The sequence below is a fragment of the Arachis hypogaea genome, chromosome 5 (assembly GCF_003086295.3).
Source record: "Arachis hypogaea cultivar Tifrunner chromosome 5, arahy.Tifrunner.gnm2.J5K5, whole genome shotgun sequence".
NCBI classification, from domain to species: Eukaryota; Viridiplantae; Streptophyta; class Magnoliopsida; order Fabales; family Fabaceae; genus Arachis; species Arachis hypogaea.
This window is the reverse complement of record NC_092040.1, coordinates 38,437,860-38,509,948: the sequence shown is the minus strand read 5'-3', so window position 1 is coordinate 38,509,948 and position 72,089 is coordinate 38,437,860. Positions and strand designations below refer to the sequence as shown.

The following is a 72,089-nucleotide window of genomic DNA, read 5'->3' as shown; positions in this document are numbered from 1 at the left end:
CAAAAACATATGAAATAGACATATCCATTAGAATTAGAATTAGAATTAAAAAGAAAAAAAATGAGATACAGAAAGACTCACAACTTTTTCAATTGATTCAAGCCTTTGTTCAACCTTTTCATCATGGAAATGGCACAATGAATACCCTGAAACAAGAAATAAACCAATCTTACAATCAATGAACCCAATCAAATAATCAAATCGGATGATATGAATGGAAAGCACTGAGAAATGAAGAGACCGATCCAAGCAGTCGCAACGGAGGCAATGGAAGTCCCAACAATGAAGACCACGCGGTGCCTCTCAACCGCATCCTGAAAGAAACTAGAAACACAAAACGATAACTGAAGAAGCAAAAACGACAATCAAAATGAATATAGAGAGAGAGTGAAAAATTGACCTTGGTGAGGAAGAAGGTGTCATTAACGGCAGCCCAGGAATTATTCCTTTCCCAAATAAACTTTTTCCTGACATGTTTTGTTCAAGGTCAAGAGAAAAACATCAATTTACTTGTCTTTTTTTTTTAAATCAAGGGTTTGGAAATATGTTGTGCAAAACTAATGAAAATCAAGCAAGATAGAACTTACAAAGAAAAGGTTCAGAACAACAGCCAAGAAGAGAAAGAAGAGAGACTGAGTTGGGAGAAACAGAAAACGAGTTAGAAGCGGCGCAAGAAACAGGCAACGTCGTACAAGTGGAACAACATTCACTCTTCCACCGTTCCTGGAGAAGAGTTAGGGTGGAGAAGAGTCATGGAGAAGAGTTAGGATGGAGAAGAGTTAGTGTGGCAGCCAAAGAGTGCAACACAGAGACGGTGAGAGGTGGGTATAAAAATTAAAATTAGATAGGCCTATTTTAATAATTTTACATTATATTTTAGTCTTGTTTATATGTATCCAAACAAAATACTAAACATTACATTAGTGTCTTGTCTATTGTATCCAAACATAATACATAAAAAATAATTTTTAGTGTCTCTTTCTCAGTGTCATGTCTTGTCCTTGTCCTGTTGACAAAAACATCTCTTAACCCTTTTATTTCATGAATAAGAGACATTAAATTATTGTAAGATGATCCACCTTCCTGGACAGCTTCTCTAGCTTTCTTCTTGAACTCTTGAACACGCCGTCTGATTTTCTCCGCTTTATCTCCACCTCACACCCTTCTCTATTTGTACTCTCCCCACCACCTTCTCCTTCTGACCGTAACAATAAACGCGCCACTCATCTACACCAATCTCCACCCCAATTCCTCGCACCTCACTTATCAGCTTCTCATTGTAGAACTGATCATTGTGCAATGGCTATGTTATCATCGGAAACCCTGCGCTTACAGCCTCTGACGTCGAGTTCCACCCACTGCGTTAGCATGGCACCCACGGCGGAGTGCCTTAATATCAAAACCTGCGGGGTCCACCCTCTTATAATTATACCCTTCCTCTTGTTTCTCTCTTAGAACCCCGTCGGCAGCCACTTCTCCTTCTCCTCCTCGTTCTCATGCTCCTTCCCCTTCTTCTCCGGCACCACCCATATGAACTCGCCCGACGCTTCCACGCTGCATGCTATCTCGTATAGTTGATTATCCGAAAAATGGCAAACGGTTCCAAAGCTGAGTAGACTACTGAGTTGGAGAGTCGAGCCAACTCAAACAGTCTTCAACATTCAACACGCTCTTTTCAGGGCCCCTCTCTGCTTTCTCCTTAGAGGTTCTGCGAACAAGACATGCAGGACCAAGATGCCAAACTTTGTGACCTGTGATTTTCTTGTAGTATTGGACGTACTCTTCTCCGTCAAGCTCTAAGAAGTTGTTGACAAGAAGTCCATCGCTTTTAGCCTCCGTCTCCAGCAGGACTTCGAGGAAATCTTTGGGGAACTTGGGCGGTACTGCATTCATGGTGATTTTGTGAGGAAGATCTGGAATGAGGTAACGGCCGGTAGGTTCCATACGGTGTAACCTAAGGGACTCCATGGCGCAGATGGTGAAGAGAGAGAAACTGTTGAAGGCGAACCTCGGGATTCTGAGCTTGATGGCGAGGTCATGGAGCCACGGGTATAGAAAATCGCCCACGATGTAGTCTGGCGGGTCCTGCTCAATGAAGTTGGTGATCCATAATAGTTTGTACATGCCGGCGGGAAGGCCTACTTGATTCGAGGGGAATTGGAAGGTTTGAACCCGGCAGTTATGGTGGCCGTACGGATTTGATTTGAAGAAGAGTTGGACGTTGGAAGGAGTGGTGAGAACTGTCACGTGGTGGCCATGTGAGGTGAATAATCTTGCTACGTCGGATTGAGGGATCAGGTGGCCACATGCTATGTATCGAATGAAGTAAATTTTGAGTGGTCGTTCTTTTCTAATAACTGATGTAGTTATTAGAAGAGAAATTATGAAGTGTCTTTATAGTTGAGGGCAAGTCAAAGAAACATGTAACATACATGGAAACAGCGCTAAGTAATTTAATTAGCAGATTTCGCCTACGGTTGGTGATTTGGGACTGGAGGATTTGCTTCTGTATTTGTATCTGTATGGATAATGACAGAATGTGGGACGGCATATGCTATGACTTCCTAGTTGCCACCACCATAAAAAATATCTATCTATAAAATTGACTAAACACTAACTTTCTAGAATGAGTTTGGATTAGGGTTTTGATTATATGAAGCACGTTCCAAGTCTTTTTGAAGAATTTTTGTTTGACTACTTTTTTTTATTCCAGTAAGCAGATGCGATTCTCACTTATAAAGCTAAAAGTTTTAGGTTATGCGTTAACTTTTTTACATTTTACTATTAATTAAAAAATATTATTTTTATCAATTTTATCCTTTATTTTTTTTCAAAGAGATACAAAAAATAATTCATCTTAAAAATTATTAATCTCACTAAAAAAGATAAATTAAATAAAAAATTAATCATAAAATAATAATAAAATGATAAATAATAAAAAATTATAGTTTAAAATAATATTTAAAAAAAGTACTGAAAATATTTAAAATATATATATTTTATTTTTTTGTTTTGTATATTGTCATCGTAATTCTTGTGTATGGTTTATTATTGTAATTCTTTTATAATATATAAATGATATTTTTTTCTAAAGATAGATCTTTAGATAAATATAGAAAGACTATGTCATTTGAGTTATAACTCGTTGGCTTTAATATGAACGGTTAATCTTATTAAAAGGACAAATTAAATAAAATGTTAAGTATAAGTAATCATGGACGGATTCAGAAAATTTAACATGGAGGGGCCAAATTTTAAATAAATTTTTGTATTCTATAAAAATAATTAACATATAATTATTAGAGTTAGTTTCAAAAGATTTATCAATATATATATATATATATATAATTATAATTTTTTAAAAAAATTTATTTTTAATATAATAATTACATAAAAGTAATATAACAATATCAATAGTATATTATAAAATTATAAAATACCAATAATTTATAGCGTATTTAATTATTAATTATCACATATCTTATTAATTAAAATTAATTCTTTCAAAAATTTTAAAAATTTTGAAAATAAATTATAAATTATTAATTATTAATTATTTAAAAGTCACAATACCCTTATAGAAAAATAATTAGAAAATTAATTATTTAAAAGTCACAAGATATCTTTATAAAAATTTTTCTTTTAACAACGTAAATTTAGAAAAAAAATATTTTTTACAAGAAAATAATATCTAAATTACATAATATGATTACCAAAATATAATCACGCAAGTCATTATTAATATAATAATATAAATGTTAAATATGTTAATATAAAAAAATAAATAATTTTTTTAATAAATATATAAATTATTATATAAAAACTAATTTAAAAGATACAAAGACTTGAGAGTATGATATTAAATTAGTTAAGTGAAAAATATTAGTAAATTAAACAATTAAGACATAAATCTATCACATAATAAAAAATAATACATATAAAATTATTAAATTACATAATATTTTTTAACTTTTAAACACATATCTTATATATAAATATAGTTTCTAAAAATTTTGTGGGGGCTGAGGCCACTACTCCGCCCCCTCTAGATCTGTCCCTACAAGTAATAATAGAATCATAATTAAAAAATTACAATTCAAAACAGAATTAAAAACAAGAATATCAAGAATACTAAAAAAATACCATGCAAAAAAATATTAAAAAAAGGCAAAACTAACCTTCTTATATATATACCTAACAAAAATGATAGAATAATACAAAAAATATTTTTTTTAACTATAATATTATTGATCTTATTAGATAGAGCAAATTAAACAAAAAAATTATAAATAAAAATATTAAAAAATTATAGTAATATAAAAAGAGTACTAAAAGTATAAAAAGAAGTTATTATGTATTAAAATGGATGATGAAAAGTTAGTGTTCTCTTTGTAACATTTCTTTTAGAATTGGAGAGAACTCTTAATCATCAAATTCATTCCTTAAGACTTTTTTTAGATACTATTGAACCCTATTCTTGGTATTAGTTTATATTGGTTAATAGAATACAAAAATATTATTTGTACACAAAATCCGTCATCATGTATTTATATATAAATATACATATTATTTAACTTATTTTAATGTGTATTTTGTATTTTAATATGTATTTTATATTATTTTAATGGTTAATTCTAGTATACACCTAATATAATTAAATAGAATATAAGTTTAGGCTCATTAAAAAACCTATAAGGCCAATGGAGACTAGAGAAACGAGGGAAGGAGATAGCATGAGCGAGGGTTTGAGAGTGAAATACGGGGAGGATGACAGCCATGCCGTCGGAAGAAATAAAGGGGAGAGTGTGGGGAGGGAGTGTGCATCCGGGGACAATAGGAGGGTCTTTTTCGAGATGATTTTCAGAAAGTTTCTAAGATTTCATTTCGAGATAAAGTCATTGGTACAGCAAGATTGAAGGCCTTTGCACTCGTCAGATCATTACCAAGGATGGTATTGCGACGATGGTCGACAAGCAGGGTGATTCTCAACCACCGTGTGTAAGATTTAATTTACGAAAGAGGCAAAAACTTGTTTGGCCGAACCTTATAAAGAAGTATTAGTGATCAAGGTCCTGAACAAGAAGTATAGTTACACAGCTCTTTCTCATAAGCTGGGGGTAGTATGGCAAATCAAAGAAGGTTTCAATCTACTAGATGTGAAATTTGAGTACTTTTTGGTGAAATTCGATGTCGTTGAGGATCGGGAGAAGGTTATGCTTGGTGGTCCTTGGTTGATCGAGGGCCACTATATCGCGGTAAAACCTTGGGATGTTGATTTCCGACTTAGTGAACAATCTTTCGGTTCTGCGTTAGTTTGGATTCGGGTCTCCGATCTTTCAATCTGGTGTTATCAGGAGCAGGCAATACTACGTATTGCAGCTGTGATAGGAGTCCCGTTAAAAGTCAATTTGGCTACCAAAGTGGCAGAAAGGGGGAGATATGCCCATGCCTGTGTCTAAATGAATCTCGAACTGCCAGTGATCAAGAATCTTGTTGTTGAGGGTGTCACTTATGATGTGGAGTATGAAAGTTTAACTCTGCTATGTGAATTTTGTGCAAGATATGGTCATGATAAATCTCAATACTTAGGAAGGGTTATAATGGAGGCTGGTCAGAGGAAAGTGTAGGGCAGTGCTAATTCGTATCTAGAAATTCAAAAGATAATAAAAAAAGAAATTGTTGATATGGCCGATTTTTTAGGCAAGAATAATTGCACTAATTTGCATGTTAAACTTGAGGGTGAATCTTTGCATGGGGCCGAGGGTGATTCTTTGCATGGAATTGGGTCAAATTTGAATACGACTGGTAGCAAGGGAAACATGGGATGGCATAAGGTGCTAAGAAAAAGTAAAGCAAAATTGGGCCACAAACTTATAAGAAGGCCCAAGGAGCCCCACAACTCACTACTGGTTCGGATGGGCAACCAAGGCCCAATACTCAGCCTTCACGCAGATCCAGGGAGCAAGGAATTCAGGTCGGCCATGATGCAACCCAGCAGCGTGCGCCATCTTCACTTCATACGCCAGCGATGCGAGGACCATCCATCAGGAAACATCCGTGTCTAGCATCCTTGCAAAGCGCGCCGATTGGAGGCGCCGTGGGGCTTGCACCGGGATTGTGGGTCCAGCTGAGAATCCACCGGGAAAGGGAGTTACGCTTCCGCAGGTTGGGGAGGGTGGAATTTCAGCAACGGTTCACAATGAAGGGTGTAGGAAAGTCTTGAGGGAGCTGTGATATCGTTTGTCTATGCGACTGGGGCTCGGGAGAAAAATGTCTCAGCAATGAAATCGAAGAAAGTGGTGCATGGAGGTCCGATGTGCTCAGCTCCAGGGGACAAGGCTTCTAACGAGATTGGTGGAGCAAGCTAATTTCATATATTGTGTTACTCTCTTAGCCTTTTTTTATGGATGGTTTAAATATTTTAGTTTGGAATATTCGGAGTACTTCTAATAAGTTAGCATGGGTGAATTATAAAGAACTGGTTAGAAAGTTTAGACTTATTTTTTTATTGTGGTTGAGACTCATTGTCCCTTTCAACATCTGAAATTGTTTTGGAAAAGAATTGGATACTATTTTATTGGTATAAAAGAGATAGTAGGGCATAAGGGTAGTATATGGTTCTTTTCTTTACTGCAAGGTACTTACTGCAAATTAGTTTATGCTTGCGATCAGTGTGTCACGATTGAAGTTTAGCTTGAAAGTCTAGTTTGGAGGTATAGTGGTATTTATGGTAGTCCACAGCATAATACCAGAGGTCTTCTCTGGGATTATCTGGTAGCTCAGTTAGCAACTTTTCAAGGTCCTTGGATCGTCCTTGGTGATTTTAATGAAGTTCTTTTCTCTCATGAAGCTAAGGGTTGCCATTTTTCGAGTCGATGTGCTAATCAGTTAGCCAGTTCTTTAGGGGATAACATTCTGTTTGACTTGAAGATTATAGGGAGATATTTTTCTTGGTACAAGAAGGTGAAAAATAATATTAAGGTTGCGAAAAAGGTTGATCAGATTTGTATTAATAGTGGATGGTTATCTCTTTTTCCTATGGCCTATGTAGAAATATTGAATAGACTGAAATTTGATCACTGTCCTATCTTGGTGCACTGTAATGGGTGCTCATAGCTGAAAAGGAATAGGCCCTTTCGTTTATGGCAGCGTGGGTTACTCATCCTGACTACAGAGATACTGTGAAACAGTCTTGGGGGTTTGGCTTTAGAGGGGTGGAAGGCAAGCTCTCGGAGGTGCAAAAGAATTCTCTTGAGTTTAATTCTACAGTGTTTGGTAACATCTTTGTTATGAAATATAAACTGGAGAGACAAATTAACTATCTTTAGAAGCGTTTGGAAGAGAGGAAAGATTCTTTCATGTGTCAAAAGGAATAACAACTAATTGAGGATTATAATAACACTCTTGTGTAAGAAAAACTTCTTTGGTTTCAAAAATCCAAAGAATAGTGGATGAAATTTGGGGATAGAAATACCAGCTTCTTCCTTGTTCAGACCTTTGTTCAGAGGCTCATAGCAGGGAAGCTGAATCTTTCTTCAAGAGTTTATTCTGTTAGTTAGAGGATATTGATTAAGGTGTCTGGATGAAGTTCTTCTTCCTAGTTTGAATGAGGAAGCTTGTTGTCATCTGATTGCGCTTGTGACTATGGAGGAAGTTAAGGCAGCTTTTTAGTATTAGTTCCTTTAAAGCTTCGAGTCTGGATGGATTCTAAGCTTATTTCTTTAAGGAATATTGGGAAATTGATTCTGATGTTGGAATATGGTTAGGGAAGCTTTTTTTGGGGGTACTATTGATCCAAGGATGCTAGAGACTCTTCTGATTCTAATCCCCAAGGTGGAGTCACTGATATTGATGAAGGAATTTAGACCTATCAGTCTCTACAATGTGGTCTACAAGGTCATCACTAAAGTCCTAGTCAACAGACTCCGGCCTCATCTCACAGATATTATTGGTCCTCTCCAAGGGGGTTTATCCCAGAAAGGAGAGCACCAGACAACATCATTATAACGCAAGAGGTTCTTCATTTCATGAAAAAGACTAAGTTGAAGAAAGAAACTCTGGCATTTAAGATTGACTTGGAGAAAGCTTATGACAAAGTTGATTGGAAGTTTCTAATCAGACACTCATCAAATTCGATTTCCCTATTCTTGCAGTAAAACTAATTATGAGTTGTGTCACTTTATCCTCATTGTCTATACTCTGGAATGGTGATAGATTGGATAGTTTTACTCCTAGTCGGGATCTTCGGCAAGGAGATCCTATGTCACTATATCTTTTCATATTGTGTATGGGAGAGACTGTTTTGTCTGATTAACCATCAAGTTGATATGGGACAATGGAAGCCGATTTCTATTTCTAGAGGGAGTACGAGAATATCTCATCTAATGTTCGCTGATGATTTGCTTCTTCTGTAAAGCGGAAAAATGACAAGTCCATAATGTGATGACAACATTGGAGAGTTTCTGTAAAACTTCTGGGATGAAGATTAACGTGGAAAAGTCTAAAGCGTTGTGTTCCCATAATGTGTCGTGACTAGAAAAGAAATTTTTACTGGGGTGTCATCCATTAGATTCGTGCAGAATTTGGGCAAATATCTCGAGATTACTCTTGGTCATGCTAGGGTGACTCGAGCATCTTTCAACGAGGTTTTGGATAAGATCCAGGGAAGGCTAGCCAGCTGGAGAGGACGATTGCTCAACAGGGTAGGAAGACTTTATTTGATTAATTTGGTAGTGGCTGCTATTCCTACCTATAGCATGCAAGTCTCTTTATTTCTCAAAGAGATAACAAATTATATAGCATCCATGATGAGTAACTTTCTCTAGAAAGGCCAAGCCAATGGTAGGGATAAATCTTGTTAGTTGGAAGGTGTTGGTCACCCCAAAGAAGTTTGGTGGGGTGGAAATTCGAGATCCATTTTGTGCTAATGCTGCTCTTCTTAGGAAGCTAATTTGACAACTCTTTTATCATCATCGCAAGCTTTGTGTTCAATTGCTGACAGATAAATACTGATTTTCTGTGGGTAATAATTTCAACCGTTCTACAGATAAAGGATCTTATGTTTGGTGGAGTCTGTGTAACACTTGAGATATTTTGAAGGATGGTTTTGAGTGGTGCATTTGGGATTTGGATCACAATTTTTGGTTTTCTAAATGGAGGAAAGAGAGGCAGCTTTGTAATGAGATGGATTATGTTCACATCTCTGATTTGGATCTCTGGATTTTAGATCTTTAGTCAACTGGAAAATGGCACCTTGAGAATGTCTATTCTACTCTTTAGCAGGTTTTGCGAGACAACATTCTCTCCTACAACCTGGATGTGCAAGCGAGTTCAGTGGCAGGTTGGACTTGGTCCAGGGGCAACTAAGGTTTGTGATGTTCGTAATGGCTACTTATGACTCTGCAAGAAGACGTTTGGATGAGAGGAGAGAAGGAATTAGTTTTGACTTTGGCTTTGTCGTTAGCTTGTTCCAGAAAAGATTAAATTCTTGGTTTGGCTTTGTGTGTTAGAAGCACTGCCTACTACTGTTCTTCGTTTTAGGAGAGGCCTGTCACCATCAGATTATTGCCCCCGGTTGCCTGACTTGCCAGGAAACAGTTTCTCATTGTATTTGAAATTGTCCAAAAGCTTAAGTTGTTTGGCAGTTTCTAGAAATTTTCTGTCATCCTCTGGATTTGAAGAATTGGTTCTTATCTCATAGCAAAGAGCATCTTTTTAGATTCTTTTCTGGCCTTTGGTGAATTTGATGAGTTAGAAATAATGAGATTTTTAATCATCATGAGCCTTAGCCGCCTTTTAAAGTGGCTCGTATGGCTTTAGCCTTGGAGAAGGAGCGTCTGAATGTTTTTGAACTCCAATGAGTTTCTATCCCTTCTATGATTAGTTGCTATTGGGTCTCTCATTGGATGGGTACTTTTAAGATCAATTATGATGCTAGTTACCTGGTTCTAGTGATCGGATTGGTTTTGCCTTGTTAGCAGAGACTGGAATGGAATTTGGCAGGAGGTTGTTTGGGAACAATTGAGAGTTACAATATTCTTCAAGGAGAGTTGTTTACTATTTAGAGAGGTTTTCTTTTAGCCTAAAACTTGGGACAAAGAGATGTGATATGCGAAACAGATTGTTTGGAGGCTTTCAATCTTGTTATTACCAATTCTTATGATAATGCTGGTTGTGCAAATCTTTTGATAATTAAGGTCAGAGATATCATGGCTTAGAAATGACGTGTTGATTTTCGTTTGGTCCTGCGAGAGGCAAACACATTGGCGGACACAATGGCAAAACGACGATGAGATCGCATTCTCAATATGTAGAGCTTTCAGTACCTTAAAAGAAATTTAATAAGTATTCAGCAAGACTATCTTTTGTCTTCTTTGTCCCTTAAGACTTTTTTTTTGGTTGTTTTTTCTTTTCATACACAAAAATAAAATATTAAATAAAATATTAATTTTCACACACACACATCATCTATTTTTGTTTATTATTTTATTATTAGATGACTTACATTAATATTATTTATATATATAAAAAACTCTTAAATTTATATAGAACTAATAATTATTAATTAATTATATTTGTAAATTATGTTTTAATTAACAACACAAAAAGAATGTGTTTTTTTTTATAAAAAAATTACTAAGATTAAAATAATATCTACTATAAAATATATAAATTTAACTTATAAACCATAATTAAGTCTATCATTGGCAACTTTGTCTTGACCATGAAAAAAGCAATAAAAAACCATTATTGTTGGTCAATGACTTTATGCTTAATTCGTTTAGTAAATTTTTATTTTTTAAAAGTATTTTATAAAAGTTAACTTTTAAAAATTAATTTTTTTAAAAATGGTACTATATGTGTTTAATAAATTAAATTAAAAATAATTTTTAATAAATATAACAACAATAAGTATATTTAATAAAATAATTTTTAAAATTTAAAAATATTATAATAAATATTAATATAAGAATTAATTTTAAATATTAATTAATATACGATGTTATATTAGATTTTTTAATTTTGATAAATATAAACTAATTTTAACAAATTCTCTTTCAAAAATATCCCTAACTTTTACAATTTACAAAAATAAACACATAAACTTTTTTTTTATCCAATACAAAATAAAATGTTTATCCTTTTAAAAAATACAAACAATTTTTCAATAAATTTTACCAAATTTTAGTCGGCCCTCAGCTTTTTCTTCAAAAATAGAATTGTTGAATACATTGAAACATGAAAATAAATTTTAATTAAAATAGTTAGCCCGATTTTAATTAATCCTTCAAATTCATCAAATGTAGTTAAATCTTATATTTTTGTGATGGTATTTACGCTCTGTGTCCTGATATACTTGTGTTGACGACAGCCGCTGGTTTGTGATGATATGAATTGGATGATGCTAACTGCTACCCAAGCTTCGGGTGTGGCTGAAGGCTGGGTCTCATTTCAGTTTTCTCTTGTTTATTCAACTCGTACAGGGATTTTAATTTCTAATAAAGAGAATTCACACGTAATTTTCTTTATACTTTATAGTTTGAATTGGAATTTGTAATAATTATAAATTATAATATTATTAATTAAGACTATTTAGTAACTATAATTTTTCTCTTTTCAAAATTATATTTAGTTTTGAGATCAGAATAAGATAAATTACTAAGAATAAAATATATATAAAAATAAAAAATAAAAAATTAATATTTTTATATTTAATTTGATAATAAATTAAATATATAAAAAATAAATTATGAAAATTTGATTTATTTTTAATATTTATACAAATAATTTAAGAAGAAAAATATAACTATAAAAATTAATAAAAATATTAAAAGAAAAATAAAAAAATAAATTGTGTCTTTTATTAAAATTTTTATGGTTTTTTGTTAGAAATTAAGAGATACAAAATATATTAATATAATATTCTTTGACATAATATTTATATCTATATCTCATAAACCAAGAGTAAATAATTATTTCTAACCATAAAAAATTTAGAAATTGACTATAAAAAATTGAAACTAAAATTATACCAATATAAAATATATTTTGTTCAATAAAAATAACCAATCTCTAAATTTGATCATTCTGTAAATACCATGTTTTTTTCTCTTTTTTCTTTATTTTTCTTCCATAACCACCAACATTTTTCTGCTACCCCACAAACCTTAATCTCTCCTTTCATCAATTAAAATGCCAATTTCAATCTAAGTAATAGCTCAAGTTTTGGGAAGGATAATAAAAACAACAAAAATAAAAACATAAGTTTGGAGCTGATGAGAAAATAATGAGAAGAAAGCAAAAAAACCAAAAGAGTGTGTGCTGTAACAATAGTTGACGCAGCAAGGGTAAAACAAAAACAGTGGTAGATCTGAGCATTAACGAAGAGAGAAAAAATGAATTTGCTTCTGCTCATTTGACAGCAACGATGACAGTGATTCCTTTCGCCATCGCCCTCTCCACCTCTCCTTCTTTTCCTTCTTTTTCTCTTTTCTTCCTTTCTTCTCTATTCATTCTTCACTCTTGTATATCTTTCATATCCACATTTCTTTCTCTTTTTTCTTTGTTTCATCAGGAGGGATGATGGTACCCAACCTTCCTAACATCGCCTGCCGTCTCCGACGAGGGAGCACACTCTTAGATCTAGGTGCCTCGAATGGTGGTTTGCAGCAGCGTAGATTGTGGTGACACCAGCATTAGTAACACTGGTTCTCTGACAAAGTGAAACTGCGGACAAGAGGCGGCGTCGGGAAGCAAGGGAGGAAATGACGCGGTGGGAGAAGTGATTAAAGGAGAGGTTGAGAGTTTTGAGATTGGGGCATGTTTTTGAGATGAAAAGGAAGTTATTGTTGGAGGGATGGGTGGAGTAGTGGAAGTGGGTGAAGTTTGGGAACCTTGGGAGAAGAGAATGGAACTATAGGAGGATGGAGGGGATGGTGGTGGTGGAAGGAGATTGTGACAGCGGAGAAGGTTGGAGGACAAAGGCAAAAGATAGAGAAGAGAGCGGGGTTAAATTGTTAGGGTCAGAGATTGGGTTTAGAGATAAAAAAAATAAAAGGTCAGGAATATTTACGGAATTATGAACAAAAATTTAATAATTAATCATTTTTATCAGACAAAATTTATCTTATATGAATATAACTTTAATTTTAATTTTTTATGGTCAATTTTATTAGCGTTTGAATTTTTAATAGTTAAAAATGACTATTTACTCTATAAATTAAATATGATTTTATATCCGTGTTACTATTTTAGTTTTTCGTGTCTATAAATAAACACATGTTAAGCTTTTATTATTATCAATTTATCATCATCAATGATATTAAATTCTGGCAAAAAATTATAAAATTTATGTAAATAATTTGACTTTCTTATAAGTTACTATAGTTCTTAAATTATTGCCCAATAGTCAGACAAAAGGTAATGTCTCTTTTTCAATCGATTCAAGTTCATAGTATGGAGAAAGAGACAAAAAGCTGTATTAGGAAAATGAATCACAATTTCTCAAATATGTTAATTAAATTTCTAATAATATATATTAGATAATGGTGCAACTTTTGGAGTAAGCAGTATGTTGGAGACTAATACTCAATATATAGGCTGCCACATGAATTCTATGGGGTTTGATTCCCAGTTTAGCTGGAGTGTAGTATAAAAATAAAACAGATTTCTTAGTGTGTAAATGGTATAAATATGACTAAAAAAATGTTTGATCTTCCACAAATAAAATATAGATATGAAGGCTACTAGAGTGTTTATGTCACATGTGCCATTTACTGTGCTAATGAATCATTGCTAAAAAATTGACACATCCAATCAAACTTAAATTAAAATAAAATAGATATAGTCTTTTCTTCATTTTATCAAATTGTACAATTAACTGATAATATGTGGGCATTTTTTTTATTTTATTTTTTTAATTATCTATTTTGAGAGCAAAATTTAGATGTCATTACTTAATTTGTGAACCGATTGAGAATAGAAATAAAAGCTCGACTACATGTTAGAATATGTGTTATTCCTAAACTCAGCAAAAGTCTATCAACAAAATAAAAGCCTGAAAATATTTTAAGGGTGTGTAGTTTAAGTATTAGTCTTAAAAATATCATTTTTAAGAATATAATATTTAGAAATAAAATTATTTGATATATAATATTTTTATGTTTGGTTTGTAAAATTTAATACTTTAGAATATTATGTAATAATCTTAAGAATGAATAAAATTTATTGTTTGATAAAATTTAAGTTTTTTGGATATATTATATAATATGTCAAAATTACTTTTAACTATTTCAATTAAAATATTAACGACTAAAATAAATATAAACCTAACTAACTATTATTACTTTTTTACATTAAAATTTTTTGAATTTACAAAAATACCACTAATAATAAATTTATTAAAATACTCCTAATCACAAATACGTTTAATTAAAATTAATATCGATTCTAATTTTTAAAATTTATTAAAATACTCCTAATAATAAATATCTTTAATTAAAATTCACATTATTACAATTAGATTTACTAAAATATCCATAATAACAAATATATTTAGTTAAAATCGATTCTAATTTTTTTAAATTTACTAGAATATTCCTAATAACAAATATCTTTAATTAAAATTTATATTATCACAATTAAATTTATTAAAATATCCTTAATAACAAATATGTTTAATTAAAATTACTATCTTTCTATTTTTTTAAATTTATAAAAATACCTCTAATAACAAATATTTTTAATTAAAATTAACATTATTACAATTAAATTTACTAAAATATTCTTAATAACAAATATCACGAATAAAATTAGCACAAAGTACTTATCTAAATTTCTAAAAATCTCATAATTCATAATTCCTCTCATAATTCATAGTTGAACTTATATAAAACAAATCTCAACAATTCTAACCATATATGTATTAAAAAATTTTACTATTATCCAAATTAAAGTTATAAAAATTTTTTCAAAAGTCAAAACTTACTAACAATAATAACCATTCATGCACAACTCTTGTAAAAGAACACAAATATATTAATAAAATGAAATCAATGTTACAATATAGAGAGCCTCACACGTAGAAAAATGAACATAATTATCGAGCTTGATGTCTTCTCTTCCGTTGGTTCTACGTTTTTTGTGCAAGTTGATCCCTCCATCTGTCTCAACCATCACTTGTCTCAATATGGTGGATCGTCCCACCATCTATTGCAAGCATATTTTGATCTTCGATCTCATCAATAGGATCCACAACCATCACTCTTCTAATGTGATTATACAAAAGGTAACAAGCAATTATAACTCTTCTTTGAGTCTTAATAGGATAAAATAACCTTCACCTTAATTTTTTTTTTATCTTACTTTCAATACTCTAAATGCCTTTTCAATGACATTCTTAGCTTGTGAGTGTTTCATATTAAAAAGTTTTTGGGGTGTACTGGATTGATTATGTGGATTAAACTCACTCAAATGATATTTTTGTCCTTTATAAGATGACAAAGCCCTTCACAATTTATGTATCCAACATCACATAAGTAGTAATGACTTGGTGTACATAAAAAGTTGAATAGAATTAATGAAAGAGTATTAAATGGTTATTTTGATAATATATTAAAGTCTCAATAAAATACCTTGGGGAACATTAAACCCATTGCAAAATATTGCATCTTGCAATACCCTAGAATCCGTAGCTGAACCCTCCCAACCCACCAGTACATAGATAAATTGCATATTGGGAGCAACCACTACAAGTACATTGGTTGTTATGTCATCTTTTCTATTTCGATATCTAGGCTTATCAGCCTTAAGGACATTGACTTTGATATGGGTACTATCTAAGGTTCTTAGGCAATTCTAAAATCTGAAAAAAAAAAAACCAATTAACTTGATCCTAAAGCATACCAAGCATATTAGGTTTAATAACATTAGCAAGATAAGTAACCTTGAACCATTTCCATCATTCATCCATTATATTCTAGCTAAATAGTTGAAGTTTCTTCAATAAGAGATTATGACTATCAAAATAACAAACAATACATCATTAAACCACCTACTAATTGTTTCTTCAGATCTCATAAATTGTCTCTTTATTACTCTAATTTTGACATCATGTGCTATAATATGTAAAAACATGGCAACCATTTCTTCTATGCTCATATTTCTACTTGGTTCTAACCTTTTAACCCCTCTAAACATGTTACACAATACATAAAGACACGTCTATCCATTTTTGTCTTTTCAATACATGTAAAATAAATAACTAAAATAAATAATTCTATTGACACTAATATTCTTTACTACTTGTCTACTATAACTATCATTCTATTTTCTTTTTTTTTTCTTAATTGCAATATAATTAAAACATAACAAATCATCAACAACATAACTATAAGGTCATTCATTAATTCAAAATATAAAATCAAGCTAACAATAACTCTTCCCTCTTGTTTAGAATCTATTCTATAAAAAAAATTAAAATATTTACTTAAAAGATTTTATTATTTATTTATTCTATATAAACTTTTTTTCATCTTTTAAAACAACTAAAATTTATAGCCAAAAAATCAAAGGAACGAAACAAAGATAAAACACCATGCTGGTCCTTACCCATTCTTTTAGCATAAAAAAGTATAGAAACTATAAACTTCAACACTTATTAAAGAATAAATTCATGGATTGAATCTTGTATTTCTGATGGGAGAAAATTCAATACTGATAAGTTTATCAATTAATATTCCATCAAACTAGCTACTAAAAAATTGTATTTTGGATAATATTAACCAAAAATAATGCTCAGCAACCTTTTTTTTTTGGGTAAGAAAATAGAGCTAATGCCCGAGATTACAACAGCGATATAAACCGTGATAACTGTATATTCTTAACCTCAGCAAAAAATTATCAACACCGGGGATACTTTAAAGGTTTTTTTTGCCAAAAAATTAGCCCTCCTATTTTCTTCTTTATACATATAACTAAACACAATTTGCCACTCCCTTCTTGTCATTTGTGGAATGCTTTTGATTAGCGCGGGTTGGAATGCCGCATGTTCCTCCACCAACCTAGGTTGATTTTTATTTATTTTATTTTATTTTATTTTATTTTGGTCATAGGCTAAGTCCAAAAACTCTACCTAAAACCCCAACCCAACCCGCCCACCCAACTCCCAAATTAATCATCTCCTTCACGAGTGTTGAATGTTGTGACCGAGAACTTCATTCCACAGCAACCATAAGTAGACTATGCTTATTCACTTTTGGAATGATCCAAGATCTGAAATCAAGCTGCGAATTGGTTGATGAGGTTCGAATCAGGTTTCTCTGCTGGCTTCACTTCGATATAAAGCTCCACCTCAGAGGTTGAGGATAATGATTCCGTTGCGATCCTAACGCCGGGAAACTCCATTAAACCTTCCAACCAAGATTCGTACTCTTCATGGCTGGCACTTTGATCTTTGCTTAGTACATCCCGAGCACGCTATCGATCTACAGACCTTGCGCGGATAATTTGAACTCTCCATGGCCACCGCAAGGCTCCTCTTCCCTCCCACTATCCTTCAATTCTTAGAACCTGAATTAATGAAGATACGACTATACTCTACCTTGGTACTTCTATCAGTGGTCATTGATGCCTCCTCCGACCTATTAATCATTATTGTAATCGCTTGAATTTTGCTACTTGGAGCTTGTCCAATAATGCCTTCAATTTTCTAACTTCAGTGAATTTTGCAACTAAACTATGCCATGGTTGACGAAGATGCATATGAAGTTATGACTATCTCCATTAATGATTATTCTTCCCCACGATTCTTAGATTCTTTGGTAATGGTACTTCCTAAGTACTCTAAAGTCCTCTAGTATTTTAATTTTAGTAAGATTTCTTCATGCTTCAAATTCCATCTCTTATTCATAGCTGCTCTAACTAACTCTAACTTGCTTTTTATATGACATCTCATTTTCATGTCTCAGACTCAGGTGTTCTGCGACTACAATGCCTTTTGTCTTCCGGTATGATTATGGATACCTCCTCTAGGCTGATGCCATGCTTGGCCGCCTAGATAAGGATACTGGTGCTTTTCTCCAAAAAATGTCTGCAATGCTGTGTGGTAGATCAGTGCACCACTTCTGACTCAATTGACTTGTAATTGCTAAATTTTCTATGGTATATACTAATTGGTTCCCTTTTCTTAGAATCCAGGTGAATCCACATTTGTTAAAACTTTTTTACAGTTTAAAAATATCTTGCAAAATCGAGTCAATCTCTTGGAGGCTACCTTTTTATTTAATAGCCTGCACCAAAAATAAACAATCATATTCAATTAGTATCATAACTAGCTGTAAATATTTTGCCAAAATTAAAGCATTCCTTGTTGCTAATGCTTCTGCTGTAATATTGGATACAACTTTGATTCTATCTGCGTACCAAACAAAAAATCTTCTAAAGCTGTCTCTTGCAGCTACTGTCGTTGCTTCATCGCCAAAAACTTCCTGAAAGGCTCTATTAACGTTCAGTTTTAGCAAACTCCTTGGTGGGGGGTCTCCAGGTAGCTCACTTTACTTTAATTTTTTTATTCTCTGTTTGCTTCTGAACTGATAGATCAATAGTTACTCTGTACTATTTTTCTAATATTATGGCTTTGATAATAACCTCCATAGGATTGATCTCCTTACTGTTGAATATGGTATGGTTCTTGATTTTCTATATCTCCCATATTAAAAAATTCATCTTCCATATCCTTTCCTCTTTGTTAGCTCCTCCTTCCTCCTTAATTTTTCTAATTATTTGTAAAAACTATTCTTCAAAACTTGTGATATGTTTCTAAGAGGGGCAATATTGGCATTGGCTACCAAACCAAGCTGCCCTCGTCCATGGACATAGTAACAATGTATGCTGGATAGTTTTAGATTCCATGAAACAAATCTGACACATTGGGGAGTTGACTTTTTTTTAAACAACTTTTCATTATTATATTATGCGCTGCTCTCCAAATGAAGTTTTTAATCTTTTGGGGAGTTTGGAAATTCCATATCTCCTTCCATAATTCTTTCAAACTCATACTTGATGAAACTTCTTCCAATATGCTACCTTGGCTTTCCATCTAAACTATGTGATATTCAGTTCTGACACTATATTTTTCATCCTTTTTATATGACCAGATAAGTTTATCTTCTCTTCTCAAAATGCTTGTAGGAGTCTTAAGAATTTTTTCTTTGACAATATCAGTAAAAACCCCTTCAATCTTTCTCACATCCCACCCTTTCCCTTCCTTCAAAAGTTCACTAACATAATTTGATTCTATTCTCTCTTGTCTTTGAATTTTTCCTTCGTCCACTACCTAATTATCATCCCAAATATTAATCCTTGACCCGTCACCCACACTCTATCTCCCATTTTTACAAAGAAAATCCCTTCTTTTAATTATACTTTTTCAAACCCAAGATGTAATGCTATAACATTTCGCATTTCAAAAATTTTCTTCGAAAAAATAGACTGCCTTCAAAATATGTACCGATATTGAATTAGAATTTTCTATGATTCTGCAAGCTTGTTTTGCCAAAAAGCTAAATTTTGGCCTTGAAGTCTAGCCCTCCATTTCTTTCGCTTACACAAATCTTGTCTCAACTTTTTTAGTGCATGCCTCTTTCTTTTTCAAAATTTACCCACCAAAATATTGTAATTCTAGCATTTATTCTCTAACAGAATGCTTTTGGAAATTCAATAATTGTCATAGCATAGCTAGGAATAGCTTGTATCACAAGTTTAATAAGAACTTCCTTTCCAGCTTGGTTTAGGAGCTTTTCTTTTCATCCTTTGACTTTTTTCATCACCTTCTCCTATCCAATTCAGAGTTTTAATTTTTAACCTGTCCCAAATTCCTAGCAGCCCTAAATACATCCCCAGATTATCCCAACACGTCATGCCTAGAATTTTCTCTGTGCTAATTCTAGTTTGTATGGGTACTTGACTACCAAAAATAATTCCCGATTTATCAAGATTGAGCATTTGACCTGATACATCTGTATACTTATTAAAAATCAAAATGAGATTGTAAAATTTCTCCTCTTTTACTTCTGTAAAAATAATACAATCATTCGCAAGTAGAAGATGAATGATTTGAGTGGCTGTTGGTGTGATTTTGAACCCTAAAATTTTCTTTCTTTCTCTTGCTTTTTCCATGAGAATAGTAAAAATTGTATCCGCCATTATAAAGGTATGAAGATATAGGATCGCTCTGTTTAGCTCTCTTTCAGGTATAATTTTGCTAGTGAGCCTCCCATTAATTCGAATTTTATACCTAACACTTCTAACACACTTCATTATTAAGAAAACCCACCTCAGGTCAAAACCAAAAGTTATCAACGTAGCCTCCAAAAAGTTCCACTCTAATCTATCATAAGTCTTATTCGTATATATCTTAATAGATAGGCTTTTCGATCCATTCCTACTTTTTTTATTAGTACTATAAAAGACCTCTTAAATTATGATAATATTATTCTGGATCAACCTATCCCCTAGAAAAGGACTTTGGATAGGCAAAATAACCTTATTTATAAACTTTTTATGTCTTAAGACTATAATCCTAGATATAATTTTGTATATATAATTACAACAAAAAAAAATACCTAAGTTGATTAAGATGTTTCAGTTGTTTCACTTTAGGAACAAGAACAACAATAGTTTTACTTACCTCCTCTAGCATAATACTCTTATAAAAAAAGCTTTTAACCACAGCACAAACTTCTTTTTTGATTGTGTTCCAATGACTTTGATAAAAAAAAGCCCATTCAATCCATCTGGTCTAAGGACTTTGAGGATGCCCATGCTAAAAATAGCTTCCTCAATCTCCTTTTCTAAAATTTCCTCCATAAGTCGTTCGTTCATTTCTTGAGTAACTCTTTTTTGAATTCTATTTATACAATCTCCAAAATCTGATTTGGTTGAGAATGTAAACAATTTTTGTAAAGTGTTCCTCCACTATATTCAAGATTTTATCATCTCCTAAGACCTATTGGTCCTCCTTATCTTTTAATCTTTCCACTTTATTCCTATTTCTCCTTTGAATCATTGTCGCATGAAAGAATGTGAAATTTTTGTCTCTCCATTTTAGTCACTTTAGCCTGGATCTCATTCTTCAGTATTTCTGTTCTTGCCTCCATAACTAGCTTATCCTTTCCTTGATTTGACACCTCTGTGCTTGTTGTTCTTCATTTAAATCTATCTCTTCAATTTTTTATAGCTCAGCTTTCAATTTGTTAATCTCTATATCGGCTCTAGCAAAAGTGTTCCTACTCCAATTTCTTAAATTTTTCTTGCAGTTCCTTATCTTTTTCAGTAGCCTACCCCATTCATTGTTACTATACTCCTCTTTTTTTCAACTCTTCTTAATAATTTTCTCACATTCTTTGTGGTCATTCCAAAATACTTCAAATTTGAACGACATATCCACCTTATACTTAGGTTGTAACCTCAAAATAATGGGCGTATGGTCAGAGCTTACTACTGGCATAGCTATTAAACTTGTATTTGGAAACTTGTGCCTCCATTTCCAATTAACAAGGAGCCCTAACTATTTTTTTCTTAATTATTAACCCATTCTAAGGATTGCTAAACTAAGTGAATTTACCTTCTTTTAGATTCATGTCTATGAGAGCATTAGAATCCAAAAGATTCTTGAATTCTACAATCTAATTCCTCGGCTGCTCATGCATGCCTTCCTTTTCCACTTGAGCTAAAACAACATTGAAATTTCCTATGAAGCGTTTAGGTTCATTCATGTTAAGATTACTTGTTGTGAACTCTTCCCATTTTCCGCTTTTCTTACCTGGTTTTGGATTACCATACATGAAAACTGTTTCTCAATCATTTTTTTTCTATCTTTAATGTAAACTTTAATATAATAATTAGACCAAGAGTTAACATCAACTTTAATATTTTCATTTCATAGTAAACATAGACCTCTGGACATACTTCGGCATTTTACACAAAAGTATTTATCAAAATGAAGTATTCTCTTGATTTTACTTACATTACTATCCTTAGCTCTAGTCTCCATGAGAAATACAATGGTGGGTTTTATCTGTTGACATAGATGTAAAAGTTTCGAAACTATTGCGGGGCCGCCACCCCTCGATAGTTTCAACTAATGATGCTCATGGCTGAGGGTGGGGCTTGATAAGGCCCTCCTCCTTAGCCATGGATTTATTTTCTGCTTTACCTTTCATAATCCAATTCCTATCTTCTCCTCCAAAGTTCTTCTTACTGTCTCCACTCTTGTCTTCTTCCTTTCTTTGCTCCTTTATATTCTCTGCCACTTTAATGTGCTTATCTTTTGACCATTCAGATTTAGCCAGCAGCAACACTTTATCTTCATCTCTTTTTCTTTTCAGGTTTAGACCAATTTTCATTTTTTGTGCTAGTTGTACTTTCCACCATGTTGTTCTAGATTATGTCCCTTATTTTTCATTATCCCATTCTTCTTTACTTGCCAATTCGACAAAGTAATCCATTCATTCCTCAAATATATGCAATTTAGGATCTTTCTTTTTCATGTTTACTTCATTGATGATCGGTTCCCTATACATCCACTGTCTTAATGCCCTTCGCTGTTGCTCATCCTCATGCATCCCTTGTTTTCCTTTCTCTTTACCTGTATCTGCGCCTCCTTTGCCAATCTTATCCCCTTCTCCCTTAGCAAAATTTTTTAGTATTTCTCTTATCGTTCTTTATTTTGTGCCTCATGCTGCCTTGTCTTCTTTTTTCAGCACTTTATAGCTATTGACCTCTTTCTTCACTTAATGAAGCTTCAACCCATCTCCTTTTGTCTGGTTGTTAGTTTGTTTGACTTTTCTATGTTGTGTTGATTTATTTCCTATTCCATCTATTAATTGCACTAGATCCATTGTATTGATTGGCCATGTATTCCTATTCATCCCAGATTACCTTTCAGCCTTTCTTCCTTATTTCTAATGGTCTGGGCTGTTTAGAAAAGACCCAATACCACTTTTCTTCCCCACCTCCTCATTTGGCGTATCTAACTGGAATATAGCCCTTATTTCATTATGTTCAACCTCCAATCCCTAAAAATCAGGGATTTCTTATAGAGTGCTTACTTGCTCCCCTACCTCATTCTTCTCATTCTCTCTCCATATTTGGTTTTTCAAGAAACCTTCCTCCCTTAATTCTTGCTGCATATTTAGATTATCTCTGATCACACTTTCTTCTGTTTCTTGTTTTTTTCACTCTCTCTACCCATGTTTTGATTTGCACGCACTTCTTCTTCTTCTTCTCTATTTTCCTTACTTCTTTGACTTGAGCATCCTATCTCAATGACCGATAATGATCGAAATTGGTTTACCCCTAAACCTGCTGCATACTTTGGTTTAGTATGGTCCCAGCAAGCCATAGCCGTTGGATTCTTACAATTCTTCCTCTCATGTCCTATTATTCTACAATTAAAGCAATACACATTCAGACAATCTTTCATACTTGAAAAAAGCCTAGAGCAGTGGCTGATTCTTCTTGTCCATAAAGAAGCCCGTAGGTAAAGGCTTCTTTATATTAATCCCAACTCTGACTCTTAAGAATGTTCTTCTAAGTATCCTATCGACCAATGGATCTTCAACTTCAGCCAACACTCCCAGCATTTCTCCTATTAACCTTCCTATTTTTTTTGTTCATATGCTTAAGTGGTAATGGTGCGCGTGTACGCAAACCCCACACTTTTCATACAGCAGCAGTACCAGCAGGTGCATTGGTCGTCCAAGTAATACCTGAGCAAGTTAGGGTTGATCCCACGAGGATTGTGGCTTGAAGCAAGCAATGGTTGTCTTGCAGGTCTTAGTCAGGAAGAATTAGAAGTTTGTATATGGAGTTGGATGAAGTATCATGAAACTATGAAAGCAATAATAGGAATAGAGTTGAGAGTCGGGGTTGCTTTGTCTTTCTGAATTAACTCTGGTGCTACTGTCTTCTTTGCTTGTGAATGATCTTCTTCTATGGCAGGTTGTAAGTGATCAAATCCATTGCCCGTGGTAATTGATCTCTTCTACTACAGAATGAACGCCATTCCCTGTGGTCATTCAATCTGACGAAGGGTAAAGCTCTAGCAAGTCATTCTCTTGGTGATCCTACTCAAAACGCCACAGACAAGGTCGAATCTTCTGGATCAGAGAACGTTGCTTCTTTGGATTCTAGCCTATACCATAGAGACCATAATCTCTCAAAAAATTGGCTGAATTGGTATCTTGATAAGTCCCCAACGAAGTCGTGGATTAACTGTCTGAGAGATGTATAAACATAGATGTAGGCTCGTGCTTTCCTTTCAAGTATTCACACGAACCCAAGTAGACACGAGTGTTTGTCAGGCACGTTCGTCTCAATGTGATGAACAGAGCTAATTTGTCAGATCGTCCTATTCACCACGATGAAGATCGGATATACATCTTAGAGATAGATCAAACACGGATCAAAGAAGAAACAATAATACTTTTATTAATTCATAGGACTCAGCAGGGCTCCTCCCCTCAACCTAGGAGGTTTAGAAACTCATACTAAAGTAAAATATAATGCAAAACGTGTATGATATGCGAATATGGTGCTTAAAAGGTTTGAATTACATAGATTTAATTCCTTAAATACTAAACAGATGAATAGTAAGGGTAAAACAATCTATTTAGTGCTAAAATCTACTTCTGGGGCCCACTTGGTGAGTGTTTGGACTGAGCTTTGATGAGATCCACGTGCTATGAGGTCTCTTGGGCATGGAACGCTAGCTAGGGGGTCCTCTTTGGGTATTTGTACATTGGTCTCTACTCTTTGGGTGCTGGACGCCAGGAAGGGGGCAGGAAGCTAGCGTTGGACGCCAGTTTTGGGCCTTCTAATCCGAAGAAAAGTATGAACTATTATATATTGCTGGAAAGCTCTAAAAGTCAGTTTTCCATAGCCATTGAGAGCACTCCATTTGGACTTCTATAGCTCCAGAAAAGCTCTTCTCAAATGCAGGCAGGTCAGATCCAGACAGCATCTGTAGTGCTTTCTCTGTCTCTGAATCAAACTTTTGCTCTAGCTCCTCAATTTCAGCCAGAAATTACCTAAAATTTCCCAAAAATACAAAAACTCATAGTAAAATCTAAAAATGTGAATTTTACACTAAAACTTATAAAAACTTAATAAAAACTGAATAAAAACTACTAAAAACTATATGAAAATGATGTCAAAAAGCGTATAAAATATTTGCTCATCAATATACTATGAACCTGTATTCAGAATTCTATATAGTCATGATCCACTTCAAAGACTAATTTTCCTCCCATCCATAGCCTGAGATTAATTAGATTTTCTCTAACATTCCAAGGTCCATTCTGAAGAATTTAGAGCCCTCTTTTCTTGTCTCTAAAACTGAATAAAATCTTCTTTAGGCCAACATTAGTGACAAAAACTCCTTGTGGGTTTTCCTACATCCTTAGTAGTGCATTTTTATATATTTTAAAGTTGATCTCCTTCTTGCTGATTATCTTCCCTACCACATTCAAACAATCTTTCATATAGCCAAGAGCTTCCGTATTATTGAGCTTGATCACCTTACCTTCTAGAGATTCTATTCCACAGCTTGTTACTTTGTGCTTATATGCTTCAAGATGGCACTGTGGATCTTTGAGCATATGCTGAAGTGTTGATGGAAGACTCCCTACTGGAGAAGAACCTCGTGTTCTAGAGAAACTCTCCTAATCAAGGTAGTCAGAATTGTGTTTTAACTCGTGAAAACACACGATTTTACGTTTTTACTCCATCTTTTCGTTGCGCTTCTGCTTATCATCCAGAACCAAGCTGCATCGTGTAGAATCGCCGCTAAATAATACAGAGCGCCAGAATTGTTGCTTCTGCCACGATGTTACATTTCATGTTGAAGAAGCTCTTTTTCTTGGCCCTAATTACAGCCCAACCCAACCCAATGGCCTAATCTAAATAGAAGACCATGAAAGAGGAGCCCTAGCAGACCAACTATCCCTAATTTCTTAATCTCTCCACTTTTACAGTTTATTTCCAATTCTCCAAGGCCAAAATTTTAAATTTTCGCCTCTCTCAAGTCTCAATCTCTGACTCTTTCTGACTCTATCTCTCTATCCCTTTGAAATTTGAATTTCACGCAACCGTAAACTCTAATTTGGAGCGTCACCGACTCGCTGTGAGGTTTGCTGCTGGTGTTGTCGAATCAGACTAGTGGTGGCTGAACTGCATGAGCGTCACTTTATGATTGCGACTTGCGAAACTCTCTGGCTCTGCCTCTCTATCTCTGGTTTTCTGACTCTGCCTCTCTAGCTTTGGAATCTGGATCGCTGCTCTTTTCCTCCTCTTTGCTGCTAGTTCATCTGGTAAGTTAAGACCTCTTTATCCTCTTTAGTCTTCAGTCTTCAATGTTCAATCTACTACTTATTGATCATACTTTAATTGAAAAGCAAATATTCAATCTACTAATTGAGTCTTTTTAATTGAAAAGTCTAATTGATTAAACTTCAAAGTAAATATTTCTACTACTTATTGCAAGCAAGAGCATTGAACACGATTCAAAGCTTCTTCATTCCTTTTGTCTTTGTCAGCCACTATTAACAATTATTATTATTTTTATTTTGGTGAAAATTGCTATTATTTTGATTTATTATATTAGATTTGATTGTTGTGAATCTTTATTTTATCTTTCCCTTCTATGTTTATACATGCTTAATCTCTGAGCATCATGGCTTACCTTAATATATTATGTCCAATGATGTTTAACACAAAATATATTGAAATAGTAGCTGTCTATGATTAAAAATTTTAGAATTTTGTTGAGATGGAGGCTTTGATGCACACTATTGGTTTAGTAGCTGTCTATGAGCATTAAAATTTTGTAAGCCATGAGATCTGAGGGCACTCTACATTTTTACCCGCTTATATTTGGAACTTTATGTGACAATGTTTATTGGTTTTGATATGATGCTGTAACTTAAATAGTGCTTTAGTTATCTTAGTGGCTTAAATTTGCTTTACTCTATTTTGTTCTGAAATACTTAAAAAGTTAAAAAGCTTTATTGAAATTTTTAGTTGAATTTCTTTTAACCGAATGGTTGCATTGTTGTTGTGACATTAAATATAATTCTTGAATTTTTGTTATGCTAGTATTTTTTTGTTCAAATAAGATTGTTGAACTTTTATTATTAAACTTGGATGGTTGTAAATGGCATTGAACACAATTCTATAATTTTTGTTAAATTGTTAAATTTTTGCTATGATATTGAACTGATTTGTTGAATATTTATTGTTTTAATTTTTTTTTGAACAAAAATAGCCTCGAGTCAAGCTAATGCAAGTGAAAATTCAACTAGCATTCTAACTTCTCATTTAGGAAGTACATCTAGAATTGCTAGTAAAAGAAAAGTTGCTAAGAATATTTTTGGAAGTAGAATTGATGTAGGATGGGAGTTCGAGATATCTGTTGGAGAAGATAGAAAGAAGATACAATATAAATACTATCATAAAAATTTTTCAGGAGAAATTTATAGATTAAAACACCACTTAGCAGGAACTCAAAAAGATGTTGGAGCTTGTACAACTGTTAGTGATGAAGTTAAGAAGCAAATGTGGGATGTTGTGAGTGGGTTGTAAGTGAACTTGATGAAAAAAACAAGTATGGGTGGGGTAAGCCCAGGTGAAGCTACTAAAGAAGGTGACACTATTGATAAAAAAAGAAAGAAAAATGAATTAGATGGTAACATTTTCAAGAAAACATGCATTAGTACTCAAATAATAATCAACAATATATTTAAGAAGAATTTGAGAGAGGAAGTATGTTTAGAGATTAGTGCTTTTTTCTACAACAATTCCCTTTAATGTATCAAGGAGAAAGGAATACAGTAGAATGTTTGAGAAAGCTACAAGATATGGATAAGGATTCAAGCCACCATCCTACCATGAATTAAGGGGGTCTCTTTTAAAAAAACACGTAGAGCTTGTTCAACAATCACTAGAAGAACATAGAGCATATTGAAAGCAGGCTGGTTGTACAATAATGACATATGGTTGGACAGATAAGAGAAGACAGATCATCCTAAATTTTTTGGTTAATAGTCCTAAAGGGACTATTTTTTTGAAATCTATTGATGCCTCTCATATTACTAAGACAGCTAACAAAATCTTTAAAATGATAGATGATGTGGTTGAAAAGGTTGGTGAAGAAAATGTCATCCAAATTATCATTGACAATGCGGCTAACTACAAAGCTCTAGGAGAAATGCTAATGAAAAAGAGAAAAAAAGTTGTTTTGGACGCTTTGCGAAGAACATTGCATTGATTTAATGTTAGAAGATTTGGAAAAAAAAGTAACACTTCACAAGAACACAATTTATAAAGGTAGAAAGATTACTACTTACATATATGCTTGAACTGCTCTTATTGCACTACTACACATCCACACAAAGGGGAAAGATTTGGTGAGGTCGGGTATGACCCGTTTAGCAACTTCTTACCTTACTTTAGGATGCCTCAATGATAACAAAGGTTCCTTAATAAGAATGTTTCTTTCTAATTCACTGGACTTTTAGAAAATTTGCAAAGACAAAAGATGGAAAAATAATTGCAAGCGTGGAGTTGGATAAGATATTTTGAAAAGAAGTGGTAATTTGCTTGAGAGCTACCTGCCCTCTTCTTCATGTGCTTCGTATGGTGATTTAGAAGAAAAGCCAGCAATGGAGTTCATTTATGAAGAAATGAAAAGTGCAAAGAAGAAAATACGAGATACATTTCAAAGAGTTGAGACAACAAGGTAAATTGCCTAACTATTTTTGTTTGATTAATGCATGAAAATATTTTTTATTTTGTAACTAATTTATTATTTTTTTATGTTTTAGTTATATACCTATTTGGGATATTATTGATGCAAGATGGGATAACCAACTTCATAGGTCATTACATGCTGCAGGCTATTATTTGAATCATCAAATTCATTATAGGTCTGGTTTTAAAATTGCTTATGAGCTTAAGAAGCAGTTTTATGTTTGTATGGAAAGAATGACTAAAAATCTAGATTTAATCACCGAGATGGATGTTCAACTAGAAGATTTTAAGACTTGAAAAGAGTTTTTTGGTAGTAAATAGCTCAGAATGCAATTTTTACTAAAACTCCAGCTCAATGGTGGGATTCTTATGGAGATCAGCATCCAGAGCTCCAACAATTTACAATTCGTGTCTTGAATTTGACATGTAGCTCATTCGAATATGAACGCAATTTGAGCGTTTCTGAGATGGTTAGTAATTAAATATAATTTGCATTTTATTTCTATAAATTTGGTTGTTAATTCTTGAATTTTATCTTATTGTTTGACTAATACTTTTTATATACTTTTGAAAGGTTCACACAAAAAGGAGAAACTGTTTGAAGGCTAAAACCATGAATGATGTTGTGTTTGTGATAACAAACTCAAGAGTAGCAAAGAAAAAATAAAATAAAAGAAGTCTTGATTATGACTATAGTCTTGATGAGTTAAACTTTGATGAAGTGTGATTGTTGCTGATGAAGATGGAGAAGAAGAAGATTTAGATGTTCTAATTCCAGATCTTGATTTAAATGATGGAGCAAGTGGTAATAGAGTTGTTGGTGTCTCTAAGGATCTTTTGGCAATTCCTTATCTTTACGATGATGAGTTTGAAGAACTTCTCCAAGGACCTCTTCTTCCTGCTCCTGATAATGAAGATGGTAATGCGAAAGCTTGTGAAACTCGTGAAGATTTTATGACTAATGAAAAATAGAATGATTATTAAATGACTTGTTTAGATTTTAGTTAATTAGTTGTTTATTCTAGTAGTTTGGTTGGTTTATTTGCTACTTGAATTTATTTTAGTGTCGTATGAACTTGTGAGTTATAATATTGTGTTTTGATTTGTAAGTTGAGTTGTGAATTTGTATTAAATTATGACTTTTGACTTGTTATGATATATATATATATATATATATATATATATATATATATATATATATATATATATATATATATATATATAGGTAATTTAGTTTATTTGAGATTTATTTTATTATCTGTGAAATTAGTTTTTGCTATCAAATTTTTTTACATTTTTATATTTTATGAGTTATGTTTACGTTCCGTCTTACGATTAACGAATTATGATTCTGAGTTAACTTAGCGAGTCGAGGTAAAAATTACGAATTTACTACCTTGCTCCTAATGAGAGAATGTTGCTCCCCTAATGCGAGAAAGTTTTAGCACCTCTTTTATTTATTTATTTATTTATTTTTATGATCTTGTGCTATTGACGAGTTATTTGATTTTTTTTGGGTCCATGAATTGAAGTAGGTTTTTGACCAAAAGATGCCCAAAGTGTAGAAGACATGGTTGCTTTGAAAAATTTTAGCTATATTTGTCCAAAAATAAAACGAAAGTGTCAGCTACATGTTGTGGAAGAAAATAATCTGATTAAGATATGGTAGTATGGGCCAAAAGTGTTATTAGTTTTAATGTTTTATACTTTTATACTCTTATATACGTTCGTAATAGCAATTTCTTCTCAATTTCTTCTCAATATATAGGAAAAACTACCATTTGTACCCATGAACTTTGTGAACGCTGATAAAAGTACCCATAGAAGAAGAAAAGTAACTTTGTACCCATGAAAGACTGAATCCGTCTGTCGATAGTACCCGAATGTCATTAAAACGTTAGCTCCGTTAGGTTAAAGGCCAACATGGCACGTTAAGTGCTTACCTGGCTTTGAATCAGCAGTCTGATGTGTCCAAGCATGTTGTTACCATTATAACATCACTCAATTCCCTAATTTATCGTCAAATATTTCCCCAATTTTAATTTGAAAACCCTATAATGTCTAGGAGAAGCAGATGTTCGAATGGAAGCCTCAGCGAAGAAAGGACTTCGTCTTCTAAGAGGGGTGAAGAGAAGACTTTGTCTGGGAGATGCTTTTGTGGAAAGGGTGTGGTGTTGCTACAATCTGGAACCTTAACAAATCCTGGGAGATGGTTTGTAAGGTGTCCTCTATGGAAGGTAAGTCTTTTTGTTTTTGTGGTTCTGTTCAGATTAACTTATTTGTGAACGATTCCTTATTCCTCTCTTTCACGCTACAGACGATGGATTGCAAGTATTTTGTATGGGTGGATGAGATTAATGGAGGATGGGAGGGATTGGCAAGAGCCCTTGTTAGAAAAAATCAAGATAGCTCCTGTGGTAACTATGAGGTCAATGTCACTGGACAAAGAAGAGAGTTCAAGAGAATAGTGTGAAAATCTTGCTAAAGATAGGAAAGCTCCAGGGTGAAATTAGAACTATTAGGTCATGGATTGTAACAATTTTTTTTTAGTTTATTTATTTGTGTAGGCTTGAATCTACTCCAATTAATCAACATGTAACTCTGCGTATGGTGTATGTTGTCCTGGGGTTCTTTAGCTGTTTGGTTTCAGTGATGATGAACTTTAGACCTCTGTTAATATATTCAGTTGTTGTGAAGAAAGTCAAGTTATGTTCTGACTAGGGGTGCACAGACCTGGCCCGGCCTGAAGGCCCGGCCCGGTCCCGAACACTTTAGGGACTAATTTGGTGTGATTTCATTGGGTTTAGGGTCGGGTAAGGGTCTCAAAAATAGACCCGGTCATTATTTCGGGTCGGGTCCGGGCCATAGCTCGGGTCACCCGAAGTCGGCCCGGTGGCCCGGTCATCATACACAATTAATATTTTGTGTTATTAGTGATGGATTATGACTATTCTTATGTGGAATTTAAGTATTGTAAACCTTAATATTTTGTGTTATTAGTCATTATAAGATTATAAGTTAATGTTTTATGTTTAGAATGCATAAGACTTTAGACTAATGCATAATATTGTGTTATTTGTATTGATTTAAATATTTGGTATTATTAGACAATATTAGTATTGATTGTGGTTTTGCTTTAGTATTGATTGTGGTTATGCTTTAATTTTAAAGAAGGGCTGTTTCTTGTTATATTTTTCTAAGTGAATTTTACTATGTTAAATAATGGTTGGAGTCTTGGAAATTTGGATATTTTTATATGTTAGCTTACAAGAAGGTATCAACGTAATATAATGTTAACGGCCCGGTTTCACCCGGTTTTCACCCGGTATAATTGTGGCCCGAAAGTGTATTGGTTTCATCGGGTCTAGGGTCGGGTTCGAGTCTAATAAATAGGCCCGGTGTATATTTCGGGTCGGGTCTGGGTCCCATCAAACCCGGCTTCACCCGGTCCATGTGCACCCTTAGTTCTGACATTAATGTCCATGATTGTTAATGTATTTGATATCTGTGATATTGGAGTTAACACAATTTTGACAAAAAAAGACATATAAATGTCATGATTTGACAAATCTAGCCAGAAAGCTGGTATTGTATATTACATAGCAAAATTGTAACTTGGAAATGGAACTAAATATTCATTCCATAAGCTATAATTAACCTTGACATAATTATAACACAAATATTTAGCAACAAAAGTCTCAAAACAAGTGTATGAGTCTGATGTAGCAGTAGAATATCAAATGCACCTAATAGTACCAATACAAACCATGAACAACAAAGCATCAAGTTGTGAAATATAAGCACTAGGCATAAGTTACAAAAAAAACCATAGTATCAGAGTCGATAGAGCTCTCAGTACAGTAAGTCCTTGAACAAAAAACAAAGTCACACTAGAAACTCCTATTTGTTGGGTGTGGAGTTGCTACTGCCACTAGAAACCCCGTTGTTGTTGCTAATTGAAGATGTTCCTGGTGGTGGGCGGAACCCAGGTGCTGGCCATCTGCCTGCTATTTGAATTGTGACTGGTGGAGTTGGCATGAATCGCATAAATCTTGTAGTCGTCCTTCGACTTGCATGATGCATTGTTTGTCTGGTAACTTTTGGTGGAGGTTGGTTAGTTGGTGATGTAGGCCTAACAACAGAAGGTTGTGGTGTGGCAGGCGTTATGGGAGTAGGTTGTGGTGGGGCAGGTCTGATGGGAGAAGGTTGTGATGGTGGTGGCCTCTTAACGTTTCTCCTCCTAATTGGTCTCTTGGACATGGTTGGATTCATGATAGGTCTAGGTAGCACATATGCAGTTGAGGAGTTAAAAGGTGGAGGTCTTACTGCCATAGGTTCTTCAGAAGGATTCACACAGTTCAGATCATCAACATTCACCTATAAATGGGTAATTGCATTAAGTCAAATATGCTATACAAGATAAATTTATCTTCATGCCAATAAGTAGAAGAAAAGAATGCATATAAATAACTTACATTGGGTGAATCTGAAGCTTATGCTTCAGCATCTGCTGCCTCTAAAGTCTCTTCCCAATACATCTCTTGCTCTTTGGCAGCATCCTCATCAAGATCATCAACAGCCATACCTTCAGTTGTTGCTGCTACACCCTGATGCTGACTACCACTACCTGCTGCAGCTCCTCCGCTAGCCATAGCTTCTTTCTTCTTGTCACATCCTCTGCTATTATGACCAGTCTGAGACCACAACAGCAATAATTGCAATTTTAATTTTTTTTATAAGACAATCAATATACACAAGTAAACGAAGGAGACATTGATTATTAAGTTATACCTTCAGACAATATTTACATTTAATGGGGCCAAATTTCTTCTTTGCTCTATGGGGATCAGGATTCTCCCTAGGACCATCTCTACGACTGTCTCTCTTTTTGGTAGGTCTCCCAATAGGTTTCCTATACACAGGAGGCAACAATGGATAGTGATTTCCCTTCTCCCAGTATTCCTGGCTTGGGACAGGTTGAACTGTCCACTGATATGCTAGGTTATATTCTCCCATAGTAAGCCAGTTATGAGCAAAGTCCTCAGCCCTACGATTTTGGTATGCAATGGCAGCACAGGCATGCCTACATGGAAGTCCAGTAAGCTGCCATAACCTGCATGAACAGGTCCTTCTCCCTAAGTCTACACTCACCTTCACAGATAACCTTTGAACCTCATAGACATTCCCATCTTCATCACCGGAGGGAAAGGGCCTCCAATAGTTGCTCTCTTTTTTCTCTCTTTCCAAACGGCTTTGTTGCACAGGGGTTATTCTACCATGATATCCAACAAGTGCCTTCTTGTTTCTTGCCAAAATTCTCATGACATAACCTCTCACTTCCTCTAACATTGTAATAATTGGCTTTCCTCGCATCTTTTTAATTTTGCCATTGAAGGTCTCGCAGTTGTTATTTGTATAGAAATCCACCTTAGGGTACTCACTGAAGTGAGATCTTGACTATTGTTGTGGTGAAATTTTGTTAAGATACTCTTAAGCGTGCTGGTTTATTCCCTTGACCCTCTCCATTGCAACTTCAAATTCTTGTGTTGTAGTAGCTTTTGTGCATGCCCACATTGCAGCCTTCATTTTCAATTCTGGCTATTATTTTCGAAAGTTCTGATAGATATGCATGGCGCAGAATCTGTGATGTGCACCTGTCATGATATCCTTTACTGCTGAAATTAGTTCCTGTCCATGGAACAGATGGATGAGTAAGAGTACTGAATACATATAAAGAATCTGAAATCAGATCAATTAATGTATATACAATGATAAAATGCAGTTCCAGAAATAGGTCTAGAATCCTTATTCTTTTATGCAGTTCTTTGGTGTAAATAAAGCATAACCATTATGAACCATTAGGAAGTTAATTTAACAGTTCCATTAAAATGATTGTCAAGAAAACACGCATGTCTTCAGATACAGGAACTGTGTTTGGTGTAGCTGGAACTGATGGATTTTGGCTGGCATCTACTTGGGCTTTTTCTGTACCATGGGTCTCCTCTGTAATTTGGGCTTCAGTTTGTACCCCTTCCAGGTGAAGAATTTTTCTAGGACCTTCTGCCTTCTTTGGAGTTGGAGTCCTCCTAACACAAACTTTCCTCCTCCTCCTTGATGGAGTAACATTAACCTCACCAGGTGCTTCTACACCAGCTTCTTCATTTGTATCTATAACATCTGCTTGGCTAATGGGGTGCTCTGTGTATAATTCAATCTTATGTCCATTCTCCACAGCAGCTTCATACATCTTAACAACATCCATGTCAAGTCGCAGAAGCCTCAAACCACCCTCAATTTCCATTCAGGCTGTCGCTAGTAGAAATTGGAGATGATTGGATACCTAATGTCTTTCAGTAGGTCACTAATGAAGAAGCCATTCAGAGTATCCACGTTAACTCTCTCCATCTTAGTAATTTCACCTTCTGCATAACACAACTTGCCATCCGACCCCCTTTCAAGTCTACCTCTATGGTGTATTACTAATGTGATATGCGTCGTGGTAGCCATTTCTGTCAATAACAAAAAATAAAATTTCATATCTTCTAATATTACCCAACACCCAAATGAATGAATCATCAAAAATTGAATGAACCATCAATAAACATAATCAGTTTATAACATTACCCAACACCCAGTTTTTTCAACATTAAGACATGAATAAAACATCAAAAAATGAACACTCCATATCAATACACCTACTATTGTATATACTCATTTATGTTCAAAAATACATGAGTAAGCAACTCAGTAATTTACTAAACAAAACATGGTATGCACTGCTACAAATTTCACCAAAAATATGATTAAGAGCTAAAATCTGCACAACTTAACCAAACAAATTCACCAATTTGGTGTTCAACAAGGACATTCAACGAGTACATAACCAAAGTTTAATCACAATCATCATCAAGAAGTTCAGAAAACTGTATATTTGTGAATTAAAATGCCTAATAAAAACAAAACTTAAGCCCTATGGTGATCAGACATAAGGTTTAAATCAAAGAATCCGTTCAGGCGATATATCGAGTATGTGGTGTGCAGCAAATTCAGACAGTATGTTTAGTTCAATGTAGGCATCAAACAACCCAGAAAATTCATCCACAGCAAACACATTCAATCCAAAACACAGAAATCATCTAACTTAATCTAACCAGATCACTAAAACAGAATGAAAAAGCAATTAAAATAAAGAAAAGAAAGACAGTGAAGCAGTGGAAGGAAACGGAACCTGCGTTGATGAGAGGGAAGGACGAAAAAAGTGGGCGAGACGGAGGAGTGGTGGTCGCAGCGGCACAAAAGTTCGCCGCCGTTGGTTGCTCGCCGAAATGGAAGATGCGAAGCAGGGGTTGTTCGGGCAGAGACAGGGTGACTTTGCGCAAAGGAGGGAAGAAATGGGGAAATCGAGAAGAAAAGGGAAGAAGGATTGGGGGATGCTGGTCGCCGGTGGTCGTTTCGGGCGGACGGAGGCAGTTGGGCGGATTGGTTGGTGGCGTAGGGTTCAGTATGTGGTTCACATCTCTCTGCTAGGGCATGCAGAAAGGTGGTTTCTTTCTCTCTCTCTCCTATATCCACCTGGAAGGTTCTTAAAAAAATAAAAATTAAAAATTAAAAGCCAGGTAAGCACTTAACGTGCCATGTTGGCCTTTAACCTAATGGAGTTAACGTTTTAATGATGTTCGGATACTATCGACAGACAGATCCAGCCTTTCATGGGTACAAAGTCACTTTTTTTCTTCTATGAGTATTTTTGTGAGCATTCATAAATTTCATGGGTACAAATGGTAGTTTTTCCAAAAATAATCAGATAATCTGATGAAGACACAACGATTATGAATAAATGTAATTATGGCGACACTTTTTAAAATTATTTTGTTATTATACTATAATTTTTATTCAACAAATTAATCAATCATATATTATTCTATTCCAAAATTATATAGCAATGCTAATTAAAAAAAGCAGAGATTATTATTCTTGTTATTCATTAATTAACTAGTAGTCTCCAGATAAAACAATAAAAGTAATCTTAAAATTTAATAATTATGCCTTTGCTAAAGCTTGTTTGGTTTTAAGCACTAAGCACCCCCAAAAATACCAAAATTACCAAAATAGAAAGAAAACTTTTTAAATGTTGAGAGAAACTAAATATTTTGATTCTAATTTATTAATTTCTTTTAGTATTATAAGTTTACTAAATTTAAATTTAAAAAATTAGTAAAATGAAAACTAAAATTGAAAAAATAATATAGAATAAGAACATTTATTTGGTCAGAAAACAAAAAAAAAATGTCAAATAGAAAAAGAAAAGAAGAGAACAGGAGGAGGGAAGTAGAGTTTGGTTTGGTTTGGTTTTGAAAAGAAAGGATGAGGGAGAATTAGAAATAGAATTAAAAAAAAAAGAAAAATAAAAAGAATAGCATAAAAAGGGAGAAATGAAATGAGTAAGAGGAGATGGGATTTAAAAGGGATACAAAATTAGGAGGCAGGAGGGGTAAGTGGTAAACGTAATAATGGGAATGCATGGAGGAGATGAGGTAGCAAAAGCATTAAGAATGCAGGTCGTCTCCACCCACAAAAAAGCCCACACCGCATACGAGAATGCTGACCCAATCACCACCGTCCAAGTGAGGAGGGGGCCAATTGCCAACCACCCCCACCCTGTTAATGATAATGATAATGTTAATGGGCAATTATGCCCCCACCGCATCCATCTATCTACCAGGCTGTTAGTTAGGAAAAAAAGGGGTGGGTGGGGGTGGGTATGGTATGGGTAGTGGTGAGGGTGGCGTGTTGTGACCGCGGCGCACGTTAGCCCTTTTCCCACATCCCTCCCCAACTCGGTGGTGCCCTCCTGGTCCTATCCACATCTCAAAATCAGCCGCATACACGCACGCTCACCCACACGCACCACCACCACCCTTTAACACCACAATTATGTCACCAAACGCCACTTTCTCTTCCACCACCACCAAACCCTTTTTCCACCCACCCACCCCCACTACTATTCCTTCCCTCTCTCTTACGCCGCCTCTCTCTCCTTCCTACCCCTAACCATACACTCTCCATTCTCTTTCTCTCTTCCTCTTCCTCTTCCTCCTCCTCTTTCTTCTTCTCTTTTTCTCTCTCTCCTTCATGGCCTCCCCTTCTTCTCCTCCCCAATCCACCCCTCCTCCAGATCCACCATCTGCGCTCCCCCTCGCTCTTCCCGTTCCTCCCCCCACCGCCTCCTCCTCTCGCCGCCTTCCTCCTCCCTGCTGGTCCCCCGACGAGACCCTTGCCCTAATTGATGCCTACCGTGACAAGTGGTACTCCCTCGGCCGCGGCAACCTCAAGGCCACACACTGGCAGGAGGTTGCCGACGCCGTCGCACAGAGATGTCCCAACGCCTCTCCGGCCAAGACCCCCGTCCAGTGCCGCCACAAGATGGAGAAGCTCCGGAAGCGATACCGAACCGAGATCCAGCGTGCAAGGTCCCTTCCTGTGGCGCGATTCAACTCTTCCTGGGTCCACTTCAAGCTCATGGACTCCATGGAGAAAGGTCCCTCACCTGTCAAGCCAGAGAACGACTCTGACAGCCACGACGGCGATGGAGTTGGCGTTGACCGTGACGAAGACGACGACGATCAGGATCTATACGAGGAGATCAAGAACGGAGGACACGGATCTAACACACGGAGCCTCAACAAGTTGTATCGCAACGGTTTTGGCGGTCCTCCCGGCGGTGGAAACGGCAGCGGCGGGTTTAGGATTAGGATTCCTACCGGATTAAGCGTGGCGCAACCTGGATCGAAGTTTTACGGGAAATCTGGTGGAAATCAGAAATTCAATAACCCTAATTTGAATCAGAACGCTGGATCTAACTTCGGGACGAGGGTTTTGGGGAAGAGGGAGAGAGAGAGGGAGAGGGATCCGGTTGGAGAGGTTGTGTCGGCGATCAAGCTGCTTGGAGATGGGTTCGTGAGGATGGAGCAGATGAAGATGGAGATGGCGAGGGAGATCGAAGCCATGCGTATGGAAATGGAGATGAAGCGCACTGAGATGATTCTGGAATCTCAACAGAGGATCGTGGAGGCTTTCGCCAAAGCAGTTTCTGACAAGAAGAAGAAGCCAAAGAAGACTCCATCCCCACAACAATCTTAGTTTCGGGTTTCTGAGTTTGATCTCTCTCTCTCTCTCTCTCTCTCTCTCTCTCTCTCTCTCTCTCTCTTAAGTAACACAAATGTCAGTTCAGTTCTGCTTTTTCTGGTTTAGATTTTTTTTCCTTTTTTATTTTGGGGTTACTTTTCTTCTCTTTTGTTCTGCCTCTTTTTGTAATTTAAGATGAGACACCCGCCATGTGGAACTTGATCAGTTTTAGGTTGTTTATTATGGAGTGTATTGATGGATGAATTATGAATGTAGCTTTAGATATTCATTCGTTTTCCACTCTTGAATTTGCTTCTGCTGATGCCGCTGCTACCACTTGATTCTCGTTTGCCTTAAAACTAAAATCAACCAAGCTGAATCTCATGTTTTAAGATAGTACTTGCTTTTTATGGTTTGAATTCATTACAAAGTACAAAATTTAAGTAAGCTGGCAATACTTTATGCAGAGTTTTAATGGCTAATATATGCTTTTATGATTTAAACATTCTAACTTTGAGTATCTCAGTTTAAAATAAGATTATCAGAATCGCAGGTGGTAAGACAGAGGAGGTGTGCATATTCTCTAGTTTTCTGGATTTCCCATGTTTATTACCCCGTTTGTTCTTTGCTTGGGATGGTTGTGTTTTCTAAGGTGAATGAATCACAAGGTGTTCATTCTGATTTAGATCTCATCTTGGTAGCTGGAACTCTGGAGAATCTGCCGAATGCTTTACACGTTGGGCAATAATTTCGAAGCCATAGCGTATGGTATTAGTCTATTGATTTTGACCCAGTAGAGTAGAGAAGACAAAAAAACCGATCAGAAAAATAATAATGGTAAAGCGTATATAAAAAAATTAACTACCAATTAGTCATAACGTATAAAATACATATTCGACATCTCATAAGAAAAATATTATACTAATATAAACAAATTTGATTATTTATATATTACAGATTTATTATTCTATTACAACAAATTTGATTATTCTGATAATTGATTTCTTGATGACTTGATTTCTTGATGACTGATTTTTAATACGGGCCTGATACACATACAAGTCTACAAGCATACAAGTTGGCCCAGCCTAAAGAGAATTCACGCGCATGAAGATAGATAACATGGCGCGTCAAAATCACGCGCTCAACACTCGAACGGTTACGTATGGCAGACTCTTCCACTTCTTCCACTTCTTCCATTTCTCAAGGCGCTTTGAAAACAAGGAAACCCTCCCATTTTCGAGCGAAAATCAAAGTTCAAAATATAGAAATCGTTGTTCGAAAACTCCATCAAAACACCATCAAACTCTCCGTGAAGAATCTGAAAAAAAACAAAGCAACAATACTCAACGTAAGTCCATTAAGATTCCTGTATATTTTACTTTTCTTCTACGTCGTTCTTCTAGGGATTACTATTATTCTTGCTTCTTTGTTACACTGTTCTAAGTTCTACGTCGTTCTTCTAAGTTCTACGTCGTTCTACATTGTTGTTCTAAGTTCTCCTGCTATTTTTGTTGATTTTTGGGGTTTATTCCGTAGATTCGGGGGTGTAAACTGCTTAACCTTGTAATGTGGCTTGATATTGAAGCATGGTTGAGTGATATCTGACTGATATCTATATGGATGTATCTGAATAATATCTATGGGTGTATCTCACTGTAATCAATGGGTGTATCTTGTTGATATCTTTGGGTGTATCTGACTCATATATATGGGTGTATCTTACTGTTGTCAATGGGTGTATCTTATTGTTATTAATGGGTGTATCTGACTCATATATATGGGTGTATCTTACTGTTATCAATGGGTGTATCTTATTGTTATTAATGGGTGTATTTGAGTCATATATATATGGGTGTATATTACCGATATCTTTGGGTGTATTTTTAGTTTAAGAGAAAATGGCAGCAAGAAACCAAACAAAAGACCTTAAATATGCCACACATCTCCTGAATGATAAGTTCAGAAACATGACTGAGAAGAAGAAGGCGATTGTGAGGGATCTTGGATTCGGTGGGTTGATGCACATCCCACCACTAAGGGTGGATCACCAACTCTTAAGGGAGCTGGCAAACAACTTCAAACTTGGGGAGAACAGACTGAAGACAGGATATGGTTCTTTCCAAATAACCCCAAAAAAATAGGTGATGCGCTTGGCATCAATGCAACAAGTAATTAGCTCAAAATTATAGGTGTATATTAAGTTGTTGCTTGGGTGTATATTAAGTTGATGCTTGGGTGTATTTGAACCGACTTGGATGCTTTGTTGTCTTCCTTTTTGTAGGAGATCTATTTCCTGAGAAAGTTGAGTATAAAAAACTTTCTGATGATGACAAAATAATTTATAGAAGATTCCAGGATAAGACCCTCAAAAGTCTTACCGATGAAATGATGGAAATCGGCGTTGGCAACGAAGAGGAACGCCTGATGTTCAAGAGGATATTCATCCTCTACATACAGATGGCGTTCCTTTTGCCAACGACGATAAACAAAATATCGCCCGTGCACCTGGCCCCAATTTTTAAGATGGACGGCATATCGGAGAGAAACTGGGGGGCATGTTTTGACCTTCATGATCAAGGGCATTACAGACTACAAGGAGAAGAAGAAGAAGGCAATTAATGGCTGCCTCTTCGCCCTGATGATAATCTACTTTCATCTTTCAAAAAACAAAGGCAAGAACAGGACTGAAAGACCACCAAAGCCCTGGATTGCCAACTGGACTAAGGAACAGTTGGTGGAAAGAATGACCGCAGAAAGAGAGGAAATTTTGGTAAGTAAACATAATAAGTTAGGTGTATTTTATTTACTCGAATGCTGCTAACTAAAATATCTCATGTTTCAGGGGATTGTGAAGATGGCAGAGACAAGAGAAAAAATGAAAAAACAAAAGAAAAAAAAGAAAAAAAACAAGAAATAAAAAAAAACAAAAAAAGGAAGGCAAGCCCAACATCGTCTTCGCAGACAGAAACTACTGACAGTGACACTTCTACCTCTGAGTCTGAGGCTCAAGAAGACTCAGAGGATTCGGGAAGAAAACACCCCGGCAAAAAGGAGAAAAAGTAAGTACCATACTTGAGTGTAATTTCTTTTTCGGTTTGGGTGTATTTTGTTTGTCCACGTTGGGTGTATGTAGCTTATTAAGCAGGGTGTGTTTCGTTTGCTGCGTTGGGTGTATATTGTATATTTAGTTGGGTGTATCTCGTGAATTCATTTGGGTGTATTTTTAGTATGTTCTAAATGACAATTGTTTGCCTTCCAAAATGAACTCAAGAAAAAGAAAGCAAAGGCAAGAGGAGTCAGAATCTGATTCAGAATCTGAATCTGAACCAAGTGATGAGTAATGTCCTGAAATTAATACTCCTTTCTTTTGGCTTCATTATAAAGATTTCGTGTATTAACTGAAGTGTCTATTATTAACTTATAGGAGCGAAGAATCATCACCTGCGGAGAAGGAGAAGAAAAAGAAAAAAACAAAAACAACTCCAAAAAAGTAAGTAATTCTTTGGATAAAATTCTGTGATAAAATTAATTTTTTATTTCTGATTGGTACTGTTTTTTTTCCACCCAGAACACAACAAAAAAAGAAAAAAGTTGTTGTGGAGGATTCACCTCCTGAAGAAGATCAATACTTTGACGGGTACAGTACCTCGTAAGCTATACTACGGTCTATCATTGTAATTATTTTTGTTAACGTCTTATTTTATGAATGTAGTGAGAGATATGAAATATCAAGTGACGAACTCGATGAATGGCTAAGGGAAAACGTTGATAAATCTGCTGCAGAGGGGTATGTCTTGCTGGGCTGTGTATTTGAGATTTTGGTGTCTTTTGTTTGCTAATAATTGTATATTGTTTCGCAGGGAGAACCAAGCTGACCTGCGATCGACAGAAGGTCGCTATGTGTCCTCTGAAACGTAAGAAGCTTTATTATTTAATAAAATCTTGTTATCATGATTTGGATGTATTCTGTGAAACAATTTGGGTGTATTTTGTGGATCAAGTTGGGTGTATGTTGTTTACTAAGTTGGATGTATATTTCGTTTGAATAACATGAAATCTGTTTAGACTACCGGCTGTGAACTTGGGAAGTGATGATCCTTCCTCTCAAGGACGCACAGAACAGAGTAGTGTAAACCAGCCGTCACAGAGCATGTAATTTCTCTTTCAAATAACCGTTACTTTTGTTCTTCTAATACCTTCTACTTCTAATTCTGTATATATTTTTTTTAGAAAAAAAGCCCTTTATTATTTTATTCAAGAAAAAAAAGGCAGCAAAAAAAAGCAAAAACTGCAAGTATGTAAGTTCTCAAAAAACAAAGCCCGTCTTCTTTTTGAATTGTTCAGGTGTATTTTTTGACCTTCTTTGGGTGTATTTTAGGTTGACTCCGACTGATTCGAATATGATGGTTGTTAGGGAACAAACACCGTCGGAAGCGCTTGCAATGTGAGTTTTCCAAAAATATTTCAACCTTATAACCTTATTATTTTCAAATACGTTGTTAACCTTTCATTTTTATTCTTGTTTAGAGTCCCGATCCAGGTTTTTGTGCCGGCATCCCAACAAACAACCACTGACACAGATTTCGAACCAACCCCTATGCTACAGATTGAAGGGACTAGAGAAACGTAAGAAAATAGTATTGGGTGTATATTTATTTAGGGTTTGGGTGTATATTTGCTAACAGTTTGGGTGTATATTGTTCCTGATCAATTTTTTTTTACGCCATGATTAATTTTGTGTAACTGTGCAGCACTCCTGAAACCCCCAAACAACTTCAAGAAACCACACCCATGCTTCCCCCAGCTCCAACTAAAATGTAAGTTCATCAGACTAAAATCAATCTTTGCTTATCATCCGTATATTCTTATTCTTACTCTTATTCTTATACATCATGACGCAGTCATCCAGCCGCAGAAGACGCTGCTGCCCTGTTGATGATGGCACGGACAGCAACATATGTTCCTAAAACAGATCCAGGGATGCCATCATTCAGCCTTGAATTGACAGATTCAAGCCAGGAGGGGGCGTTAACGCAGGAGACAGAAAGGGAAAAATCTCCAGAAACTGCAAGTATGCTAGAACAATTAGACAGTTTGGTCCAAAAATTAGCAAGCAGTGCGGCAAAGGGAAAAGACGAAAGTCTACAAATTCAGAGGGAGACTGGGGGAGAAAGTTCTGCAAAGTTTGAAACTTCTGGGGGAATAAATCAAATTCCGGATGATATGAAACAAAAGTGCTACATCTGGGGGGACGAGACTGAAGGAAGACGCAAATGGCGATACTAACGAGTATGAGGAGATATGCACTCTGATTGGCCAAGGAGAATACATTTTGATGAGAATGCACCTTGCATCCCTCCAGGCAAAAAGTGATATAGAATCTCAGGTAATTTTAGACTAACATTAATGTTTTTACACCAAAGTCAACTGCAATGTTTATTAATTTAAAATTGATTTCGGCATATATTTCTAGATTGTATCTGCCATCTGCCTCATCCTAAACCAGAAAAATGAAAAGAGGTTTCAGGAACAAATATACTGTCTCCCCCCCGATATTGTGGTAAGTGTTACTTCTACGAACTTTGGGTGTATTTTCTGCATTGATTTGGGTGTATTTTTTAGGTTAAATTGGGTGTAAGTTGTGTATTTTCAGTATTTCATTTCTTGTTTCGCAATTCTTGCAAAGCATGGCACTTTCGGATCACCCAAGGGGGAATTCATATCCCCGAAAACGAAAAAGGAATTCAGGGTGGAAGCCTACCCGAGTTTCATTCACTTCATAGATAGAAAAAAATTAAGTTCGCATCCATATGTAAGTTTTCGTTTGCTAAATTTGTTAGTACGCTTATTTACTTATATGCCAAATAAAATAACACACTGTTGAAATGTGGCAATCCTTTAGATTTTTGCTCCTGTTTGCTACTCAGGACATTGGTGATTATGGTTGATAAATACAACAAAGCGGAAATGTCAAATACTTGACCCGCTACACAAAAAAGCTCCAAGTGATGAGAGAAAGGACATTAATAAATTCACTGTAAGTTGCCTCTGTCTTCTTTACTTTAATAGATAGGTCTATTTCGAAGGTTGTGTTGGGTGTATATTCCATATTCAGTTGGGTGTATCTTGTCCATTCATTCGGGTGTATTACTGATTTGTTTTGGTATTTAAGGGATATGTATTTTCAAGATTGATAACATATGCCGGCGGGAAACCTCTGGAGAAAGGCGAGAAGGAGAAGGAAATTAAAGCATCATATGTTAAAATATCAGGCCAAAAAACAAGGTATAAATTTGTGACTCTGAACATTAAACTTTCCTAAATGAGATTTGTAATTTATTTTCTTCGTTTTCAGCTATGACTGCGCTATCTACGTAATGAAGTGGCTTGAGTTAATTGAGCCGAAAAACATTAAAAAGGGGAAGTATGAATGGGATAATTGGCCACAGGTAACTGTCTTTAGAACTATATAACTCTATATTACTTTACTGAATTAATATTTATATTTAAACATAACATACTTTTTAATTGTAGGAGGAGGTGGACCACTATAGAGTGGAGTATGCTTCCCGGATACTATTCAGTGAGATGAATAAACAGAGAGATCGGGCAATTAGAGAGAGTAGTGCTATAAGGCTGTCGAAGCCATCCTCTGTATTATTGAGTCCGTTTTGTCAAATTAATTCTGCTGATATAGAAACTGGGTAATCCAACTTCTGGGTAGTTTGTAAATTGAACAAATGATGTAAATATTTGCCATTTATCAACAACTTCTATTCCATGTATATTTTTCTGATAGTTAAACTATCTGTGCTGGTAAACTGCCTGTGATGTATTCAAAAGCTGTATTACAGGTGGTAAAATATGAAGCAAAAAATCAAGGCATATATAAACGTAAATTATAAACTGTTACACCCAACGCAAGTCTAATAATACACCCGAGATTGAATAAAATATACACCCAACTGTCTGTGCTGTATTCAAAATGTATGAATTACATGTACTAAAATATGAAGAAAAACATCAAATGAAATATACGCCCATAACTTGCGAATTTTTACAGCTTTTGTTCTATATGTATCTATATAACTGTTACACCCAACGCAAGTCTAATAATACACCCAAGATTGAATAAAATATACACCCAACTGTCTATGCTGTATTCAAAATGAATGAATTACATGTACTAAAATATGAAGAAAAACATCAAATGAAATATACGCCCATAACCTGTGAATTTTTACAGCTTTTGTTCTATATGTATCTATATATGTGTCTATATATTAATTGTGAATTATAAAAATACACCCAAAAAGAACAGTGCTTTTACACCCATATTCTATATAACTATACACCCAAAGAGTTATCCCCTGCTGCTGGTACCCTGAACTGATAATTTATAACGTGTCCTTGATATTGGCTGCAATTTGAATGCGCCGCTGATGCAGCATCAAACAGGTTTATCTGAATATAACACTCACACATTAGGTAAACTATTAACGAGAAAAATAAACTCAATCGCCACAAATTTAAAGAACATTACTTTTACCTCGCTTAAAACTTTCGTCTTCTTCTTCTTTGTGGCATTTGCAATCTGTTTCTCCAGCTTTGAACCTAGCCTGTTTTTTGGACGTCCTCTTGTTCGAATCCTTGGAGGGCTTTGAAGCTCGTTAACGGATTCCAAGTTGGTGTCTTCGTGGGATAAAGAAGATGTCCCCTTCCTTTTGGCTTTTAATGCTTCCATCTCGGCCATGGCGCAGAATTGCAGTCAGCTCCTCCGATTCGGAGGTAAATTCGCAAATATTTTGCGAACGAAAAACCAATTGGTCGAACCTCTTGCTTCTTGGCTCCATTAGTGGCTCGTCGTGGCTGCTCTTGATGTGTGTGTGTCGCCTCTTTACCTTCTTGCTCCATCGTTCCAGTATATATATAGGGGACACTTGGCTTACTTGTTCGAAGCTTAACACGCTTAGTGCGTGACGGCACAGTATCCCTCTCGACTCGAATAATAAGCATTGGCATTTTACCTCGGCTGCAACTGAGTCGTAGGTAACCGCGAACTTGTTGAATATTGAGCTGGAAACTTGTTCTCCGACTTCGTATACTGAATAGCCTAGAGCGGAATTCTTTAATCTGGTGATGCAATTCGCCTTTCCTCTGAATTGCGCTTGGACTTTCCTAAACTTTGCGTGAGTGTACGCATCTTGAAACTGAGCTTCAATGGAGGATTTGGTTGCAGACGGTATGACCGTATGAAAATCTGCAGCATCTGATTCTCTCTCTGCTTGCTCCCTGCTTCCGAGGCAATTATCGTACTGTTTGACGAACTGAATAAGCGAGCTGTTCCGGGTGATGTACTTGTTAAAAAATGAATGCATGCTCTCGCTCCTTTGTGTGCTTCTCATCCCTGCCCAGAAGTGGTGATCCAGATAGATAGGAACCCATATGTGACGGTCTTCGTACAGATCTGCATAATACACCCAAACACAGACTGTAAAATACACCCGAGAGATCGTACAATTTACACCTCTACTGCAGATTTTAAAAACACATTACCTGAAAGCCACTTGTTGTCCGCAAGACCAAAATTCAGCAGAAAATCGTTCCAATTCCTATCGAATGAGTCTTTGCTATGAGAGTTCCAAACAACATGGCTCATTTCTTGTTCGATATCGGCATGTCCCTTGTACCCGTTTAATTTGCTTGGAATCTTCTTCATGATGTGCCAAATACACCAGCGGTGAACTGTTGTTGGCATACAGGCCTCTAAAGCCCTTTTCATTGATGCGCACTGATCGGTGAGAAACCCTTTCGGAGCGTTTCCTCCCATGCAACGAAGCCAGCATTGAAATAACCATTTGAATGATTCAATTTCTTCGTTCTTCATCAAAGAGCATCCGAGAAGTGTTGACTGACCGTGGTGATTCACCCCGACAAAAGAACCACAGACCAAATTATACCTGAAACAAATTACCATGGTCCAGAATGCAAAATCATTAGGTACACCCCAACAAATGCTTCTAATACACCCAATGAAACAGCCAATATACACCTCTGCCGCGGATTCGTAAAAATAAATTAATTTAGCATCATAAATAGGGACAGTTTGTTACCTGTTTGTATTGTAGGTGGTGTCGAATGAAATGACGTCTCCGAAATACTCAAAGGCGGCTCTGCTTCTTGCATCGGCCCAAAAAGCCAGCTTAATCGATTGATCCTCCTCGAGTTCGAGCTCAAAAAAGAAATTCGGATTCTTCTCTTTCATTCTTAAGAAATATTTCCCGAATTCCTTTGCATCTTCTTGTTCGGAAACATTCCGCACTTCCCTGGTAATGTAATTCCTCACGTCCTTTTCGATAAAATTTTAACTCGCGGTGACCCCCGGCAGCCGCAACAAATGATTGGTAGGTTTTGCTTGGTCTGATACCGGCCTCATCGTTATTCTCTATCATACGACGAATGGACATGCTTAGTTCCCTGTGCTGTTTGAGCATCTCTGCTTTGCTTGGACAGCAGGGGTGTGAATGATCCAGCACAACCTTTGAAATGATCCAAGCACCGACATCCTTCAATGTGTGTATATAAATTCTTGCAGGACAGTTTAAACCGGCTGTCAGATTGGTCTTCTCGGTTGGAGATATTTTAGATTTCCATTTTCCCTCTCTACTACATGTAATCAGTTGATTCTTAATCTCGTTTCCCTTCCTATTTGTGCACCGAACTCTTGTAGAGAAACCTGCAGCCTTGGCGTAGTTCCTGTAAAATTTTCTGGCATCTTCAAGGGTGGTAAAGGTCATTCCAACCTTCGAAACAAGCTCGTCATCAACAACCGAGAGAGGCTGCACAATACACCGTGTCAGAACTGTGAATACACCCATAGATATGATTCAAATACACCCAATCATCACTACAAGGTTTTTGTTTATTTGTGGCAGTTTTTTTTCTATTTGTGGAGGTTTCAAACCCCCTCAAAAAGGATTGTGGCAGTTTCCAAAACCCCCAAAATTTGAGGTGCCACGAGCTTTTTTGTGGCGGTTTTTCACAACCCCCACAATATCATTTAGTGGCGGTTTTCTATCCTTTTTGTGGGGGTTCTGTGCTAGCATTTTGTGACAGTTCTTGGTTAATTTTTGTGGCAGTTCAAAACCCCCACAAAAGAAATTTTTCATTTAAAAAAAATAGCTATTCTGTAGGGGTTTTAAACCTCTACAAACCTATCAATATTATTCTTAAAATATTAATCTGGATGTTAGAATTACATTATTATACTAATCATTTACTATTTAAAAGAAATACTTAGGCAAGACATTAAAAATGTAAAAGAAAATTAAAATATTACATATTTAAACAAAAGAAATACTTAAAAAACAATCAATATAATACATTACCATCATTTTTCAATCACATTAATTACAACAACAAAATATTAAAAATAACATGTATTAAACATATAATAATTAGAGAACACTATGTACATAAATATATATCTCAAGTGAACTAGTGTCCAAACCAGCACTAATCATTTCTTCTATTCTTTTTTGAATCTGCAGATTACATATTTTCTATTTCAGCTACTGAAAAGCAATAAAGAAACAAATACAAAAGGCTAAAAATAATTAACATCAAAATTGAAAAGAGTACAAGTACAAACCTCAGAGATGCATGTTGTTCGAACTCATTTTCAAGGGCTTCAGATCACAAATCAGTTGCATTTACATGTGACTAGTGCTGAAATAGATGTAGAAGGATTATGCATTAGCATTTGACTTATCATTAAAAGGCAAATAGATGAAATTATTTATATGTTGAAAAATGCATGATAATAAACATTGTGTAAGTGACACATTAACATGTGACTAGTGCAAACTAATTAGCATGCTCTGTTCAAATCAAGATATATAAATGCAGCTTTTTGCAACTATATAAATCAAGATATATGTAAGTCACCATCAGTGGTTAAAGGTAATGTGAATGTGTCCAAACCAATCAACTACAAGCACACTGCAAGAAACTATACTACCAAATTGATCATGAAAGTAGAAACATTATCATTGATGGGATCAATACAAGTCGTGTCAAATCAAACCGAACCTAAGATAGGCAGAAAAGCCCCAATAGATTGAAATACAGAGAATTATAAGTTGTCATTGATCCTTACACTTGATTGATTCAGCTATGGTGCCGTTTAACTATTTATCGAGCAATTAACTATTAGCAGAGTTTTTTATTCAAGAGAGAAAAAGGTGCAAATTACCTTGAAGAAGACAAAGAACGGGACAGCAGAGACGGAATAAGCCTCGGATATCTCTGGTTGTTCTTCCACTTCAACCTTCACACCAATAATCAAGCAAAATCAAGCACACAGTAAAGTAATTGAAATGAAAATGGAGGAAGTAGAGAAGAAGAAAAGTAAAAAAGCGAATCCTTAAGAAGTGGGCGTGAGGGAAGTCAGTGGATAAGTAACAGACTCCTAGCTGTACAAGAATTGAAGGAACTATTATAGTATTAAAGAAGAAGAAAATGCTAATTATGATGCTAATTGGAAAGTACCTTTAACATCAAAAAATGCTTGTTGATTGTGCTTGTACTTCCACCAAAGAACAAGGCCGAAACCAAGAACTATAAGGCAGAGACATCCATTATTGATGTCGGCATAAAAACAATGACACAATTTCACAATTAATTTGAAAAAAGATGAAACTCTTGAGAGATCTTATTCTTACCTTCAGTGCCATTTAAGTTCATGGACATTGACTCATGCCACAGCAGTTTGGTTCTTTTCCAGTTGCACAAACAAGGGAATTTCTAACAATGCTAAAAAAAGATTAACAAGAAAAATAAGAAAATTCTCTTGTGCTATTATTAATTTTAGCATGTTTTACACATATCAAAGCAAGAAGTTTTACAGCTAATATTAAGGCAAGAAGTTTTACAGCTAATATTAATTTTAGCATGCATCTAAATTCTAGATTTTGTACCAAATATAACAACATCCAGGCTTTTATTAGGCATATATTCATATATAAGTAATTTCTCTTCATTAATTAATGTAATTTCATTCTTAAATTCTTTGATCCCGTGTCCAAAACCGATTGAGAGCCTCTTAACTACTATTCTTTGTCCATTTTCCAATGTACCCTGCCATTTATCAATTGCAAATTAGCTTAAAGTTTTTCATTTTGCTATTCTAATATCCTTGAAAAAAGTAATATGTTTCTTACCTTAAACACAGATCCAAAACCACCTTCTCCAAGTTTATTTTTGTCTAAAAAGTTATCAATGCAAAAAGCTATAACTGATAGGTCATACAATAGAAGCTCTGGATCCTCCTCTTGTTCTTTCTTGATATGATCCATTAATTCTATATTGGTCTCTAAATTATCTTAAGACAAATTAATAATTACTCTCCATTATAATGATAATAATTCAATAAGTTACTGCATAATAAAAAAAGAAAGGAGAATTATTTACCTTTCAGAGTGGCCTTTTTTCGTCCATTCCATATCAAACATGAAACGAAGAGCATGCCACATAATACGCCAATTGTGACCCAAACTGCAATTCGTATTTTGCCCTTGCATCCATTTTTTGTCTCTTGAATTGTTTAATGTCACAGTACAAAACACAAAGATAAACCATATGATATAATTCAGAATTAGAGAAAGATTAAGAGTAGTTTAAGGCCAAGTAAATGTATTACATACCTAACTCTGAAGCAGGAAGTCTAATATAAAGATCTTGGCCTGCATCTGGTAGAATCTTCAAGTCATTAAGATCACCAAACCACAAAGCATATTCTTTTATGGCATGAGGCTAATTACTACAAGAAATGAAAGAAAAAACACATCAAAAGGCAGCTTCAAACCTTATAAAGGAAAAAATATGAATAATGGAAACTGGAAAGCAACTAGTCATTTAGCTCTTGCACTTTTATTGGTATTTGCAAGTTCTTTCACAGGGAAAAAAAATCAAGAAGGATAAACAATCTTAAGCAATAGCAATAGCTATTTATTTCACTAGGAACGAGGCCAATCATCAGTTCATCACTACAGTTGTAATAAAGTGAAGAATTTATATTCTTTCAAGCAATTCCTAGTGAAAACAAATCTGCATCGATAAAAGAGAATAACCTCTAATGAAAACAATTGAACCTAATGATCACCTAAACTATGAACCCTAACACCCTTTTTACTTCAAGAAAAATCAAAATTTTTAATAGAGAATAACGATTTTCCATTTATGTCTCTTCACCTTTATAATATATCAAATCAACTTAACTTAATATATCAAATCATCTGCCTTGGCCTGAAAAATTTACAGAAGATAAGAGTACATTAGAACATAAGAAGTAGGATTTGTGTATAACTTTGCTAAAACTATATCATCAAATTATCACAAAAACTAGTATCTTTGAAAAAATTTGAAGAATTGAAGAAAGCAAAGAACGAGAAAAAATTAGGAGCAAATCCTCATTGTAATGACTCGACACGACATGAAAATCAGTCCACGAGATCTGATAGCTTTAAACATATCTTCAATCGAAGCTTACAGAGACTCACTAGCTCGCCTTCTTGATCTCCTCAGCTAGCACTACCGAATTCGCGCCCAAACCACACCATCGAATCCGTGCCAAAACCGCACTCTGAGTGCTTTAAGCCGCCGGAGGAAAAGCAGAACCAGCGGCACAACCCGTGGTGGAAGACGACGTAGAAGCAGAAGATTTAAACCATTACCTCAACAATTTGAATCAAATCGTCACTAAGAGGTCAACAAAAATTCAGAGGCTCCACGATCTCCATTCATAACTCCAGCGGCAACGTTTTGACGGAGGATCGGAGACGGCGGTGGCAAGGAGATGAATGGCGGTGGCAAGGAGATGAACGGCGGCAGTGACATGGAGATTTTAGGGTTTCACAGAGGTTCCTCTTCTCTCTCTCTCTCTCTCTATTTCTCGCTTGAAGCCCAGTTCTGAATGTTCTTTTTTTTATTTCTTGTTTTGGGCTGATATTTATTTGGGCTAGAAGTTTTTTTTAGTATTGATTGGGTTGTGGGAGTTATTGTTAATGATTTAGGGAGGTTTTAAAAATAGTCACTATTAAAATATATTATGGAGGTTTATAATAACCCCCACTAAAAATCTTCCACAAACAAGCAAGAATTTTGTAGTGCATGTCTAATATGATACACCCGAACCACAACAACTCAACTACAGAATAACCTTTAAAGCCATAAACTGTCAATACACAGGCTGCAGAATACACCATGTCAAAAACTAAAAACACACCCAATCATGTCTGATATAATACACCTGAACAACAACAACTCAATTAAAAATAACAAAAAACTAGTAAAGTGTATATACACCCACACTTCTAGCTAAAATACACCCAAAGAAGAATTGATCTACACCCGAGCGTCTGCTATAAATTTCAGGTAATTAATCAATGTTCAGCAATTTTTAAACTACACAATGCTATACAAATTACTGTAAATCAAACCTCAGGAACTTCGTTAGATTCAAATTCATAATCCACTTCGCCTGGATTCAGCAGACAATCTGAGCTTGAATGATCCATTATCTTCAAAACGAGTTCAAACTTTGATTTCAGAAAACAACAAATCAAAAGAGAAAACGAAGCTCGAGTTGCAGAGAGAGAAAAAGGTAACGTAAACGAAGAACATACCAGTGAGAAAAGGAGAGGAAAAGATCGATGGAGAAGAATGAGGGAAGACGCGCGAGAAGAAGAACAACCAAATCTCAAAATAACGAAAACGAAGAAGGAAACAAATATTTTAAATTTGGAAGTTAGATATACGCGGGATGTTATATAGCGCGTGTAATCAACGTACGTGGAGCAGCGCGTATTTTGATTTTATTGTTTAATAAACTTGTAAAGCATACAAGCCCTAATGGCTTGTATACAGAGCTTTTCCGTTTTTAATATATATAAAATATTTTTAGAAAAAATAAAAATAATAAAATGTAATATTTGTACTAGTGTGACTAGAAGAACCAAAAGAGTAGTTCCGTTCATAATAGCCAAACGTTCTTATTTAGCTTCTTTGTTTCTTCGAACAAAGGTGATATCTTATTCTTCAACAAGACGAAGTAATAGCTTATTTAGCTTATTTAGCAAATGAAACTGTTGATTTCATTAATATACACAGTAACACGTATTATGTATAAGAAACACACGTTTGAACGCGCAGATATTTTCTAAGGCATTGTATCATGCATGTGACCATAATTAAGTTACTAAATCCATTCCATGCAAAGTTTAAAGTATAATATACATGTATCCATCCCATGCATTCAGCAAAGAGAGAAAAAGAGAGACTGGCGGATGCCATCAGCAAAAACCACAACCTTTCTAATAACCATACAATGTTAATCAAAGCAACTGCAAATTATAAGAATGAAACTAAAGAAAGCTTTACCTCCCTCCACTAAAGACAGGTAGCTACCAGTTGAGACCATGATATAAATGAAATTCAACGTTGGAATAGGAATAATATAAGCATTAATAAAGAGTGATATAGCATCCTAATGGTATCTATAGATAATCTATTAGTTCAAGTGGTGCATAAGAGTCAAATGTTAGAATATGTAGGAAAGTCGATCTTATCCTCTCACAGAAATTTTACACCCCAATTCTTGATTTTGATTCATAAACTATAAGAGAGAGGAACTGTTTACACAGCTAAAGATCATTGGAAAGCAAAAGAATAGTTTATAATTTATTTCGAAAAGATTACCTAGTCCAAACATGCTTGTCTTTTGGACTGTAATACGCTCAACTTTAGATCTTCTAATCTGACTCAAAGCCTGAAGATCTTCTTGCTTGCCCTTAAATTCGAGGAACTCACCCAACACGTACTTATTGGCCTTCAGTTCCAACCTGCAGGCCAAGCAATTTATTTTATTAGTAAAGAAGTCTGATTTGGAAGCATTAAATGATTTCCAAGTTTGATTTTTGCCTATTCATTTCTTCTTTCAATGAACTTGGTGATCCTGCTTTTTTAATTAATTTTTCATTTAGATCATTATCTTCCTGGCTAAAATGAATCCGTGTAATGCAGTCATTTACTTTGAAGAAAAATTTCTTGTTATTTTCTTGACAATAGATAGTTTCATTGTTCTCTAATATTCTTGACAACACTTCTCTGTTCACTCTCTCTTAATCGTCCTGTTTCTTGTTGTTCAATAATCTTCACATAGTATTAAGAGCTTGAGATCCTTGGTTTTCTTTTCTTTCTTTTCAATGGCCCTTACCATTGCTGATTCATCTTTAAATTCCAAACCCCTTCTTTATCCAATCCCAGATAAGTTGAATGAAAACAACTTTTTTACATGGCAGCAGCAAGCACTATTTGCAATCTTTGGTCAGAATCTTCAAAACCACATCCAACCCAATCAGAAACCACCTCAATTTGCCACTGATGCTGATAGAGCTGCAGGTACTGTTTCGACATCATAAACTGATTGGAATCTGCAGGATTACAATCTAGGTTCATGGCTTTTAGCATCAGTGGATGTCGCTTTTCAGAATCAGATGGTGCATTGCAAGACTGCCTTTGATATTTGGGAAAAGTTACAAGCTCATTTTGCTTCCTCAACCAAGGTCAAATCTAAACAGTTCAAATCAGAACTCAAGACTATCAAAAAAACCAATCTTTCTGCTTCTCAGTATGTAGCAAAGATCAAAGGAATAGTTGATTCTCTTGCAGCAATTGGATCTCCAATCTCCCATGATGATCACATAGAAGCTCTATGTGATGGTCTTACCGAAGAATTTGCTCCCTTTGTTATTACTGTGAAAGCAAAATCAGATATGTACACAATCAATGAAGTGGAAGTTCTTCTAATATCTCATGATGCTATGTTGAAAAAGTTTAAACAAAATTCTTCAACTCTTGCTCAAGTGAATTTAGCTCAGTCTTCATATTCCCAAGATCACCAAGAATCTCATTAGTGTATCTCAATTTTGTTCAAATAATAACGTTTATTTTGAATTTCATCCGTTTGTTTGTCTTGTTAAATCACAGGTTACCAATGACATCCTTCTACAGGGACATCTTAGAAATGGCCTCTATGAGTTTCAAGGCCTCACTTTAAACAAATTTGTTCATAATATTTCTACATATCATGCTTCTGTAAATCAATGTAATGCTTGGCCATCCTTCCAATTCTATTGTTAAAGCTGTGATACAATATTGTAATATTCCTTTTAACATCAATAAGAATGATGTTTCTGTAATGACGGCTGCCTTGCTAAAATGCACACATTGCCCTTTGCTGATTCTAACACTAATAAGTATAATTCTCCTCTAGAATTAGTGTATGTTGATGTATGGGGACCAGCCCCTGTGACTTCTAGAACAGGCTTTAAATATTACATCAGTTTTGTGGATGCCTTCACTCGCTATACCTGTTTATATTTGCTACACTCCAAAGCGCAAGTTTTCCAAATTTTTGTTCAATATAAGACCTTGCTTGAAAAACAAACTGGTTCATCTCTTAAAACTTTGCAAACTGACAATGCAAAGGAGTTTCTCTCCAATGCTTTTCATAATTTTCTACAGGAACATGGCATCATGCACAGACTCTCGTGTCTTTATAGAAAATGTAGAAAATTCTGAAAAGCATCGACACATAGAAATGGGACTTTCTCTTCTAGCTTCTGCTAAGTTACCTCCACACTTTTGGGAGGATGCCTTTTTGACAGCAGCATTCCTCATTAATCGCCTTCCCACAAAAGTTTTTGCTATGAAAACTCCTTATGAAGTACAACATCATAAAAAGCCTGATTATAGCATGCTCCATGTGTTAGAGACCTTTTACACAGAGTTGGCACGTTGCATTCTAAGCCAATGCCTAACCTATGGTTTCTACACTTAAATTAACAGCTACAGGTTCAGACTTGTTTGAGGATGCAACTCTATATCGATCTATAGTTGGAGGACTTCAATATGCCACTTTAACACATCCTGAGATTGCTTTCGTGGTGAATCGTGTGAGCCAATTCATGCAGAGACCTCTCCAACACCATTGGAGTTTTGTCAAACGGATTTTAAGATATCTCTCAGGTGTAGTCCACAAGGTCTTTACTTCACTAGAAATTCTGATTTTAGAGTCCTTGCCTTTGCAGATAGAAGATAGAAGATCTACGGGTATTGTGTATTTTTGGGCTCCAATCCTGTGATCTGGTCTAGCAGGAAACAGAGTTCTGTGAGCAGATCATCCACCGAACCTGAATTTCGATGCCTTGCTGATGCTTCTGCAAATATTGTTTGGCTTGGAAATCTTCTTCGAGAACTTCACATTTTCTCACCAATTCCTCTGACTATCTTTTGTGACAACCTTAGTGCGGTTCTCTTAGCTGCAAATCCCATTTTGCATAGTAGGAGCAAGCAAGCACTTTGAGGTGGATCTTCATTTTGTCAGAGCCAAAGTTAACAACAAGCTGCTCTTTATAGTTCATGTCCCTTCTACCTCTCAAGTTGTTGACATTCTTACTAAACCTTTATCATTTGCCAGCTTTGACTATTTCAGAAGCAAACTTAGACTTCAATCCTTAGAAGCCTTGAGTTTGAAGGGGGCTGTTAAATAGATATCACCTCCAAAAACAGAAAAATCAAGAGTGTCTTGAGAGTTAGTTTTCTGTTTTTGTCAACATCAAGAGAGTGTTGATGTTAATAAACCTTCCTGCACTACCGTAGTTTATAAATAGTGGTGCAGTTCCTTGTACAGTGGTTACATTTAATTTCTTTATAATCATTTGACAATAGATAGTTTCATTGTTCTCTAATATTCTTGGCAACACTTCTCTGTTCACTCTCTCTTAATCGTTCTGTTTCTCGTTGTTCAATAATCTTCACAATTATCCTTTGGTCCTTGTAATTACTTTATGATAGTTTCTATCCGTCTCTACGCTTTGTTCTTTACTTTTATATGCATTGGGTTGAGCGTTATACACAAATTTTTGCACCTGTACTTTGTACAGGAGCCATACTTGCAAGTACGACAACTGGTTGTGGTTCGAAGAAGCTGCTACATGCATTCATTAACTTCACATTCAAACAAGTCTACAGTGAAATGTTCGATCAACCTGACAAGTGGTTCTTGATTTCCCCCATTTATCTTTGTATCTTTAGTTGAACCACAAATAAAATGTTACTGCTATCTGTATTTAACAAAATTTATAGGATTAGAATGAAGAAAAATATAGAGCAATTCACCACTAAGATGTATAGGTCCCATTTTTTCATCCGTTGGGCCATATTGTTTTTGGGGTTCTCTGGCCACAAACACATTGTTTTTTATCGAATAAAAGTTTAGTTATATAAATTGTAAATCATTGTTTTCGAACTAGTGAAACTAGACTTTCCCATCAGATCACGGGGACCTCTTTCGTTTATTATCTTGTTTTGTTTAAGCTGTACTATATCTTATTTCGCTCTTCATAATTTGTGGAATCCTTAATTGATTCATGGTACAGACATAATTTTATGCAAATCTAAGGTTGGTTTGTGTTGTTGCTCGGTTTAAATTTGATGGTGATTCGACTCAATGGCCTTAGGCCATGCTAGCGGAGTGGGACCGATTGATATTAATTTTTGTACTAGAAACTGCTGGTACGGGTTGTGAGGTGGATCAGGAATTCAACGGTCTTGGGTGATGACAGGATCGGATCTTCTTGGAGTAGCACAGGTGGTACCTGCAAAGACACTCTGACGTTCAAGTTAGAATGAATCCAAGAAGTAGGTGAGAGTTAAGGATGTGTGTCGTACTTGAGGAAGCCCTTGTCCCTTTTTATATAGTCCGAGGTAGTTATTTTATCTTGTTAGCTAAGATAAGGGAAATGTTTGAATTTGAATGATAGTTAAGGGTTTATGGTTAGCAGGCCGATTCGGACCCGGGTAACCGGGTCGTGATTGTTTCGACGGGAGACCCGGAGACTGGGTCCGGACAGTTGCCCCCGGAGCGAGAGAGTAAGTGGGCTTGGTCTCGCCGCTTAGAAGTGCCTGCTTGGCCATGCAGCCATGAGTCCAGGTGTCAATGAGCTTGGCCTGGGCGAAAGAATATCGTCCAGGGTTTGTGGTCGGGGCCGAGGATCCGGGCTGTGCATTTTGACCGTTTATGGGGATTCGCTTTTTAGGTCTGGGAGTTTTCCTGTGTCGTCGGGAATGGAGTGATGAGGTCTCTAGATCAGGGGCCCGTGCGTTTTTAGGTCACTGGACCGTCGCGCTCCTTTCAAGGAAGTTTCGCTCATGGCTTCTCCCAAGGCGTCATAATGACGCTTAACAAGAGGAGAGAGGGTCTCGTTGTTTTTCTTTTTTTTTTTCTCTCCACCTTTTCGTGCTTTCTTTTTTTGAAACATTTGGGGGAGGGGGTTTTATTCATCTTTTATTGTAACTGTTTCTTCTCCTTCTTTTGCTCTCTCATTTTCTTATGAACATTATCTCTAAATTTTTTTGACGTTGTGTTCCATTTGAGTTTGCTGGTGGGCTTGTAGTGCTGCGTCACTCTACTTTTGTTGCTTCATTTCTGTTACTCTCTAAGAACTAGGTTGGTAACTTTTCCGTTGTGATCATTTATTCTGCTTCTCAATTTTTGTTTTGTCTACTATTTGTGCTGTTGCATGCTTTTGTGTTTATTAATGGAAAAATGTTTGATTGGGGTATCACGTTTGGTGTATTTTTAGGAATTTTTTGTAGGATGCTTCGATTGTAGTCTTAGTATGGTTTAGGAATTCCCTATATGTTTCTATTTCTCGGTAGTGGGATGACAGTGAAAAATTCTATTTAGATATAGGTATGGTGCGACGGAGGAGAGTCCAGAGGAACCCGGGTCCTATCTTTCCGGCGGGGGCGTGCCGAATCATTACCATTGGTTAACGTCTGACGTCTCGGGCACACCTTCTCCACTGGATGAGAGGGACCTCCAAAGGCTCCATGATGAAGGGACTGTTTTGGGAGGTGGTGAGGCGACGAGCCAGTACGAATTGGTGCTTTTCGACGAGGATGAGAGGGTTTGCTACCTCAACTTGCATTCCCCTCGTGTCTTGGACTGGATTTGAGTGCATGAGCACTTGTTCACTAAGTTAGGGATTTGACTACCCTTTCATTAATTTCAGATGGCTCTCCTGAATTGGGTTTCTGCGGTGCCATCTCAACTGCACCCGAATAGCTGGGCGGCTATTCAGACCGGTGAGCTGGTGTGTGATTTCTTGGAGTTGCAAGTTCGGGTTGAAGTCTTTCTATCTTTCTTCCTGTGCACCATTCCGCACAAGGAGGGAAAACATAGTAAATGGTACATCTCTCGGGCCGAAACGAACTGCGAACTCTTCGACTTGTTTGAAGACTCGTTTCACGAATTGAAGGCAAAATATTTTAAGGTATGTCCTATCGAAGGTTGTCATCATTTCTAGCTTTCGCCGGCAGGGGAGCGTCGGATTTGCCTGTATTTGAACTTTGCAGCCGGTGCTTCTTATATGACGAGGGTGACCTATAAAGGACTGTCACCCCAAAAACAAGGAAATTGCTGACGTCTTGTTGGCTCTTTTTAGGGATCAGCCTTTGAATCATCGTGACATGATGGGGATCCCGAGGTGGGCAAGTCCTATGTTGGTAAGTTCTTGTTTGATTTTTCGTGCTTAAGTGTCTTCCTTCTGATCATGTAACTTATTCATTTTTCTAGTTTCTTTGTTTTGTAGTTGGAATGGCTAACGGGTTGACGACGTTGCAACACTTGAGGGCTGCTTTTGTGGAGATTCCGAAAGATGGAGTTGGGGGTCCTCTTAGTCAACCCCTCCGGCAGCTTCCGTCCTCAGTTACCAGACAGTCTTGCAAGAGATTATCCAAAAGGGGGTCACTGGGGACGATGACCTGATGAAGATTCTGATTCCAGAGACTTATCAAAAGCGCAAGCAGGTTTAAGGTGCTGAGGGGGTCAACACAGGGATGGTTACTCCTTGCGCGATGGATCGTTCCTTTGATGCCTCGGATTTTATTGATCGGCACATGTTGCCCGGTACCAACGAGTTCTTTGGTGTGGAATTTATAACCACGGACTAACCGGCAAGTACACCGGGTCATACCAAGTAGTACCTCATGTGAATGAGGGTCGATCCCACGAGGATTGATGGATCAAGCAACAATGTTTGAGTGATTAGCTTAGTCAGACAAATAGAAAATGGTGTTTTGAGAGTTCAAACGCATTAACAATAAATTCAGATATCAGAAAGCAAGCAGTAAACAGGTTGTAAATAATATATGGAGAAACAGTTAAGGTTTCAGAGATATCTATTTTTCGGATTGACTTTTCTTACTATCTATTTTAATAATGCAAGATTTAATTCATGGCAAACAATAAGTGACTAAACCTTAATTCCTTAGACCTTTTTAGTCTCCTCTAACTTTCATCTACCGCCAATTCCTTGGTTACTTAATTCCGATTAGAGGGTGAAGTTCAATTCTAGTTATATGCCACAAAAACCCTAATTATCCAAATATAAGAGGATTATATGTCATGTATCCTGTTAAGTCCAGAAAATTAGAAATTTAGGAGAAATTGTTTTCAAGCTGTTGTTCAAGTAAAGAGCTTTTCCAAGTTATACAAGAACTCAATTAGAACCAAGGTCATACTTCTGTTCCACCCAGATTCATAAATTAAAGAACGAAAATAATTCTTGAATTATAAATCACTACATGAATTAAAATAGAAAAATAATATTATCAATCCATACAATAGACAGAGCTCCTAACCTTAACAGTGGAGGTTTAATTGCTCATGGTTCAGAGAGAAAACTAGGATCCAAGTAAACTGTAAATTGGAGAATAAGGTAGAAGAGAAGAGCCTGAAGGGCTGATTCTTTTTTTCTTTTATATCTAGTCCTAATTAATGTAAAATATATTTCCTAAAACTAACTAAGATCTTTTCCTAATTATCAAAAATAATAAAAGTTTAAATCAAATAACAAAGCAACATCCTGTCTGTCAAAGTAAGCCTCTAAGGCAACAAGTGCAATATACAAAAGTGAGAGAGATACTACATCAAAATAACCAAAATACAAAGATAACAGCGATCCTCCACTCTGTCACCATCCTGTAAACACCAAGATGGGTTACGACATGCATCTGAAAAAATAACAACAACATATGGTATGAGAACCAGAGGTTCTTAGCATGGTAACAGTGCCCAATAAATAAGATATAAGGTTCCAAGACGCCAAAGGCAATCCTAGAACTTCACACCGATATAAAGATATTCAACTTATAAAAAAAACTTAAACCATAAAAAGGTTATCTATCTTAAGGAATTTTTAATTCTAAGAGAAACATCACTGTCCCACAGCCTTCGTCAACCTATCCTCCATGCGATCCCATCGCCACCGCCTACTGAGCCTCCTCAATCCCAGCAGAAAACACAGATAAATGTAAGCAAATAAAACACAGGTAATATACATTTACATCAAGTAATTCAAGAAGCAAGTAAGCATGTTACACATTTAGGCAAAAGATGCAACTAGGAAAAGCAAGCAAACAGATAGAAGATGCACATAATGAATGACTGTCCTATTGGTCATGATATCACGTCGGTTCAACTGCCAACCCGACACATCCCCTCAGAATGTCACCTTTCTGTCATGTATATATATATGTGTGTGTGTGTGTGTGTGTGTGGCCCCTAGGATATAGTGTCATAGCACACTCTTACGGAATATAGTGCTCGAGCACACTCTTGTGACCAGAAAGGATGCGAGCGAGATACTCTGCCTCATACCTCACATCTCAACATAAGCGGGATTAACCACTGTCCTTACGCTGGTGCCACAACCTTAACAAGCAGGATTAACCACCGTCCTTACCAGGCGCATAGCGACTCATCAATATCAGTATGTAAATAGTATATAATAAATCTAAGTAATCACTGCTCATATAGCACAAGTCCATTAGTACTTATCTCATCAATCTCATCAACCACAATCATTCATTTTCAAGTTCCAAATTCATCATAACCATCATCAGTTCTCAATATATTATCATCTCAACACTCTGCCAATCCACTCAAGTCATTCCATTTATAAAACTTCCTAAGCCTAAGTCACCATCTTCTAAACTTATTAAAAGAAAATATCGAAATTAAGTTGCATAACTCATCCTTGCTAGTCTTAAAGCCTAATCACAAGCTAAGAGTCTTAAATAGAGGTTAGAGAAATTTAGAAAGCTAGAGGAACCATTAAAAAGTCAAAAAAAAAAGTTTTTAGCAAAACATAGGCATGACCTCTCTCGCGTATGCATGGGTGTCAAATTGCCCAAGTCGCATATGCGTAACCCTATCGCCTACGCGAGAGTCCCAACCAGAAGGAAGCCTCCGCGTCACGTGTTATGAGTCACGTGCGCATGCCAGTAAGAATGTCATTCTCACGTACGCATGTCAATGTCGCGTACACGAGAGTGCTTGGCAACAGCCAATCCTCGTGTCACGTGCACTGTCTGCGTACGCATGCCTTGAAAATAACTCGGACCCAACTTCCATTTAAATCAAATTTTGTCAAAATTGAAGATCTAGAGGTCAAGTTATGTCTCGTTAAAAACAAGGTTTTTATCAAAACTTGCAAAATTCTCTAGTTTTCCAAAACTTCCAACCAAACCAAATTCAAACATGATCAATTCCAATCCTATACTTTCCTACACCTTACCAATTACAGTTTTATCATTGTTCAACCCCACAACACCTAACCATTTAGTTCCAAAATTAACAACTACTTCTACAATTTTCACTCATACACCATCACTCTCAACAATTACCAATCCAAACCATCACAAATCATTATTCATCATTATCCAAACCCTTAATCCACATCATTTATCAACAACAATCAATATTCATCATCAATTATCAACAACATCATCATTCCTCATCAATCATCAACAATCATCAACAACCAATATCATATCAATCCTATCCTAAGGTCCACTAGCCTAAGTTTCACGAAACATTACATATTAACTAAAGAAAACTAAAACCATACATTGGCCGATTCTCAAACTAGCACAAAATACCAAAATGATTCCAAACAAGCTTTCACAAAGCTCCAACCACCAAAGTCAATTCAAATGCCAAAACCAACTCCAAAAATCACCAAATTCAAGCTATAAATATTCAATTTACCATAATTAATGTCTTGAGCTCACAAATACACCAAAACACAAGGGTTAAGGGATAGCTTACCTTATCCAATGGTATTAGAGGACAAAATCCAAGGGATAGCTTACCTTATCCAATGGTATTAGAGGACAAAATCCAACAATAATCCAATGCTAGATCACTCATAAACAACCAAAATCACAAAATCTATTCAATAACTATATCCAAATTTTGAAACTATTAGGGGAGAGAAAAAGAGTATAGAATTTAAGTTTCTTACCAACTTTGTTTAGTTAGAAATGATGAGTATGGCAAGAGTTTTGCGTGGCCACAAATGACATGCAAATCGGTGCACCGTAGCTCAAGTTATGAGCAAATGAAGAAAAAAGTGAATAGTATTTTCTTAGGGTTCTCTTTTCCCCCTTATCAGCTGTACTCTTCCTTTCTTTGGTGTGTTATGAGGCTGAATTGGCTTCATAATGAACTTATATATGTTGGACTTGGACCCATTTTGGGCCTGGTCCAACCGCTTAACATTTTTGGTTCGTTTGGCCCAGCGTTGGGCTAAAACCTTTAGAATTAGCGTCTAGTTTTTAATTCTAAATATTTTTCTAAGAATTTTTACAGTTTTTTATTACTCTTATGTAGTACTGGATAGACTTAAGCCAGAACTGCCAGCTGATTTACCAATACACATTTTTATGCAGTTTTTTCGCAGAAAATTACTTTTTCCCATTCGGAAAAATTCATTGAATCCAAATTTCACCTCTAAATTTTCAAATTAAGATGTCTAAATTTTTTAATCTATTATGGACAATTAATTTATTATTTTATTTTAATTAATCGGTTAATGATTTTCGATTCTTACAGAATTAGCAAACGATTAGCATCACCAAAAGCAAGATTAATTAAAATCTCTAAATTATTAATTAACTTGGACATTAGTAACTCAAGGTCATCCAAGTTACCAAATCAAGCCAAGAATGCATTTTATCAAATACTTAGTAAGTATAAAAGGAAAGCCTAATGAATTGCATAAATTAATAAAATCTACAACTACCCAGTGCAAGAAAGCAATAATAAAAACTCCAATAAGCAATATGAAAATATAAAACATCAAATTTAATAAAGAAAAATTGTAAATTCAATAAGAGTTCATAAGCTAAAATTATATAAACAAAAACTAACAAGAAAGAGTTAATAAACTAAGGTAGTAGAACAAGAAAATGTAATTAAAAAATTAAATTAAAACAAGTTTAAAAACTAAAACTAGAGAGAAAACTAAGTAAAATCCCAAGAATTCTATAGAGAAATTGGAGCTTCACTCTCTAGAATTTACTAAAACATCATAATAAAACTAAAACTAAGACTACCTACTCCACACTACATTGTATTTTTCCTTAAATACTTCTCGACTTTGGGCCTTTTTGTGGCCCAAAAACAAGGATGCATGCATTTCATTAAACAAAGCATGTGGGCCCATCTTGCACATGCGAAAAAAGTTCACGCACGCGAGAATCTCGTGTACGCGAGGAAGCGTGGCTTGTGCGAGTAACTCGCTCATGCGAGCTATCACCCAAATCGCTTTCCAAATTCGCTTTTTCATTTTATTCTTTTCGATCCTTTGAAACCATTAATACACCTTAACCCTGAAACACTTAAACAAATTTAATCACGGCATCGACTGGCATAAAAATTAATGATTAAAAGCACAAAAAAGCATATTTTTCACACACAACTTCATCGGAAGAAAGATTCAAAAAACTCATTTAATTGTCCTAAATTGTGCAAGAAAGTCGATAAACTCCCTGCTTTTTAGCATAATTTATAACGATAAAATGGAGTTTGTCATAGTTCCCGTTTATTTGGGAGCTGACCACCTAAGAGTCACTGCAAACCTCTAGTGTTCTTGTACCGATTTTTTTGGCCAACGTTAGTCTAACTATGAGGGATTTGTATTCTTCTTGATTATTGGAGATTGGAAACTTGTATCAAATGGATTATTCGATAGTGATCTTGTTCTTATTTTCGAGTATGATGCCTGCTCCCCCGGAGCTGGTGTTTGATGAGCCATCAACGTGGAGTTTCCATAGCTCTGTGGACTCATTTCCTGGGTTATTTCAGCAATGAAGTCCACCATGACTTGGGACTTGATTGTGTTCCTGGATTTGAATCTAATCTCGTATTGTGATAGCTTGACTGACCAAGCAAGCATCCATCCTACCAAGTCTGGCTTCTGCAGTACTTGCCTGACAGTTTGGTTTGTTTGGATCGCGATGGGGTGGTGGTGCGCGAAATTGTGAACAATACTTTTCACAACTCTCATAATCCCCGGTCATGAACCCCAAAAACTTGGTGTTCAATACCATGGCATTAACACAACTTCGCACAACTAACCAGCAAGTGCACTGGGTCGTCCAAGTAATAAACCATACGCGAGTAAGGGTCGATCCCACGGAGATTGTTAGTATGAAGCAAGCTATGGTCATCTTGTAAATCTTAGTCAGGCAGACTCAAATGGATATGGTGATGAACGCATAAAAACATGAAGATAAAGATAGAGATACTTATGTAATTCATTGGTAGGAACTTCAGATAAGCGCATGAAGATGCCTTCCCTTCCGTCTCTCTGCTTTCCTATTGTCTTCATCCAATCCTTCTTACTCCTTTCCATGGCAAGCTTATGCAAGGGTTTCACCGTTGTCAGTGGCTACCTCCCATCCTCTCAGTGAAAATGTTCCTATGCTTTGTCACAGCATGGCTAATCATCTGTCGGTTCTCGGTCAGGCCGGAATAGAATCCAGTGATTCTTTTGCGTCTGTCACTAACGCCCCGCCTGCTAGGAGTTTGAAGCACGTCACAGTCATTCAATCATTGAATCCTACTCAAAATACCACAGACAAGGTTAGACCTTCCGGATTCTCTTGAATGCCGCCATCAGTTCTAGCCTATACCACGAAGACTTTGATCTCACGGAATGGTTGGCTCGGTTGTTAGGCGAGCACTCGGTTGTCAGGCGATCAACCATGCATCGTGCAATCAGGAATCCAAGAGATATTCACCCAATCGAAGGTAGAACGGAGGTGGTTGTCAGTCACACGTTCATAGGTGAGAATGATGATGAGTGTCACGGATCATCACATTCATCAAGTTGAAGAACAAGTGATATCTTAGACAAAGAACAAGCGGAATTGAATAGAAGAACAATAGTAATTGCATTAATACTCGAGGTACAGCAGAGCTCCACACCTTAATCTATGGTGTGTAGAAACTCCACCGTTGAAAATACATAAGAACAAAAGTGATCATTGGTTTCGGCCCCAGAGAGGGAACCAAAAGAACCAAGATCTGATCTAAGAACTAGATGTCCGAAGATGTCAAATACAATAGTAAAAGGTCCTACTTATAGAGAACTAGTAACCTAAGGTTTACAGAGATGAGTAAATGACATAAAAATTCACTTCCGGGCCCACGTGGTGTGTGCTTGGGCTGAGCATTGAAGCATTTTTTTGTAGAGACTCTTCTTGGAGTTAAACGCCAGCTTTTATGCCAGTTTGGGCGTTTAACTCCCATTTTGGTGCCAGTTCCGGCGTTTAATGCTGGAATTCCTGAGGGTGATTTTGAATGCCGGTTTGGGCCATCAAATCTTGGGCAAAGTATGGACTATCATATATTGCTGAAACGCCTAGGATGTCTACTTTCCACCGCCGTTGAGAGCGCGCCAATTGGGCTTCTGTAGCTCCAGAAAATCCACTTCGAGTGCAGGGAGGTCAGAATCCAACAGCATCTGCAGTCCTTTTCGGTCTCTGAATCAGATTTTTGCTCAGGTCCCTCAATTTCAGCCAAAAAATACTTGAAATCACAGAAAAACACACAAACTCATAGTAAAGTTCAGAAAAGTGAATTTTAACTAAAAACTAATAAAAATATACTAAAAACTAACTAGAACATACTAAAAACATACTAAAAACAATGCCAAAAAGCGTACAAATTATCCGCTCATCACAACACCAAACTTAAATTGTTGCTTGTCCTCAAGCAACTGAAAATCAAATAAGATAAAAAGAAGAGAATATGCAATGAATTCCAAAAACATCTATGAAGATCAGTATTAATCAGATGAGCGGGGCTTTTAGCTTTTTGTCTCTGAACAGTTTTGGCATCTCACTCTATCCTTTGAAATTCAGAATGGTTGGCTTCTTTAGGAACTCAGAATCCAGATAGTGTCATTGATTCTCCTAGTTAAGTATGATGATTCTTGAACATAGCTATTTATTGAGTCTTGGCTGTGGCCCAAAGCACTATGTCTTCTAGTATTACCACCGGATACATACATGCCACAGACACATAATTGGGTGAACCTTTTCAGATTGTGACTCAGCTTTGCTAAAGTCCCCAATTAGAGGTGTCCAGGGTTCTTAAGCACACTCTTTTTGCCTTAGATCACAACTTTATTTCTTTCTTTTCTCTCTTTTTTTTTTGATTTTTTTTTTTTTGAATAGAAATGCTTTTCTTGCTTCAAGAATCATTTTAATGATTTTTCAGATCCTCAGTAACATGTCTCCTTTTTCATCATTCTTTCAAGAGCCAACATTCATGAACCACAAATTCAAGATACATATGCACTGTTTAAGCATACATTCAGAGAACAAGAGTATTGCCACCACATCAAAATAATTAAACTGTTATAAAATTCAAAATTCATGCAATTCTTCCTTTTTCAATTAAGCACATTTTTATTCAAGAAAGGTGATGGATTCATAGGACATTCATAACTTTTAGGCATAGACACTAAGACACTAATGATCACAAGACACAAACATAGATAAACATAAGCATAAAATTCGAAAAACAGAAGAATAAAGAACAAGGAAATCAAAGAACGGGTCCACCTTAGTGATGGCGGCTCTTTCTTCCTCTTGAAGATCCTATGGAGTGCTTGAGCTCCTCAATGTCTCTTCCTTGTCTTTGTTGCTCCTCCCTCATGATTCTTTGATCTTCTCTAATTTCATGGAGGATGATGGAGTGTTCTTGATGCTCCATCCTTAGTTGTCCCATGTTGGAACTCAATTCTCCTAGGGAGGTGTTTAGTTGCTCCCAATAGTTTTGTGGAGGAAAGTGCATCCCTTGAGGAATCTCAGGGATCTCATGATGAGTGGGATCTCTTGTGTGCTCCATCCTCTTCTTAGTGATGGGCTTGTCCTCATCAATGGGGATATCTCCCTCTATGTCAACTCCAACTGAATAACAGAGGTGACAAATGAGATGAGGAAAGGCTAACCTTGCCAAGGTAGAGGACTTGTCCGCCACCTTATAAAGTTCTTGGGCTATAACCTCATGAACCTCTATTTCTTCTCCAATCATGATGCTATGGATCATGATAGCCCGGTCTATGGTAACTTCGGACCGGTTGCTAGTGGGAATGATTGAGCGTTGTATAAACTCTAACCATCCTCTAGCCACGGGTTTGAGGTCATGCCTTCTCAATTGAACCGGCTTTCCTCTTGAATCTCTCTTCCATTGGGCGCCCTCTTCACATATGACTGTGAGGACTTGGTCCAACCTTTGATCAAAGTTGACCCTTCTAGTGTAAGGATGCTCATCTCCTTGCATCATAGGCAAGTTGAATGCCAACCTTACACTTTCCGGACTAAAATCCAAGTATTTCCCCCGAACCATAGTAAGATAATTCTTTGGATTCGGGTTCACACTTTGGTCATGGTTCTTGGTGATCCATGCATTGGCATAGAATTCTTGAACCATCAAGATTCCGACTTGTTGAATGGGGTTGGTAAGAACTTCCCAACCTCTTCTTCGGATCTCATGTCAGATCTCCGGATATTCACTCTTTTTGAGTGAAAAAGGGACCTCGGGGATCACCTTCTTCAAGGCCACAACTTCATAGAAGTGGTCTTGATGCACCCTTGAGATGAATCTTTCCATCTCCCATGACTCGGAGGTGGAAGCTTTTGCTTTCCCTTTCCTCTTTCTAGAGGTTTCTCCGGCCTTGGATGCCATAAATGGTTATGGAAAAACAAAAAGTAATGCTTTTACCACACCAAACTTAAAATGTTTGCTCGTCCTCGAGCAAAAGAAGAAAGAAGAGAGTAGAAGAAGAAGAAATGAGGAGGAAGGGAATGGCTTTGTGTTCGGCCAAAGGGGGGAGAAATGGTGTTTAGGTTGTGTGAAAATGAAGGAGTGAAGGAGGGTTTATATAGGAGAGGGGGAAGGGTAGAGGTGTTGAGGTGATTGGTGAATGGGTGAAGAAGAGAGAGCGTGGTAGGGTAGGTGGGGATCCTGTGGGGTCCACAGATCCTGAGGTGTCAAGGAAAAGTCATCCCTGCACCAAATGGCAAGAAAAAACGCGTTTTTAGCCATTTCTGGCGTTAAACGCCGGGCTGGTGCCCATTTCTGGCGTTTAACGCCAGCTTCTTGCCCTTTTCTGGCGTTTAACGCCAGTTTGGTACCCCTTTCTGGCGTTAAACGCCCAACAGCTAGCCTCACTGGTGTTTAAACGCCAGTAGGTGCGTCCTCCAGGGTGTGCTGTTTTTCTTCCTGTTTTTCATTCTGTTTTTACTTTTTTCATTGATTTTGTGACTTCTCATGATCATCAACCTACAAAAAAGATAAAATAACAAAAGAAAATAGATAAAATATAACATTGGGTTGCCTCCCAACAAGCGCTTCTTTACTATCATTAGCTTGACAGAGGACTCTCATGGAGCCTCACAGATACTCAGAGCCATGTTGGAACCTCCCAACACCAAACTTAGAGTTTGAATGTGGGGGTTCAACACCAAACTTAGTGTTTGGTTGTGGCCTCCCAACACCAAACTTAGAGTTTGACTGTGGGGGCTCTGTTTGGCTCTGCTTTGAGAGAAGCTCTTCATGCTTCCTCTCCATGATGACAGAGGGATATCCTTGGGCCTTAAACACCAAGGATTCTTCATTCACTTGAATGATCAACTCTCCTCTATCAACATCAATCACAGCCTTTGCTGTGGCTAGGAAGGGTCTGCCAAGGATGATGGATTCATCCATGCACTTCCCAGTCTCTAGGACTATGAAATCAGTAGGGATGTAATGGTCCTCAACTTTTACCAGAACATCCTCTACAAGTCCATAAGCTTGTTTTCTTGAATTGTCTGCCATCTCTAGTGAGATTTTTGCAGCTTGCACCTCAAAGATCCCTAGCTTCTCCATTACAGAGAGAGGCATGAGGTTTACACTTGACCCTAGGTCACACAAGGCCTTCTTGAAGGTCATGGTGCCTATGGTACAAGGTATTGAAGACTTCCCAGGATCTTGTCTCTTTTGAGGTAATTTCTGCCTAGACAAGTCATCTAGTTCTTTGGTGAGCAAAGGGGGTTCATCCTCCCAAGTCTCATTTCCAAATAACTTGTCATTTAGCTTCATGATTGCTCCAAGGTATTTAGCAACTTGCTCTTCAGTGACATACTCATCCTCTTCAGAGGAGGAATACTCATCAGAGCTCATGAATGGCAGAAGTAAGTCTAGTGGAATCTCTATGGTCTCATTTTGAGCCTCAGATTCCCATGGTTCCTCATTGGGGAACTCATTGGAGGCCAGTGGACGTCCAGTGAGGCCTTCCTCAGTGGCGTTCACTGCCTCTTCTCCCTCCCAAAATTCGGCCATGTTGATGGCCTTGCACTCTCCTTTTGGATTTTCTTCTGTATTGCTTGGAAGAGTACTAGGAGGGAGTTCAGTAATTTTCTTGCTCAGCTAACCCACTTGTCCTTCCAAATTTCTGATGGAGGACCTTGATTCAGTCATGAAACTTTGAGTGGTTTTGATTAGATCAGAGACCATGGTTGCTAAGTCAGAGGTATTCTGCTTAGAACTCTCTGTCTGTTGCTGAGAAGATGATGGAAAAGGCTTGCTATTGCTGAACCTGTTTCTTCCACCATTATTATTGTTGAAACCTTGTTGAGGTCTCTGTTGATCCTTCCATGAGAGATTTGGATGATTCCTCTATGAAGGA

At 36.1% G+C, this 72,089-nt stretch overlaps 3 protein-coding genes, 1 long non-coding RNA gene and 1 pseudogene across 5 annotated transcripts; 3 read left to right on the top strand and 2 right to left on the bottom strand.

Moving 5' to 3' along the window:
• Nucleotides 1-4,778, bottom strand: part of LOC112803478 (UDP-glucose flavonoid 3-O-glucosyltransferase 7-like) — a 4,915-nt pseudogene extending 137 nt beyond the window's left edge.
• A 12,123-nt stretch (nucleotides 4,779-16,901) lies between these two features.
• Nucleotides 16,902-29,916, top strand: LOC112801326 (uncharacterized). Of its 2 annotated transcripts, XR_011882084.1 has the most exons (4): nucleotides 16,902-17,819; nucleotides 17,967-28,795; nucleotides 28,881-29,276; nucleotides 29,381-29,916. It is a non-coding gene; the product is annotated as an uncharacterized lncRNA (long non-coding RNA). The 2 variants fall into 2 exon arrangements; XR_003818619.2 differs by having other exon boundaries at nucleotides 17,967-29,276.
• Nucleotides 29,917-32,334: 2,418 nt separating this feature from the next.
• Nucleotides 32,335-37,094, bottom strand: LOC112801324 (uncharacterized). The gene is made up of 4 exons (XM_025843994.2): nucleotides 36,035-37,094; nucleotides 33,598-35,315; nucleotides 33,282-33,500; nucleotides 32,335-33,183 (listed from the first exon to the last, which is right to left on the bottom strand). Exons 2-3 carry the CDS (start codon nucleotides 34,177-34,179, stop codon nucleotides 33,300-33,302), a joined length of 783 nt encoding a protein of 260 aa, XP_025699779.1. The 5' UTR covers nucleotides 34,180-35,315; nucleotides 36,035-37,094; the 3' UTR covers nucleotides 32,335-33,183; nucleotides 33,282-33,299.
• Nucleotides 37,086-39,231, top strand: LOC112801323 (uncharacterized). The gene has a single exon (XM_025843993.3). It carries the CDS (start codon nucleotides 37,939-37,941, stop codon nucleotides 38,944-38,946), a length of 1,008 nt encoding a protein of 335 aa, XP_025699778.1. The 5' UTR covers nucleotides 37,086-37,938; the 3' UTR covers nucleotides 38,947-39,231.
• Nucleotides 39,232-39,571: 340 nt separating this feature from the next.
• On the top strand, nucleotides 39,572-45,719 carry LOC112799667 (uncharacterized). Its single transcript, XM_072237157.1, has 19 exons — nucleotides 39,572-39,699; nucleotides 39,994-40,282; nucleotides 41,777-41,993; nucleotides 42,206-42,271; nucleotides 42,359-42,424; nucleotides 42,503-42,571; nucleotides 42,647-42,721; nucleotides 42,795-42,848; nucleotides 43,000-43,086; nucleotides 43,313-43,378; nucleotides 43,462-43,560; nucleotides 43,686-43,751; nucleotides 43,836-44,320; nucleotides 44,408-44,494; nucleotides 44,588-44,746; nucleotides 44,862-44,971; nucleotides 45,107-45,219; nucleotides 45,290-45,383; nucleotides 45,469-45,719. The coding sequence occupies exons 2-13, from the start codon at nucleotides 40,039-40,041 to the stop codon at nucleotides 44,218-44,220; spliced, it is 1,494 nt and encodes a 497-aa protein (XP_072093258.1). The 5' UTR covers nucleotides 39,572-39,699; nucleotides 39,994-40,038; the 3' UTR covers nucleotides 44,221-44,320; nucleotides 44,408-44,494; nucleotides 44,588-44,746; nucleotides 44,862-44,971; nucleotides 45,107-45,219; nucleotides 45,290-45,383; nucleotides 45,469-45,719.
• Nucleotides 45,720-72,089: the final 26,370 nt, after the last annotated feature.

Coding starts and splice junctions, on each gene's coding strand:
- LOC112801323 (XM_025843993.3), top strand. CDS start 37,939: ATGGCCTCCCCTTCTTCTCCTCCCCAATCCACCCCTCCTCCAGATCCA.
- LOC112801324 (XM_025843994.2), bottom strand. CDS start 34,179: ATGCGAGGAAAGCCAATTATTACAATGTTAGAGGAAGTGAGAGGTTAT. Junction 33,501..33,597: donor AATGTAAATATTGTCTGAAG/GTATAACTTAAT, acceptor TTGTGGTCTCAG/ACTGGTCATAATAGCAGAGG.
- LOC112799667 (XM_072237157.1), top strand. CDS start 40,039: ATGAAGATAGATAACATGGCGCGTCAAAATCACGCGCTCAACACTCGA. Junction 43,379..43,461: donor CCGTCGGAAGCGCTTGCAAT/GTGAGTTTTCCA, acceptor ATTCTTGTTTAG/AGTCCCGATCCAGGTTTTTG. Junction 43,752..43,835: donor CCCCCAGCTCCAACTAAAAT/GTAAGTTCATCA, acceptor ATCATGACGCAG/TCATCCAGCCGCAGAAGACG.